The following is a 72,089-nucleotide window of genomic DNA, read 5'->3' as shown; positions in this document are numbered from 1 at the left end:
ATGATTATGGGTATGGGTATGGGTTGGGTCGGGTTTTTGGTCAATCCGACTTGACCTAAAAATATATATATTTCACTTGAAATTTAACCCGACTCGAGTTTAGGGGTGACTTTATCCAACTCAAACCGACTTGATTTTTTTAGATAAAACTTAAATCTAAACTGACTCAAAATAAATATATTTATAAAAAAAATATTATTTTTACTCAATAAAAATAGGGATATAATTGAAAAAATAATATATAGAAGGTTATTATTGTAATTGTCCCTAAAAATATAAGGTAAATTTATACTATTTTTTGAATCGGGTCAGTTGGATACTTTTCACCCTAAACCTGAATCTGACCTGAATATAAAATTTAAAAAAACAATTCTACCCTGATTGAGTCGGTTCGAAATTATCACATCAATGTCATAGAATATTTATCAACATAATCATTATTTTTATTAAAATTTAAACCCTCTAAAAATAATATTTCCACTTAAAATTCCACCTCTCATTTAACATTTCTCAAACTTTGGTTCGAAAACTCCAACAACTAACAAATTATTTCTTTTTCCATTTAATAATCTTTTAATATCGGTGAAAACAATGCATAATTATTTCAGGGGGAAAAAACATCAAATTTCCCCAACCAAATATCAATCTTCCTCTTCCAATTCCTGATCCAAAGCGTATTTGGTATCATCTTCTTCTTCAATCCTACCATCACTAATTTCAGGGGAAATTGAAACCAGGCTTCTCATCCATCACACTCCAAACGACCATATCATTTGATTTAAACTTATGAGTACCCTTGGCCTTATCCTTGGACTTACAAGCTGGGTGCATACGACACTATAGGCACCGTGGCCTACCACACCGTTCCGTAAACTTGGAATGATTAGTAGGTTTGGTCGGCACTCTGGTGAACACTCCCGCAATTGGAGGTGAGTCCAATTGTTGAACAAATCGAGATTTGGGTCTTGGAGATGGGAGGATTCCATAGCTCCTAACCATACCATGTTGGCGACCTTCTCTCTTCGTTTTTGGGAACAAAGCTGTGTGGGCATGACAATTGGTGCAAGGATTTTGACTCTTTATAATTGTTTTGGATCAAAGGGACGAGCTTGGGGAGCAAGGACTTCATTTTGGTCATTACAAGATTATGGCACTAATTGCACTCACAGCTAATATAGAATACATTAATTGATTACCTTGGAAAGCAAGGAACTTTGTGTTACATCCTTTGACTACGTTCCTGCTTCTTTTTTTTAGAAAAAAAAATAAAGTCAATATTCCCCCATTTTCTGACTCCTAATTTTGGTGGACATCTGACACAATACCCACTTGAAATTGATTTCATGTTTCCCTTAAGATTTAAAAAGACTCAAGTTATGCTTTCTGTCCCCCATTTATGTTCAAATTTTGGGTTTGGTCCTTTAATATGTATGATTAAATACAATTCCTTTCAAATATTAGATTGATTAATTATCTCCTTGGTCCTCTCTACATCACACCTAATTCAAAATCCCTTTTCATAGATATTTGGGCATAATTTCAAACATAATAAGCCCAAACTTAGCCCAACCAATAAAAATATCCTATTATATCATTTTATAGCCCATTCAGGCCAACCTAATGTTGTTGACCTGATATCCAGGGCTTTACACAAGTGTTTCAAACTCGTCATTTTCTATTAAAAAATTGACAACAGTCTGAGTTAGACGTTAACCATCTGACTAGATATGATAAAATCTTTTCCTATAATCTCAAATTAATATCATATCTCATTCAACATGTTAACGTCCAAATCGAATGTGCATCAATTTTTTAGTGTAAAAATAAGAGTTTGGAACTAATGAATAATCAGGTGATCATTTTGTAACTTTTAATAGTCGAGGGACTCAACAAAGCAACTCTATATAGTCAGTAGACCACTTATAACTTTTAATAATAGAATGACTCAACAAATTAATGTCTTATAGTCAAGAGATAATTTGTGTACTTTACCCATAATTATATAATTTTGACATGCACCCAATTAGTAGCAAGTTTTGCTTTTTTTTTTCCTTCTTATTAAGTTGAGAGGTATTACATTTTCAAAGGTAAATGGAGGGGTTCAAACCCACACAAGATGAGTTAATATGAGAATTCTTGACCACTCAAAAAATTAATATATCTCATTTTTACCTTCTTTTTAGTCATGCATTGATTATTCATTTGTTTTGTTTCACATCTTCAGAAATATACTACTCGAGCAATACTTGTTTGGGTTCGATCGGGTAGGTTCGGAGCAATACTTATTTGGATTCATAATTTTTGTACCTAAACTTAATTTTAGGGTTAAATTTTTTATATCTAATTAGATATTTAAACTTGGTCTTACAGTTCAATTAGATACTTCAATTTTTTATCTATATCTGAATTTGACATTTGAATTCATACCAATATTTGATGACTTCATAATAAATTATTTGTTTGAACCAAATTAATCAATAAAGTGAAATTCAAATATCTAATTGAACAAAAAAGATAAATATCAAATCTTTAAGCCAAATTTAGATATCAAAATATATATTTACCCTTTTATATATTTACTACTTCGATTAGGCCTGTAAATGAAGCGAACGGTTCGTGAACTGTTCAGCGTGAAGTTCGTTTATTTTCGCTTATTTATTAAATAAACGAGTATAAACAAGATTTTATGTTTGTTTAATTAAATGAACGAATGAATATGAACAAAAGGCTCGTTCGTTCGTTTATGCTCTCCAACCCCGTTTTAAATATAAAGACTTAATAAATTTCAGCCTTAAACCCATTAATATTTTTAAACTCAATTAATATTAATGTCTAATAAAAAGTACTCAAATCAATTAAAGAAAATATAAATCCTAAAATTATTTGAAAAGAAAAAAAACACTTGTCAAATATAAACCCAATTAATTTTATGTTCATTCGTTTATGTTCGTTTAATTTCGTTCATGTTCGTGCGTTTGTGCTCGTTTATTATTTTAAATGAACAAACATGAACAAACGTAAACAAGCAAAATTTCGTAATGAACTAACACGAACAAGAAATTTCGTTCATTTGTTCGGTTAAAGTTAAACAAACGAACAAGAGCATACCCTCATTTGTGTTCTTTTGTTTTGTTTATAGGTGTTGCGTGTTGTGAGTACTATAAAATATACGCAAATAATGTGCAAGTATACACAATCGCTCAAGTAATATAATGATGAGTGAGTATCGTCTCCACAGGGATTGGGTGAAATCACAAAAGTCTAACCAAAGCAATGCAATATTCTATCTAAGTATAGTTAGTCTTGATATATACAAATGTCACGGCAATGGATATGTGTATGCTGGTGGATGCGGATTGATGGTGTGATGGTGTAGCAAATGGAAATGCAGTGGCAATGATGGATGTTTAATATTGAGTATGGTGAAATGTCAAGACAATGAGAAAATGGTAAAAACAGTAAATTAAAAAGATAAATAAAATATGAAGAAAATAATCCTCACGTGACAAGCTTCCAATGAAATGAATGGTAAGGATTGGTCTAAGGTTGCTAAACTTATTTCTCAAGTATATCTAAGCTATCTTGTCTTTACTTACTCGACAGGGCTTTCCTAAGGTGTTCAAAAGAACCTAACAGAATAGGATGCCAAGGCATCTGCTCTCACTCAACGATGTTGGACAACCTACCCTATTGATGAAGACACCCTTTTTTTAGTCGTTGAAATCCTAACCTAGTCTCTTCCGAGATCTAAGGGATTAAGTTATAATATTCCTAGGCCGGTTCAAAGCCCCTTGAAAATACCATAACCCATTGCTTATGAGGATCTTATCTTGCGTTTCTTCCGAATACTTACAAGTATTTTTAGTTTAGGATTCTTCCGAATACCTAACCTTCATCTAAGAGATGGACATTTCCATGCCTCTTACAAGCCTAGATGGTGAAGCATTCATAAGCAAAGCAAATAAAGAACCAAAATAAACTTAAATATACCATTAAAAAATAAAGTTTAAACAACCATTCAACCAACCACCACCAAATAAGTTAGTTCATGGTGGGGTTCGAAATATCCAAACACAAAGTCATGAAAATTCGTTCCAACAACCCACAAAATAATATAAAGAAATAGCAGCAAAAAGGGAAGTGAGAAGAAGCCTTCGACGCGCCACCGGAGGTCTCCTCTCGGCCACCACGAACCACCTAGCTTGCTAGCTCCTTTCGGCGCCTAGCTTGCCACTCCTTGGAGCTTTATCAATGGAGGAATATTCCAAGGAAGAAGAAAGGAAAAAGAGAAAATAAAAATCTGATTTTTCTGCTCTATGCGTATGCTCACTCTCCTTTTTTTTTCTCTCTCCCATGAGGTGTCATATATATAATAAATAAAATATCTAGGGGTAATGATGAGTTTGTTGGGTGCAAAATACCCCTCATACCCCTAGAATCACATTTTGTGCATGAATCTTATCCTCCAAGTGGCAGTGGTACATTGGCAGCTCTGGCAGGCGGTTACAGCAGTCCTCCACGTGCAGGGACAGCTGTCCAGTGCCAGCTGTCCTTATGCAGAAATATCTTTTTGTCTTTTTCTACGCCAGAAATGCCAAGGCATTTCAATCTGCTTTAGCAACGTGTGATGCCGCGGCATTACTTCCCAAAGAATCCTTTTTCTTGCTATTCCCTACACACCATAGACAAACTGCACCTTTCCCTCAAACAGCACCATTGAGAAATAAAATAGTACAACCACCACAAATGCAACTACATGATCCTAAAATGACTAAAATGAGCTTTTAAACAAACAATAACTTAAGTGAAAAAAGCTTTAAAAGTAGCCTTTTTAGGAAGTTAACACACCCCCAAACTTAAGCTATTGCTTGTCCTCAGGCAATGGATAGCAGTTACATAAGCATAATGTCATGGCAAAGTTCGATAGTAAGACAGTAAGACAAAATTGAATTTCAACCCTCAGAACGATATGCTTCAACATGCTAGACTTATCAAGAATTCAAGTACTTTTCTTTAGGTCAAAATCCTTTGTGGTAGTGTGTGTGCGTGATTGTATCCAATCTATACTTAGCGAATTTAGACAATTTCTAATCAAGTTCTCTAGTTTTTGTCAAGGCATTTACTTATCATTAAGCACATTTTTACTCCTTTTTTTTTTGATGCTGTTACGAAGGGAGTCAGCTCATCACACCTACTTTCCCACACTCTAGATGAAAGAGAGCATACCTTCCATCCCCGAGTTAGTTAAGTAGAGTCATCCCGTGACTTCTTTCATTCACTCATATGCACGAGGCTTCCATTTATTAAAGAAAGTTCCAGGAAATGCCACGGCAAAGAGGAGTGTCCCTCTACAGCTATGCTTAAGCATTTATTCACAGTTTCATTTCTAAGGGAGTTTGTTTTTTATTTTTCTTTTAAACACCATACTATATTTCAATGCCAAGACTAACTAGAGTTCCTTAATAAAAATTTCCTAAATTTTCTAACTATAGAGAACATACAAATCGTGTAAATATTTTTCACCAAGCATCAAGCCCTAGAGTGAGTTCTATCATTCTCAACAGTCATTTACATTCAGATTCTAGCCTAACAAAATTATCATCATCAGGTATCCTCAAAACATTTTATCTAACTGTCCTACCATTTACTGATGACATGGCATAATACTATGCTAATGCTATCATGCATATGACCTACCAAGAACACTACCTCCCCCAAACTTAAGGGAAGCATTGTCCTCGATGCTTTAAAGAGAACCAAACTAACTAAAAACTATATGTTATGCAATGAAATGCAACTAAATGAAAATGGATGCAAAAGAGGTACCTCAATGTTTACGTGATGGTGGTGCTTTGGAGGTGCTAGCAGCTCCTCGTCGGGTGCGCTTTCGGATAGGTGCTGGACTGGACTCGGAAGAATTGGAGTAATAGTGCACAATGCGTCCAGCCGTGGTCTTGGTGCGGCGACCACTACGTTGTGCAGGAGAAGGATTAGGTGCTGGGACGGGGCTGGGTGTTTCTTCGACAGGGACAGTGGGCGGATATTCAGGAGTCTTGGACCGGTGTGTATCAGGAGTAGGGTCATCAGCAGGAGGATCAGGTGCATCGTGCTCAGGCTCTGGAGATGCCTCGGCATTAAATGCCGGTAGAATTTCATCTGGGAATCCAGGAAAATTCCGTTGTCCGTGGGGAATGATTTCTTGAAAGAATGATTCCACCACAGCATCTCTATGCTTCACATATCCAAAGAAGTTACGGATGTCACCGTGTAAAGCATGCAGTTGAGCTTGAGTCTGCGTCACATCTTCCTCGAGAGCAAGTAACCTTGCCTCGGCATTCGATTTTGTAGCACCTGCAGATTGCTCATGAACAGGGTCATTAGACTTGGGATTTTCAATTCCCAACAACAGTGGAAGTCTAGCCCTAGTGATGCCCGATAATCCAGGTAAAATTTCATCAAAAGCATTTTCCTCAACCTTTTTCTTACGACATAAAGCGGTAATTAAATTAGGAAACACCAAAGCACTTGCCTTTTTACCCAAACAGTCGTGAACTTGCTGAACAATGATATGACCCACATCGATCGAACGGGATACCATTATAGAATGCAAAAGCAATAAGCGTGAAAGTGATACCGTAGTGTTGTGGGAGGTGGGCATTAGTTTATGCTTGAGAAAGTGATTCCATAGCTTTGCGCGCGGCTGAAGACGTTCCCGGTTGACTGAGTATCTACTCATCTGGCGACCATTCCATTCAGTGTTTTCGAAACAAAGGTCCTCCAAGACCCCATCGTATGTGTTGCTATCGGCTTCCTCTTCGAACGTGGCATGGTTATCCACAACATCCTGCAAATGAAAATAACGATTAATAGCAGTGGATGTAAAACGGATTTGCTTACCTCGAACGAATATGGAGTGTTGATTGGGCTTGGAAATATTCACATAGAATTCCTTAACTAATGAGGCGTTCACTGAACCAGGATGATGAGCAAACTTCTTCCATTTGAGTGGCTTCACGATGTCCATAACATCGGGTCCAAAACCACCATCGGTTTCCTCGGTAAAAATAAATCCTAACTCAAAAAAGAGTTTTCGGTTCTTGAAGTTTTGGAACCGAGCCTTAGCCTCATCGTTCTCAAACTGTTGCCAAGCGGTCGTGTCGGTTGGAGCTGGTCTTGAGCGCACCATTTTCAGTGTTTTTGAAGTAAGAAAAATGAAAAAAGAAGAAGCTTTTGAAAGCTTTAAAAACTTGGATGTATTTCGGCTATGGAGAAATAACAAAGAAAGAAGATGAATGAAAGAAAGAGAAAAGGTAAAAGTTAAAATGAAAGAGCAAAAAATTAATAATGAAAGATAAAAGAAAAAGTTAAAAATTTAGGAGGGAAAAGGGGTGATAGGACGGTTAAGAGAGAAATTAGTGGATGGGGGTTGTGCGTGTATGGGGAAGGAAAAACTGCCAAAAAGCAATGATGTGATGGGATAAAAACTGTGGAAAGAGAAAAGAAATGTCAGAAATTAAATTAAAAAGAAACAAATCAAAAGAATATCTCTCCAATTAATGCTTTGTCCTTTCCTCCCTTTGGTAACCGCTCCTTGTACGGTTTGCAGTAATGTGGTCCCTACAAATCAGATCAAAAATTAATTACAAAATAAAATAAAATAAAACTAAAGAAAAAACTTGAATGTTAAATTTTATTTATGCACAGACACAAATTCAATGCCGAGGCATCGAATTTTGGTTCTCCTCTGGGCACGCTTCAGTATCGTGCAGCCGTAACACGTCCTTGTTGTGCGGTGGTGGAATTCCATTGTAGGCTTTCAGACGCTGGCCATTGACCTTGAAGATCTTCCCATTGTCTATTCTCTTGATGTCAACAGCTCCATGGGGATAGACATAATGCACCTCAAATGGCCCTGACCATCGAGATTTTAGCTTCCCAGGAAAGAGTTTAAGTCTGGAGTTGTAAAGCAAGACTTGTTACCCCACATGAAAATGCCGTGGCATCAGTTTTTGGTCATGCCACTTCTTGGTTTTCTCCTTGTATATCCGAGCATTCTCATATGCTTGTGCTCTAAACTCTTCCATTTCATTAAGTTCTAATAATCTCTGCTCCCCAGCTAGTTGAGCATCGAAATTCAATCGCTTGATAGCCCAATAAGCTTTATGTTCAAGCTCAACCGGGGGATGACAAGCTTTACCATACACTAACTTGAAGGGTGACATCCCCAAAGGAGTTTTGAATGCTGTTCTGTACGCCCAAAGTTCTTCATCCAACTTTGGCGACCAATCCTTTCGCTTTGGGTTCACCACTTTCTCTAAAATCTGCTTGATCTCTCGATTAGATATCTCAGCCTGGCCATTTGTCTGCGGATGATATGCCGTGGCAATCTTGTGTCGAACTCCATATCTCAGCAATGCCTTGGCAATCAACTTGTTATCAAAATGGGTTCCTTCATCACTGATGATAGCACGAGGTACTCCAAACCGAGTGAAAATATACTTGTGCAAAAACTTGAGTACGGTCTTGGAGTCATTCTTTGAAGTTGCTATTGCTTCCACCCACTTTGACACATAATCCACAGCAAGCAATATATATATAATTTTCCTTCAGAAGATGGGAATGGTCCCATGAAGTCGATGCCCCACACATCAAACAGCTCTATCTCCAAAATATTTTGCAGCGGCATCTCATGTCGTCTGGAGATGTTTCCAGTCCGTTGGCATCGATCACATCCTTTGTAAAATGCTTGGGCATCTCTAAACAAAGTTGGCCAGTAAAAGCCTGATTGCAGGACCTTAGTAGCAGTCCTTGTTCCACCAAAATGGCCTCCACTTGGGGCCGAATGACAATGGTACAAAATATCACTTTGCTCCTCTTCGGGTACACATCGTCTAATGAGCTGATCGGCACAATGTTTGAACAGATATGGCTCATCCCAAAAATAGTGCCTTGCATTGTTCTTGAACTTCTTTTTAGCCTGACTATTCAAATCAAAAGGCACAATTCCACTAACAAGAAAAATTAACAAGGTCAGCGTACCACGGGATTGCCGCGGCATATAAAATTTTCTCATCAGGAAATTCCTCTTGGATATCTACAGTGTCATGGCATTCAGAATTGTTCTCTAGCCTAGATAAGTGATCAACAACTTGATTTTCAGTTCCTTTTCTATTTACCACCTCTAAGTCAAATTCTTACAAAAGTAAGATCCACCTAATAAGTCTAGGCTTGGCATCCTTTTTGTTCACTAAGTATTTTATGGCCGAATGATCAGTGTGAACAATAACTTTAGTGCCTATTAGGTAAGGTCTAAATTTATCAAAAGCAAATACCACGGCAAGTAATTCTTTCTCAGTGGTGGTGTAGTTCAATTGTGCTTCATTTAAAGTGCGGCTAGAGTAATAAATAACATGAAAAATTTTACCTCGGCGTTGCCCCAAAACAGCTCCTACGGCATAGTCGCTTGCATCACACATCAGCTCAAATGGTGATGTCCAGTCGGGAGGGACTACAATGGGTACCGAGATCAGTTGTCGTTTCAGCTCAGTAAATGCGCTGAAATCAAACACAAAGGGTTGGTTTTGTTGAAGCAATGTGCACAAGGGCTTAGAAATCTTGGAGAAGTCTTTGATAAATCTTCTATAAAATCCAGCATGTCCAAGAAAACGTCTTATTCCCTTGACCGAAGTTGGTGGTAGCAACTTTTCAATCACTTCAATTTTCGCCTTGTCTACCTCAATACCCTTGTGTGAAATTTTGTGGCCTAATACAATACCTTCAGTCACCATGAAGTGACATTTTTCCCAGTTTAAGACCAACTCAGCCTCCTCGCATCTTTTGAGAACTTTTGCTAAATTGCCGAGGCATCGTTCAAAATCATCCCCACAAACAGAAAAATCGTCCATGAAGATCTCCAGAAAATCCTCAACCATATCTGAAAATATAGCTTGCATACAGCGCTGAAACGTTGCCGGGGCATTACAGAGTCCAAAAGGCATCCTCCTAAAGGCAATGTGCCATAGGGACAAGTAAATGTAGTCTTCTCCTGGTCCTCTGGTGCGATGGAAATTTGATTGTACCCCGAGTACCCATCCAAAAAGCAATAGAATGTTTTGCCGGCCAATCGATCCAACATTTGGTCGATGAAAGGTAAAGGAAAGTGGTCATTCTTCGTAGCTTTGTTGAGTTTTCGATAGTCCATGCATATCCTCCATCCGGTCACAGTGCGAGTAGGTAATAGCTCATTATCCTCATTCATAACCATCGTCGTGCCTCCTTTCTTCGGAACGCATTGGACAGGGATCACCCATGAGCTATTGGAGATAAGGTAGATCACTCCAGCATCAAGCCATTTCAGAATTTCTTTCATCACCACTTGCTTCATAACAGGGTTGAGTCTTCTTTGTGGTTCAATTGAATTGCCGTGGCAATCTTCTAGCAGAATCTTGTGCATGCAGATCGTGGGACTAATTCCTTTCAAATCGGTCATAGTCCAACCAATTGCTTTCTTATGCTGCATCAAAACACTTAACAAACTTTGCTCTTGGTTATCAGTAAGGTTAGCAGAAATAATCACCGGTAAAGTCTCATCGCTACCTAAGTAAACATATTTAAGATGCCCTGGCAAAGTCTTAAGCTCTAGATTGGGTGCATGCACTAATGAAGGCTTAGGAGAAATGAATTCATCAAAATTCAGAGGTTCAAAATTCATACATGATCTAACTTGTACTAAGCTAGATTGCTCCTCCAAAATTGGAAAGTTGTCGGACTCCACTAAGCTTTCATCATCCACCCAATATTCATTTTCTGCTAGCTGAATGAAGTTGTTCTGGCAAAGATGTTCAGTCTCTTCTTCAATTACTGAGTTCAATTCAGAAATGCCTTGGCATTCTTCAGTGTCATCAACATTTTTGAGCGTTCTAAAAACATTGACAGTTACACACTGATCAGCCACTCTCATGGTGAGTTCACCTTTTTCACAGTCTATCAAGATACGTCCAGTGGCTAGGAAAGGTCTTCCCAGAATGATTGGTGCCTTGGCATCAACTTCGCAGTCCAAAATTAAGAAGTCGACTGGAAACACAAACTTGTCCACCTTTACTATGACATCCTCGACTCTCCCTTCAGGTTTAACATGGGATTTGTCGGCAAGTTGTAAAATAACTGAGGTGGGTCTTGCATCTCCTATGCCAAGCTTCAAGAATATCGATTTTGGCATTAAGTTGACACTTGAACCAAGATCACATAAAGCCTTTCCAACAAAATTAGCTCCAATTGAGCAAGGAATAATGAAGCTGCACGGATCATTTCTCTTTGGCGGCAACTTACTCAATGAAGAACAAAATTTTGTTGCCGTGGCAACAGTCTCTACTTTCCTCTTCTTAGTACAGATGTCCTTCAGAAATTTGGCATACATCGGCATCTGTTCAACAGCTTCCAAGAGAGGTATATTGATATGGAGCTGATCAAGAATGTCTATGAACTTCTTGAACTGAACTTCATCATTGTGTTTCTTCAATCTTTGCGGGAAGGGTGGGGGAGGTCTAGCTTCCTTAGCTGTAGGAATAGAATTTTCTTTTGTCTTGGCATCAGAATCTGGTACCTTGGCAGAATCCTCCTCCTTGTCCTTCTCAGAAACTCTATCATCTTGTAATTCAGCTTCAGTAGTGGGATTAGAATTATCTTGTTGTGGCCCACTATCCTTGAATTGTCGATTGATTTGTGTTCCACTCCTAAGAGTTAACACATTGCAGTGCTCTTTTCCAGGCCCTTTAGTGACTTCAGTATCACTTGGCAAACGTCCATGCTGACGCTCTTGCAATGCCGTAGCAATCTGACCAACTTGACCTTCCAAAGCTCTCAGAGACGAGCTATGGCTTTGAAGTAAGGCGCCTTGACTATGAAGTAAAGCTCCTTGATTCTTAATTGAAGTAGAATGGTCTTGCAGCATTGTCTTCGTAGTAGATATGAATTCTTGAATTGTAGCTTCTAAGGAACTTATGCTCACTGAAGATAAAGCTCCTTTGTTAGTATTATGCCATGGCATAGCATTTTGGTAACTTTGAGGCTTATTGTGATTCTGCTGCCTAGTAGGTTGATTAGCATTATGGGCTCATTGATTTCCCCATGAAAAATTAGGATGCTGACGCCATCCAGCATTATAAGTGTTTGAGTAAGGATTGTTGCTGCCTCGATTGCAATTACCAACAAAGTTGATGGACTCATGGTTGGTTGGGCATTCGCTCTCGTGATGATTGCCTTGGCATAACAGACATGCCAGACTAGTTGTTTTCACTTCCTTCACATCAGTGGAACATTGTAAGTTCTTCAACATATTAGTAATAGCGGAGAGTTGAGCGGACACCGAATCTTTGGCTTCTAACTTGAATGCTCCAGGTGCTCTCCTCCCACTCCCAAGTCTTGAGGAAGGAAATTGATAATCATTGTTAGCAATTCTGTCCAAGATAGCAAACGCCTCCGTAGGTGATTTATCCAGCAATGTCCCATTTGCCGAGGCATCCAGTAACATCCTTGTGGGTGCATTGACTCCATTATAGAACATGACTACTTGAGTCCAATCATGAAAACCATGATTTGAACACTTTCAAAGCAAACTCTTATAACGATCCCAACACTCATACATGGATTCGTCGTCGCCCTGACGAAAAGATGATATTTCATTCCTTAGCTGCGTATTCATATTCGGTGGGTTGTACCTCAATAAGAAGCTCTTGCAAAGATCGGCCCATGATTCCATCGAATCGGCTGGTACACCACTCAACCAAGCCCTTGCTCGGTCACGCAATGAATACGGAAAAAGCTTTAATTTCAGAAAATCCTCATGCACTCCTTCTTGGCGGAAAGAATCACAAACTTCCAGAAAATTGCGAATGTGCTGCCTGGCATCTTCAGTTGGCATACCCCCAAACTGCCCAATGGAATTCAACATGTTAAACATGACTGGTTTCAGCTCGAAATGTGCAGCTTGAATTTCGGGTGCCACAATCCCAGGATTCAGATCATCCAGCATCGGATTTAAATGATCTCGAATAACACGAGGCCTGATAGCAGGTTCAGCATTGTTTAATGCCTCGGCATTCTGATTTCCGTCATCTTGACCAATGCCTTGGTTTCCAATCTGATACATATTTCTTTGAGCACATCTTCTTCTTCTAAAGAGTCTTTCAATCTCAGGTTCTATTGGTTCCAAAGGCTCTTCAGAATTTCTTCTAGGCATACACTAAATAAACCTGAAAAATAAAACAAAAAGATCAAGTAAACTATAAAAAAAATAAATATGCAAAACAAAATAAAATGCTCTGGCAAAACTAAATAACTTCAGGCTGCCAATCCCCGGCAACGGCGCCAAAAACTTTTTGCGTGTTGTGAGTACTATAAAATATACGCAAATAATGTGCAAGTATACACAATCGCTCAAGTAATATAATGATGAGAGAGTATCATCTCCATAGGGATTGGGTGAAATCACAAAAGTCTAACCAAAGCAATGCAATATTCTATCCAAGTATAGTTAGTCTTGATATATACAAATGTCATGGCAATGGATATGTGTATGCTGGTGGATGCGGATTGATAGTGTGATGGTGTAGCAAATGGAAATGCAGTGGCAATGATGGATGTTTAATATTGAGTATAGTGAAATGTCAAGGCAATGAGAAATGATAAAAATAGTAAATTAAAAAGATAAATAAAATAAGAAGAAAATAATCCTCACGTGACAAGCTTCCAATGAAATGAATGGTAAGGATTGGTCTAAGGTTGCTAAACTTATTTCTCAAGTATATCTAAGCTATCTTGTCTTTACTTACTCGAGAGGGCTTTCCTAAGGTGTTCAAAAGAACCTAACAGAATAGGATGCCAAGGCATCTGCTCTCACTCAACGATGTTGGACAACCTACCCTATTGATGAAGACACCCTTTTTAGTCGTTGAAATCCTAACCTAGTCTCTTCCGAGATCTATGGGATTAAATTATAATATTCCTAGGCCGGTTCAAAGCCCCTTGAAAATACCATAACCCATTGCTTATGAGGATCTTATCTTGCGTTTCTTCCGAATACTTACAAGTATTTTTAGTTTAGGATTCTTCCGAATACCTAACCTTCATCTAAGAGATGGACATTTCCATGCCTCTTACAAGCCTAGATGGTGAAGCCTTCATAAGCAAAGCAAATAAAGAACCAAAATAAACTTAAATATACCATTAAAAATAAAGTTTAAACAACCATTCAACCAACCACCACCAAATAAGTTAGTTCATGGTGGGGTTCGAAATATCCAAACACAAAGTCATAAAAATTCGTTCCAACAACCCACAAAATAATATAAAGAAATAGCAGCAAAAAGGGAAGTGAGAAGAAGCCTTCGACGCGCCACCGGAGGTCTCCTCTCGGCCACCACGAACCACCTAGCTCGCTAGCTCCTTTCGGCGCCTAGCTTGCCACTCCTTGGAGCTTTATCAATGGAGGAATATTCCAAGGAAGAAGAAAGGAAAAAGAGAAAATAAAAATATGATTTTTCTGCTCTATGCGTGTGCTCACTCTCCTTTTTTTCTCTCTCCCATGAGGTGTCATATATAATAAATAAAATATCTAGGGGTAATGATGAGTTTGTTGGGTGCAAAATACCCCTCATACCCCTAGAATCACATTTTGTGCATGAATCTTATCCTCCAAGTGGCAGTGGTACATTGGCAGCTCTGGCAGGCGGTTACAGCAGTCCTCCACGTGCAGGGACAGCTGTCCAGTGCAAGCTGTCCTTATGCAGAAATATCTTTTTTTCTTTTTCTGCGCCAGAAATGCCAGGGCATTTCAATCTGCTTTAGCAACGTGTGATGCCGCGGCATTACTTCCCAAAGAATCCTTTTTCTTGCTATTCCCTGCACACCATAGACAAACTGCACCTTTCCCTCAAACATCACCATTGAGAAATAAAATAGTACAACCACCACAAATGCAACTATATGCAACTACATGATCCTAAAATGACTAAAATGAGCTTTTAAACAAACAATAACTTAAGTGAAAAAAGCTTTAAAAGTAGCCTTTTTAGGAAGTTAACAATAGGCCAAACTTCAATTATCATTATTGTTTAAAAGAAGAGAAAAGGAAAAACAACTACTAGTTATTTACATGGTAAATTATAATTCATTCATTGAACTTTACTCTCCTAATTTATTCACTATACTATTAATTTTTTAAATTAATCATTGAACTTTACACATGTATTTTTTATCACTCATCCATTTTCTCACTAACAACTCGATGATGTGACTTATTTTACTTGTATATAGTGGTGATATGTATTTTTCATTAATATTTAATTATGACATTTAATATTTAAAATAAAACAAAATAAAATTCTTAAATTTTACTCCTAAACCTTTATCCAAACCTCGTATCATTGACATCCCTCAACCTTGAATCACAAACCCTCACTCCGGTAATTGATATTGAATAGTCTGACAAAGATATTGAAGTAAATGAAGTTGGGTGCTTTTATGACATCCACCAGATAATATAAATTTTTTAGCTTATCTTGGTGAAGATCATGACCGTCTAACCATGTTGTTTCCCATAATTTCTCGTCACTTGGTGTACGATACTGGCAAGAATTGAGTTCAAGAAGCTTGCAACCGATAAGCTGATAAAGAAGATAGCACCAACAGCAATTCTCATTGACTCCGACAATTGAGTTGTGAAATGCTCCATTACAGCCACTGTACAAATCCTTCTACTATACGTGATAAGGAAAATTGTGGCAACGGTATTACAATGCTCTCAGGAGACTGAAAGGAATCGTTTTACAAAGCCGCCCTTCACTGCTGCTTCTCAATGAAGGCATAATGTCAATGGACAGAGGGTGGCCTAATAGGCTGGCAAGAGAAATAGAGAGAAAATGGTAGGGGAAGAAGAAGAAGAAAGAAGGGAAGAGGAGAAAATAAAGAAGAGAAAAAAATAACTTGTTATTTAGATCAAAATTACGTCGTTTTTGTCGCAATCGTACTTCTTCTAGTGGTCCCGGGTTCACACTTCAATTTAGAATGTGTGATAGAGTTGCCACCGATCGCTTTTGAATTAGGTGGATCAGACACTTCAAACTCAACATTTATCGGATTTGCGTCTTACCAATGATTTATCGAATTCGGAAGTCGTTTACAGTCGAGGAATGATGAGCACCCTCGATTTGCCCTTTTGGTACCATTTGATTACCTAATTGTCTTAATTGCAAAAAATTTAATTTAAATGAAAATTTAATTTTTCGATCCAAATTACTTACCCTCTGAAAAATAAATAAAATATAAATAAATAAATAAATAAATATTTGAATACAGTAAAACAACACAAATATTAAATACCAAATTAAATATAATAAATAAAATAAAAAGGATTGAATAAACTAAATTAAAATCAAAATTCAAGAGTTAAATTATACATCACGACATTATGCATCAAAATATACGAATTAATGAAATAATTTAAAAACCTTTTAATTACACGACTGTCTCCTATAAATAACCACATTTTACTTCTTATTTCATTTCTCTCATTCTCTTGAAAAAAAAAACCCTCAAAAACCTCTCACCCAAAATCCAGAACACGGATGACTTCTTTGGCTAGCCACCACCCTCCGTCGCTTTGGACACTCCACCTCCGTCGCTTTTGCCACTACCCACTATGGTCGGACACCTAAAATCTTACCCTAAAAAACTCGTCTCACGATCCTGAACCCAAATCTGACGACAAAATAGCCATGCAATGAATACCTCGTTCCATATCTACAAAAACACCTCTCGGGTTTTACCTTTTTTGAGTTACCTTTGGGATTTATGGCGGCTTTGGCTTCTAGGCAACACTTCTTCCCTCCTCGATAGTAGAGACAACCAAAGATATGCTTTTTACTCCCTTTATATGATTTTTTTAGTGTTTGAATGGTGAAATCTTCCTCCTACTCACTCGTTTTTTTAGGGGCTTTATATCGCATGGAGAAGGTTTTCTTTCCTTCGACCGGGGATGTGTAGACCCCTAAACTACAATGATTTGTTTCCCCTTTTATCTTGATATGATTTTGATTGCCATTTTGCTTTGATTCGATTTCTCTTTGATTCGATTCTTGCATGTTTAAGAAAAATGTTTCCATTTTCTTCCAATCAATTTGGGTTGTCTTGTGTTCATTTTGTTGTCTTTTTTGGTCTGATTTGGTTTCATTATTTGAAAAAATTGTTCGAAAAAATTGGAACTAAGCTATTTTGTCAACGTGTGGTCCTCACACGTCAGTCAATGAACGGTCCATGGCCTTTCATATCTTCTGGAGCGTTAAGGACCGTTAGATTAAATGGCCAAATCTAACAGCTCTAAGTTGGTTGTGCATGATAATAAAGCTTAAGGTTTTCAAACCTTAAGCATCTTCAATCTTGGCCCTTGATTAACTTCATGATCAGATGGCTCCCTTTTATGCGGACCTTAGTTTGATATGAAAATCCCTAACGTGTTTGGGCTCCTCTGCTGAGCTTGTTGGGTCAGGCAGGCTTACCTCATCAAGCCTCATTCCTTATTCCCTTACTAGACCTTAGTTACTGGACTTAGACCTTCACTGGATCATGAACATAGACTTCAATATTTTGACTAAAGCTTAGATCGAACCTGAAAATTAAAATAAAATAATAGCATTAATAATAATAATAATAATAATAATAAATATACTACATAATATTTAATAATAATTAATATACTAAATAATATTTAATAATACCTACTATTATAATATATGATACATACAATGTAACCCCCCAGACCGATGCGGGTAACCCGATCTGATTCGGGAAGTCATATTAGAGCCACCGAAGCGACCCACTGTAAAAATAGTGGAAAATTTAAAACTTTTTATTAAAGCACGTAAATTCATAAAATCATTAATCGGTATGTAAAATTAAAACAGATTTTCAGACTCACATATAAAACAAAATACAATTACATGTCCCCTAATCACATGTACCGTACTCTAGAAACAACACCGGAAGAACTCCCTTACTGATGACGATAGTTGCACTGGTACAATTCTTTTAACCTGTAATGTTGAGTAATAGAGTGAGCTTCGGAAAGCTCAATAATACAGAACTACCAGATGATACTGAAGAGCTTGCAGATACAAATAAACATATGTTTTCTTATTGTTTCCGAACATGTGCAGATTTTTATGCTGATCGGAGATCCTACTGATATTTCAGATGGTAACATAAAATGAGCTTTCAGTTCAGATAAATATTTCAAATGTCTGAGTTCAGAAGATCAGAATAGGTTATCTAGTGTGTTCCCGCAAAACCAGTGAAAAGATACATATCTTTTAAAACAGTATCAGTTTAAAACATATTTACCCCGTGCACAAAGCAGATGAGCATACAAAAATAATAAGGTTTTATACTTGCACATAGCAAAAGAGTCTGGGGAAACTGTAAGGCTTACCCTTGCACACAGCAAAGGAACTTGGGAAACTGTAAGGCTTACCCTTGCACACAGCAAAGGAACATGGGGGAACTGTAAGGCTTACCCTTGCACACAACAAAAGGGACCTGTGGGAACTGTAAGGCTTACCCTTGCACACAGCAAAGGGACCTGGGGGAACTGTAAGGCTTAGCCTTGCACATAGCAAAAGGGACCTGGGGGAACTGTAAGGCTTACCCTTGCACACAGCAAAGGGACCTGGGGGAACTGTAACGGTAATTAATCCATATTTAGAAATCATGTAAAAAAATACTGTAACCAGAAACCATGTTAAAATATGTGGTAAATCAGATATCAAAATAAACTGTATTCAGAACATCGGGTATTGTCTCATAAAAATATTCAGTATGTGATTTATCAAGATCATATTTTCCAATAAAAATAGGAAACCCGATAACATATTTCAAGTAAACATATTTCATAAAACCAGTAGATTCCATGATGTCATAAATCAGGAATAATTCATATTTTTCGGTAAAACCCGTAATCGAAAAACATATAACATGTTGTCATGGTTCATAAACCAGTAAATCAATAGTTTCGGTGAAACTCATTTAAAAACATATAAAATCGTCATGTGGTACATGTGGAACACATTAGGATATCCAAGTATTTCTCAGAGACACTTAGTAGTTATCAGAATGAATAACATGAAACTGATGTAATTTGATCAGATTATAAAAATGAGGTCATATTGAAAGGAATCGATTGCTAACCAATCTAAGGTTGATACTTTGGAATTCCGATATGATTCATGTGCATTAGGAAAGTGTTCATAAATCTTTATACAAAATAAATCGTTTGATATGATTATCGAACAACTTTTAGATGGATAGTTCCTAGAACTAATGCTTATCGATTGGTCAATTCATTGTTCTTCCAGGATATTTACTCTTTAATACCATAATTTCTAGTCCATATATCATCTTCGGAATCATCGCTAAATAAATCTTCCAATGTCTTTATTTCATGTTCACGCTTTCACTATATCATGAAATGCTGACGTGCTTGATTTGTAATTCATGATCCATAAGAACGTTACATCATGTATGTTCATTAACATTTCCAGATTCATCCAAATCACTTATTTAATCCTCATTCATTGAGGTTAATTTATTTAACATTCAAGTCCATTCCAGTTACTTCGGGATTTTTCAGAGTAATTCAAATGTTCCTGAATTTCAGATAAATGTTGTACTTCCGTTCCACTCAACTCGGTCTTCGTGGTTGATTTGTCGAGCAAACGTCCAATTCTTAGTACTGAATGCGATCTAGAGTTGAGCTGAGCTGAATACTTCCAAAATTTATAATAGAACCAAACTTGAGAAGATGAACACGCATTCTAGTAATATCTATGCCATTCAGGTATTGACATAGCTTTAGGGTTGATTGGCTCACTTAAGTTGTGTTCCATAACTTTTAAAGGTAGTCCCACACTTATGTTTATTTCGATTTCTTAATTAATCCAAGACATTTACTTAGTATAGGCTATAAGGGTATTTTGGTAATTTTGGTGTTCAGTTTTATTCCATTCATTTCAGAGCTCTAGGATATCCAATCATTCCTGAGCTTGATGGTATTCTTGGGTCATTTTCATTACAGGGGTATTTTGGTCATTTTATAGATTCAGTGTATTTTAATCATTTTCTTCCGTCCGATATTACTATTAAATTCAATCTTATCATTTATTTCAGTCCTTTCGAACAATTCTGACAGTAGAATACCACGATAAATTATCAGGTATTTACTCATTACTCGGATATTTTCGGGTCAAGTGCCTTCTCAGATTTTACAAATGAAATATCATGAATTTTTCTTTACAAAGACATGATCTTAATAATTAAATTTGTACTTAATCGAGTTAAGTACAAATCCTCAAAGTACTTTCTCCTTTAGGGTCAACTCTGACTATTTTACCTCACAAGGGTATTTTCGTAATTTTTTAACTAGATAATTTTAATATTAGCTCTTAACGAAAATAATATAATATAGAGATCCTATGATTAATTGCTTCCTCGAACATTCTTTGATCTTGAAAAGATTCCTTAAAAGACTTCTAGTATCTAGCATACACCTTCTTGGGGTTAAAAACCGGTTATCCATAATTTCTAAGTAAAACTAACATTTCTTATGCACATCAATAGTTTTAGCAGATCAATAATTCTTTTTAGATTTATTAATCCACTTCCAAGGATAATTCTTGTTATTTTCCAACATAAGGGTAATTTCGTAATTTTACCTAATCGAAATATTCTCATAATTTATCATCTAAGTACCTTTAATGAGATAAATTATAATCTACACATCCATGGTGTCGGACAATTCCCGAAAAAATTTCTAAAAATTATTTTAAGCGATTTAGAGATACTTACAAAGCTCGGTTCAAATTTTTGAACGGCAGAGAGCTCGATTTCAACGAATCAGAAATTTTGACCGCTTCACCTCCTCACGCGCCACCGTCGACGAAGACTAAGGATGATATCGACAGACTCGGAATGATGCAAGGAACACGATGGTGTGGGAGGTGTCGTCATCAGATCATCGTGAATCGACGAAAAACACATTGAAATCGAGTTATTAACGACGATACTTTCGACTGAAATTAACGACGAACGGCGACGATTCACAACGAAAGGTTTGAGGGGTTTTGTTCCTCGATTGACAACGAACACGATGGTGGTTTCGGATCGTCAATCGGAGGTCGGACGAGGAGTAGATCGGAGTTGAAAGTTGGGTCAACGAGAGAGAAAAACTAGGAAAAATGAATTATGCTGCACGAGGGAGGGGTTATAAATTCTCTCATAAATAAAAATGGGTAAACCATGACTTTAATCACTGAACTTCCTACACTTCTTAAAATGGACTGTCAACTTTGAAATTTTACAATTTAATCCTCAATTTCTTTCCAAAATTCCAATTAAATTCACCACTTTATAATTTCTTAAATTTTAACTCCTAAATTGGGGTGTTACATACAATATATATGTATATATATATATATATATATATATATATTAAAATTATATATTTCCAAAAAATATATATATATATATATATACAAAATATGTCATATATATATATCTATCATAAAAACTATATTACATAATACTAAAATAATAAAATTAAATCAAATAAATCACCGTACGAAAATAAGTGTTTACAGTTTTGGTTTAAATTTAATTTTTAATAGATATTCAAAGCTATGTCATTTTAGTATTGATGGTCATGCCAGAGTATCGTTAATTATTTAATTACAAAGATACTAAAATATGTGTATTTGAAAGTTTAGTGACTAAACTGAAAAAATTAAAAGTGTTGTGAGTGAAATAGTAGAAAGAGTAAAGTTTAGTGAGTAAATTTGTAATTTTCCCTTAAAATTTAGAATTTTGCTTTAATAATTAATTTTATTAAATTGAGTTTATAATTACTAAGTAGTAACCGATAAAAATTTAAATAATAAAATATGTATTTCATGTTTTAAAAATAATAAAATGAATTTTCTCCCTAAATTTTAGGATCAAACCAGAAAAAGAAAGATCATATTTTTTTGTTAATAATAAAATTCTAAGTGAATTATCACATCAATGTCATAGAATATTTATCAACATAATAATTATTTTTATTCAAAATTAAAGCCTCTAAAATATAAAATTTTCTTTTATCATTGAATCCATTTAAAAATTCCACCTCTCATTTAACATTTCTCAAACTTTGGTTCGAAAACTCTAACGACTGACAAATTATTTCTTATTCCATTTTGATGGAATATTAGAACAAAGGGAATAGAAACTAGAGGAATGAAGAACTACTTTATTCAACAAAGAACTATTTTTCTCAGTAATGTTTACAGAGATTTATACACATCAAATCACATGAATACAAAGGCTATTAACTTCCCAACAACAAGATAACCACTTTAGCTAACTAATTCTTAACGATCTAACAACTATTTTTTTCATTTAACATTCACCCGACTTCTTCGACCTTCTTGATATAAAGATGAACACTTGAATCGAAAGTGTGATGCTTACTTCCGTTCGACTTGAATCGAAAGTGCGATGCTTCCTTCCATTCGACTTGAATCAAAAGTGTGATGCTTCATTCCGTTCTTCTTGAATCGAAAGTGCGATGCTTCCTTCCGTTCGACTTGAATCGAAAGTGGTGTGATGCTTCATTCCATTTGACTTGAATCAATGCAAACTTTTGATGTGAATGAACATTCAAAAAAGAAATTATAAAAAAAATCTATTCCATAACAACAATGCGAAACAAACCATACACTAGCAACATCATTGAACCATGGTTGAGATCAACCGCTTTTCCTTGAGCAAGATTGGCACTCATCAAAAGTGTCTCAACTTGAGTATCAAACCCAACAAGTTGGGTTTCAACATCAACAAGTATAGTACATAAGCTTTCCAGGGAAAATGATTCCCTCATGGCAATTATAACAACCATAAATGACTGGTATTCACACGACAACCCCTTCAAAATATTGGCCACATGCTGCATCGACAGAATCGGATCCTATAGCTCCTAACAATACCTTGTTGGTGATCTTCTCTCTTCAATTTTGGGAACAAAGTTGTATGGCCATTACAATTGGTGCAAGGATTTTGACTTTTTTTAATTCTTTTTGATCAAAGGGATGAGCTTAGAGAGCAAGGACTTCATTTTGGTCATGATGTAACCGTCTTTCGGGTGGGCTTGGAATCGGGCTTCGACTTAAATTTAATGTGTTAGAGCCGCCACCGATCATTAAAAATTTAGGTTGATCATGTACCTTTAATTTACCATTTTATCTTATATGCTTTTTACCAAAATTGAATTGGATTCGGGAGTCGATTATAGTCAAGGAATGATTAGCACCCATGTACTACCCTTTCGGTACCAATTAAATTTTACGGTTGTCTTAATTGCTAAATTAAAAGTTACATTAAAATTTGATATTCGATCTGAATTACTTACCATTGAAGAATTTAAAATTGACCTAAAAATATAAATCAAACCAATGTTAAATATTAAAGCAAAATAAAATTAAATTAAGAAATAAAAAATAAAAAAATTAAATTATAAAGGATTTAAATGCAAAAAATTTAAAATTAAGGACCAAATTGATATTATTTGAAAGATGTAAGAAAAAATAGAAGATAAGAGGGGTCAACTTGCAAAATATAAGAAATTTAAATTAGGATTAATTTGAATAAATTCAAAATTCAAGGGAAAATTTACAAAAGGTAACCAAAATGAATTACGCATCAAAATTGCAGGGACTACGAAAATAATTTAAGAATTTCATAATTACACAATAACTCTCCCTATAAGTAGCCTTTTTACCCTAAAAAATATTCATTTCAACCAATTTTACAAAAAAAAACCTCTTTCTCTTAAACTCTCTCAACCCAAATTCGACTGGCCTATGGCCGACCAACCTCCTGAGACAAAACCGCTTAACGGACCGCCACTCCGAATACTGCCCCCGGTGGTCGAAAAAACCCAAACTATACCAAAATGTTCCCCCTCAACACCTCAAAACTAAACCCAAGCCTCGAATCCCCAAAATAAACCCCAAATGGCGTATATCTAAGAAAAATAGGTTAGTTCTTACCATTTTTCGACGAGCCTTTTCGACTTTCGGTAGCCTTTTCCCTCTCGAGCCGAGACCAACGATGCTTTTAGGTTTATCTTTTCTTTGCTTCGGTGTTTTGATGCACTTTTTGTAGTTTTTTTTATATATTTTGCTGATATTTCCGTATATTGTTGGGTTTTTTGGTGATTTTGTTGCTTGATCGGGTTTTTTCCGCTATTGGTTGCTCCAGTGATGATTTTTTTGTTGTCCATCTTCTTTGCCTGGCCGGGGGCTTTTATAGCCATTTGGTCGGCCATTGTGGTCCTAAATATCTTAGGGTGTTGGGTGTGGCCGATCTTCCGGTACGTCGTTGTTGTTCAGATTTTGCTATGATTTCACGTTTTTGTAGTTTCAGGGGTCGAGAAATCCGACCATTTCTTAAACTGATCCGGCGCATGGCCTCCACGCGCGCTCCCTGTGCGGTGCCCTTGCTTGATACAGAACCTTAATTTGTTATTTTAAGCTAGGTCAGGCCCCATAACTAGGTTAGCTTGTTGGGTCAGGCCTACTTGCTCGGTGGGGATGTACTTTGGACAAAATTGGACCTAAATTTGGACTTGTGTATGTTAAAAATGAAATTAAATAAATAAATAAATAAATAAATAATATAATCTAGTCTAATATAATAAATATAAAATAATAAATAATAATATATATAATATAATACAAAAACTATATTTATTTTAAAACTAAAAAACTATATAATATGTATTCAAAAATTATATATATTATATATGTTTTCAAAAATTGTTTTAAAAAACTATATATATATATATATATATATATTTGTGTGTGTGTGTGTGTTTTCAAAACTATAATATATATGTTTTCAAAAACTGTTTTTTAAAACTATATATTATACATTTTCAAAAATGTGTTTTCAAGACCATATTATATATGTTTTCAAAAACCGATTTTAATATATATATATATATTAGATGTTTTCAAAAACCATTTTCTAAAAACTATATATTATATGTTTTCAAAAATATTTTCAGAAACTATACTATTTATTATTATATATATACTAAATAAGCCATTAAAGTCCCAGATGAAAATGGGTGACTGTAGCTGCCCCTTTTTGCCCATTATTGTGTAACTAAAATAGGGCAAAGATAAAAAGACACCAATTTTCGTTCGGTGCACATGGACTTGAAAGCAAGCATGTTCTTGTGAGGGTTATCGATCCCTAAGTTTAAAATTTGACTCAGTGTTGTAGTCGACTCTTTTTATCGCATATACTCTATCACGGAGTTGAAATTTGACTTAAAAATAGAAGATGACTTCCTGTTGTTAAGTCGTATTACGGGTGACTCCTTTGTCGTAAAGTTGAGACAATCTTGAGATGTCTTTTGAACACGATATTCTCCATCATGAAGTTGAAATCGTGGTTGACCCATTCGTCATGAAGCTGAGTCAATCGAGTGTGATATCCTTCGATGTGAAGTTGAAATCTAACTCGATGCTTGGTGTAGACGGTAAGTCCTCGCTATCTCCTTCTAGCCCAATACACATCGTCGTGAAGTTGGAATTTGACTAGATGACCTTAGTTGAGATAGTTCCTCATTGTTGCAGATGACTCCTTCGCTGTGAAGTTAAGTCTGATAAAAATCTTCAAAAATTATGCATGTGCGATGCTATGAATGCAGTATGCATAAAATGTATATGTGAAGTATGTTATTTCAGGAATTTTAGAGAGAAATCTCAATTTCTTGCTCTCAGTCTTGATTTTTCTGACGTCTCTTGATCCCTGCCAATCTTAAATTTCTAATTCTTGATTTTTGGATTCTCTGATCCTCAACTAGCTTTGATCAGATATCCTCTCCAGGAATTTCCAGAAAGAAGCTTTGGTTCTAATCTTGATCAATGCCTAGTATCCGTGCCATTTTTTCGAGTATGGTAAAAGAACCTTTACTGACTTCCAAACACCTGTACCTTTCAAGATATCTTTGTGCAGTAATACATAATGATATTTTTCAAAAGTGAATAAATTATTCTTATTTAAATTCAATATAAGATGTGAAGGAGTTGATTCTCTCAGACAAATGACTATATTTATTTATGTGGAAAAATAAAATACATTGCAAACATAAAAAACAAAGTTATTCAGAAATACAAATCGGTACCCTAGATCTTTATAATATGGAAGCTTTTGAACTGGTACGTCGTTAGATGACTTTTGAGTGCAGCTTTTGTCAAGGGGACTTCAAAGATGTGACAACGTTTGGAAGAGTGCAAAACTCCTCCCAAATCACTAAGTCCTCTGAAGTCTTAGATGTCGTGATGTTTTATTACCTAGATTCGGGACCTTTCTGTGCACGAATCCTGGATCATTATCGAAGCTTCCCTTCGGGTTTTCAACTTGGATCCTCCCTCGGTTTCAAGACTCCCTTTGCGGGTTTTCATCTTGGACCCACTTTTTATTTTTCATTTTTATTTAGAGTGCCCTTTCGGGTTTTCACTCTAAACCTTTTTTTCAACTTATAGTTTCCTATCGGGTTTTCACCCTAAGTGAAATATCTCTTGATTGTATCAGAGTTTACAGGATTTGGTAGTTTCGGACTGTCCATTTCGGTCAGGATTAGTGCTCCTCCGGAGAAGGCCTTCTTCACGACATAATGTCCTTCCTAATTTGGCATCAACTTTCCTTTGAAGTCTTTTTGGATTGGCCATATCTTTTTCAGTACGAGATCTCCTTCATGGAATACTCTTGGGCGCATTTTCTTGTTGTATGCTCGGATCATTCGTTTTTGGTATAGTCAACCATGGTGAATGGTTTTTAACATTTTTTTCTTTTATTAGGCTTAGTTGATAATATCGAGTTTACACTTATTATGCATTATCCAGTTTAACTTCTGACAAAACCCGTAGTAATGGTGAAAAAAACCTCGGCATGGTGATCGGTGACGGTAACTACAACAACGATTATCGGGTTCTTGATGTTCTCTAAGTTGAAGTCATCGCCGGAGATAATCCTATCCTTGATCTTGGCTTCTTTTTTTTTCCTTAGGGCTCTATGATTCAACTCGTTCAGCTACAATGCTCGACTCCATTGACTCAACTCGATTTTCTCTTATGTTGAATATGCAGGGGGAAAGTCGGTTATTTAGTTAAAGAGAGAAAGTTGTTGCTTTTGGAAGAAGAATCCATGACAACTGAGTCAGCAGTTTGCTAACTAGACTCATCCTGCACCATGAGTGAAGAAACAGAAAGAAAGAAAGTCTAGAAGTGTGAAAATAAAATTCCCAGAACTTTGGCGAAAGATACCATGATGAAATATTAGAACAAAGGGAATATAAACTAGAGGAATAAAGAACTATTTTATTCAACAAAGAACTATTTTTCTCAGTAATGTATACAAAGATTTATATACATCAAATCACATGAATACAAAGGCTATTAACTGCCCAACAACAAGATAACCACTTTAGCTAACTAATTCTTAACAATCTAACAACTATTTGTTTCATCTAATACATTTAATAATCTTTTAATATCGGTGAAAACAATGCATAATTATTCCAGGGAAAAAAACATCAAATTTTCCCAACCAAATATCAATCTTCCTCTTCCAATTCCTGATCCAAATCGTATTTGGTATCTTCTTCTTCAATCCTACCATCACTAATTAAATCACATCGATCATCATCATAATCAGATAAACTATCAACATCTTTGTAGCTGAGTAATTGAAACCAGGCTTCTCATCCATCACACTCCAAACGACCATATCATTTGATTTAAACTTATGAGTACCCTTGGCCTTATCCTTGAACTTACAAGTTAGGTGCATACGACACTCTAGGCATTGTGGCCTACCACACCGTCCGGTAAACTTCGAATGATTAGTAGGTTTGGTCGGCACTCTGGTGAACATTCTCACAATTAGAGGTGAGTCCAATTATTGAACAAATCGAGATTTAGGTCTTAGAGATGAGAGGATCCTATAGCTCCTAACCATACCTTGTTGGCGACCTTCTCTCTTCAATTTTAGGAACAAAGTTGTATGGCCATTACAATTGGTGCAAGGATTTTGACTTGTTTTAATTGTTTTTTATCAAAGGGATGAGCTTGGGGAGCAAGGACTTCATTTTGGTCATGTTGTAATCGTCCTTCGGGTGGTCCTAGAATCATGCATCGACTTAAATTTAATGTGTTAGAGCCGCCATCGATCATTAAAAATTTAGGTTGATCAGGTACCTTTAATTTACCATTTTATCTTATCTGCATTTTTTACCAAAATTGAATTGGATTCGGGAGTCGATTACAGTCAGGGAAGGATTAACACCCTTGTACTGCCCTTTTGGTACCAATTAAATTGCATGGTTGTCTTAATTGCGAAATTTAAATGTTACATTAAAATTTGATAATCGATCTGAATTACTTACCATTGAAGAATTTAAAATTGACCTAAAAAATATAAATCAAACCAGTGTTAAATATTAAAGCAAAACAAAATTAAATTAAGAAATATAAAATAAAAAAATTAAATTATAAAGGATTTAACTGCAAAAAAAATAAAATTAAGGACCAAATTGATATTATTTGAAAGATGCAAGAAAAAATAGAAGTTAGGAGGGGTCAACTTGCAAAATATAAGAAATTTAAATCGGGATTAATTTGAATAAATTCAAAATTCAAGGGAAAATTTACAAAAGGTGAACAAAATGAATTACGCATCAAAACTGCAGGGATTACGTAAATAATTTAAGAATTTCATAATTACATAATAACCTCCCTATAAATAGCCTTTTTACCCCAAAAAATATTCATTTCAACCTATTTTACAAAAACAAAACCCCAAATCGATCGACCTGTGACCAGCCAACCTCCCTAGACAAAATCGATGAACGGACCGCGCTCCGGTATTGTCCCCGGTGGTCGAAAAAACCCAAATTATACCTAAATGTTTCCCTCAACACCTCGAAACTAAACCTGAGCCTCGAATACCTAAAATAAACCCCAAATAGCATATATCTAAGAAAAATAGATCAGTTCTTACCATTTTCTGACGAGCCTTTTCAACTTCCGGTAGCCTTTTCCCTCTCGAGCCGAGACCAACGATGCTTTTAGGTTTTTCTTTACTTTGCTAGATGCTCTTTTCGTAGTTTTTTTATATTTTGTTGATATTTTCGTATATTGTTGGGTTGTTTTGGTGATTTTGTTGCTTAATCGGGTGTTTTCTGCTATTGGTTGCTCCAGTGATGATTTTTTTGTTATCCCTCTTATTTGCCTGGCCGGGGTTTTTTTAGCCATGTGGTCAGTCGTTGTGGTCCCAAATATCTCGGGGTGTTGGGTTTAGATTTTTGCTCTGATTTCACTTTTTTGTAGTTTCAGGGGCTGAGAAATCTGACCGGCTCTTAAACTAATCGGGTGTGAGGCCTGCACGCGCGCTCTTTGTGCGGTGCCCTTGCTTGATACAGAACCCTAATTTGTTATTTTAGGCAAGGTCAGGCCCTATAACTAGATTGGCTTGATGGGTCAGGCCTGCTTGCCCGGTTGGGATGCACTTTTGACTAAATTGGACCTAAATTTGGACTTGTGTCCGTTAAAAATGAAATTAAATAAATAAATAATAATATAATATAATAAATATAATATAATAAATAATAATATTATAATATAATACAAAAACTATATTTATTTAAAAACTAAAAAACTATATAATATGTTTTCAAATATTATATATATTATATATGTTTTCAAAAATTATTTTAAAAAACTATATATATATATATATATATATATATATGTTTTCAAAAACTGTTTTTTTTAAACTATATATTATATATTTTCAAAAATGTGTTTTCAAGACCATATTATATATGTTTTCAAAAATCGATTTTTTAAAAAATATATATATTATATGTTTTCAAAAACCATTTTCTAAAAACTATATATTATATGTTTTCAGAAATATTTTCAGAAACTATACTATATATTATTATATATACTAAATAAGCCCTTAAAGTCCTAGACGAAAATGGGTGACTGTAGCTGCCCCTTTTTCCCCATTATTGTGTAACTAAAATAGGGCAAAGATAAAAATACACTAATTTTCGTTCGGTGCACATGGACTTGAAAGCAAGCATGTTCTTGTGAGGGTTGTCGATCCCTGAGTTTAAAATTTGACTCAGTGTTGTAGTCGACTCTTTTTATCGCATATACTCCATCACAGAGTTGAAATTTGACTTAAAAATAGAAGATTACTTCCTGTTGTTGAGTCGTATTACAGGTGACTCCTTTGTCGTAAAGTTGAGTCGCTCTTGAGATGTCTTTTGAACACGATATCTTCCGTCATGAAGTTGAAATTGTGGTTGACCCTTTCGTCATGAAGTTGAGTCAGTCGAGCGTGATATCCTTCGATGCGAAGTTAAAATCTAGCTCGATGCCTGGAGTAGGCGGTAAGTCCTTACCATCTCCTTCTATCCCAATACGCATCGTCGTGAAGTTGGAATTTGACTAGATGACCTTATATGAGATAGTTCATCGTTGTTGCAAATGACTCATTCGCTATGAAGTTAAGTCGATCTATTGGGCACGATATCCTTCGTCGTGAAGTTGAAATCGTGGATGACTCCTTCGTAGTGAAGTTGAAATCATAGGTGACTCATTTTTCGTGAAGTTGAGTCCAAATTGAATATATTTTTTGATTCGGATATCCTTCATCGAGAAGTTGACATCCAACTTGGATGGATTGTATTGTCCTTAATCTTGAATGTTCTCCAAGTTCAATATCCTTCACTGCAGAGTTGAAATTGACTCTGATAAAAATCTGCAAAAATTATGCATGTGCGATGCTATGAATGCGGTATGCATAAAATATATATATGAAGTATGTTATTTCAAGATTTTTAAAGAGAAATCTCAATTTCTTGTTGTCAGTCTTGATTTTTCTGACGTCTCTTGATCCCTACCAATCTTGAATTTCTGATTCTTGATTTTGGATTCTCTGATCCTCAACTAGCTTTGATCATATATCCTCTCCAGGAATTTCCAGAAAGATGTTTTGCTTCTAATCTTAATAAATGCCTAGTATCCGTGCCATTTTTTCGATTATCGTGCAAGAACCTTTACCGACTTCCAAACATCTGTACCTTTCAAGATATCTTTGTGCAGTAATACATAATGATCTTTTTCAAAAGTGAATAAATTATTCTTATTTAAATTCAATATAAGATGCTAAGGAGTTGATTCTCTCAGACAAATGGCCATATTTATTTATGTGGAAAAATAAAATACATGGCAAACATAAAAAAAGTTATTCAGAAATACAAATAGGTACCCTAGATCTCTATAATATGGAAGCTTTTGAACTGGCACGTCGTTAGATGACTTTTGAGTGCAACTTTTGTCAAGGGGACTTCAAAGATGTGACAACGTTTGGAAGAGTGCAAAGCTCCTCCCAAATCACCAAGTCCTCTGAAGACTTGGATGCCATGATGTTTTATTACCTTGATCTGAGACCTTTTTGTGGGCGAATCATGGATCATTATCGAAGCTTCCCTTTCGGGTTTTCAACTTGGATCCTCCCTCGGTTTCAAGTCGCCCTTTGCGGGTTTTTATCTTGGACCCACTTTTTATTTTTTCATTTTTATTTAGAGTGCCCTTTCGGGTTTTCACTCTAAACCTTTTTTTAACTTATAGTGTCCTATCGGGTTTTCACCCTAAGCGAAATATCTCTTGACTGCATCAGAGTTAATAGGATTTGATAGTTTCGGACTGTCCATTTCGGTCAGGATTAGTGCTCCTCCGGAGAAGGCCTTCTTCATGACATAATATCCTTCCCAATTTGGCATCCACTTTCGTCTGAAGTCTTTTTGGATTAGCCATATGTTTTTTAGTACGAGATCTCCTTCATGGAATACTCTTGGGCGCACTTTCTTGTTGTGTGCTCGAATCATTCATTTTTGGTATAGTCAACCATGGTGAATGGCTTTTAACATTTTTTTTCTTTTATTAGGTTTAGTTGATAATAACGAGTTTGCACCCATTATGCATTATCCAGTTTAACTTCTGACAAAACCCGGAGTAATGGGATTTCTACCTCAATGGGCAATACAGTCTCCATCTCATATGTTAATGAAAATTGGGTTGTCCCAATCGAAGTCCGCACCGAAGTTTGGTAAGCAAACAAGGCAAAAGGTAACTTCTAATGCCAATCTTTGTATATCTCAGTCGTTTTCTCCACTATTTTATTGATATTTTTATTTATTGCTTCTACCGCTCCATTTATCTTTGGAGTTGTGATGCTTTATGTTGAATTGTTCACATGCATCATCCATCATCTTGTTGTTTAAATTGGTTGCATTATCGGTAATGGTCCTTTTTGGTAAACCATACCGACATATGATCTCTTTTTTCAAGAATTTACAAATAGTGGACTGAGTGACATTAGCATATGACGCAACCTCCACCCATTTGGTAAAGTAATCGATTGGCGCAAGGATAAATCGATGACCATTCGAAGTTTTCGAATGGATTTGTCGGATAACATCCATGCCCTACATAGAAAAGGGTCACAGCGTTGTCATCACATGAAGTGGATGAGGTGGAACATTTATTTTATCCCCGTAGACTTGGCACTTATTACATCGTCTGCCATAATTGATGTAGTCACTCTCCAATGTGGACCAAAAGTATTTGCACCTCATAACTTGTCTTGCCATCGTATGCCCGTTTGCATGTGTTCCACACACTCCTTCATGTACCTCGTCTAAGATCATTTTTGCCTCTTCTACATCTACATATCTTAGCAAGACTTGATCATGAATTTTCTTGTATAAGACTTCTCCATCAAGAACATATTCAGTTGTCTTTCTTCTGACTGCCCTTTTGTTAGTCTCAATGGCTTCCTTTTGATAGCTTTGATTTTTGATATATTGTCAAATGTCATGGTACCATGGGTTTTTATCTTTTACTTCCTTGATTTGATAACAATGAGTCGGGTACTCGTATGATTGCATATCGATTGGCATCGTGTCATATTCATCACCAACCTTGAATGTTACTGCCAAGGTAGCTAAAGCATCTGCCATTTGATTATCTTCTCTTGGTACGTAATGGAAAGTGACGTCATCAAATTCTTTAAGTAGATCCAGAATAAGCTTTTTGTATTCCACTAGTTTGATATCTTTTGTTTCCCAATCTCCTCGGAGTTGATAAATCACCATGGTAGAATCTCTAAACACCCTCAAAGTCTTTATGTTTTGTCCAATGTAGCTCGAATCCTTAAAACACACGCTTCATACTCCGCCATATTGTTAGTGCAATCGAAGTTTAATATGCTAATGAACAGATAATGATTTCCTTTGGGTGAGACCAAAATAGCCTCAATATCGTGCCCCAACGCATTTGATGCACCATCAAAATGCATTTTCCAAGAGTTACATATGGAAATACTTTCTTCTTTTAAAGATATAACCATCAAGTCTTCATCTAGGAAATCGAAGTCTAATGGTTCATAATATTCAGACGTTCTGCTTGGTAGAAAGTAAGATAAGTCACTTTCCTTTATAGTTTTTCACTCACGTATTCAATGTCAAATTTAGATAATAGCATTTGCCATCAGGCTAACCTTCTAGAGAGAGCATACATGCCCATCATGAATTTAAGCGGATCCAACTTGGAAATTAACCAAGTTGTATAGTATAGCATGTATTGTTTGAATCTTTGTGTGGTCTAGACTAGAGCGCAACAAACTTTTTCAATGGGTGAATATCTGGCTTCGCAATCAGTGAACTTCTTACTCAAGTATTAAATGGCTCTCTCTTTCCTCCCATACTCATCATGTTGTCCTAGGACGCATCCTATCGAATTCTCAAATACGCAGAGATAAAGGAACAAAGGCTTACCTGGGGTGGGAGACATTAGAACAAGAGTGTGAGGCAAATACTTTTTTATTTTCTCGAAAGCGATCTGGTAATCCTCATCCCATGTTCTAGAATTATTCCTTCGTATAAGACAGAAAATTGGATCATATTTGTCTGTCAACTGGGATATGAACCAATCAATGTAATTTAATCTACCCAGAAAACCTCAAACTTCTTTTTGTGTTCATGAGGGATATAGATTCTGGATAGCTTTGACTTTATCCCAGATCAACCTCAATGTCTTTTCTGCTAACAATGAAGCCCAACAGCTTCCCAAATATTACTCCAAATGTGCACTTGTTTGGATTCAGTTTTAATTGGAATTTTCTCAGCCTTTAGAAAAGTTTCCTTAGATTTTCGATGTGTTCATCTTCAGTTTGTGCCTTGACAATCATGTCATCAATATAAACTTCGATTTCTTTATGCATCATGTCGTAAAACAAGGTCACCATGGCTCTTTGGTATGTTGCCCCTGCATTCTTTAATCCGAAGGGGTTACCTTGTAACAAAATGTCCCCCACATCATGACGAATGTAGTCTTCTCCATGTCCTTTGGATGCATCTTAATCTGGTTGTATCCTGAGAACTCATCCATGAATGAGAAAAAAGAATTTCTGGTTGTATTATCCACCAAAGTGTATATGTGCAACAAAGGAAAGTTATCTTTAGGACTTGCTTTATTAAGGTCTAGATAGTCAACGCACATGCGCACTTTTCCATCATTCTTTGGCACTGACACTATATTAGCCACTCACTCTGGATATTTGACCACCAGAATAAAACCAATATCAAACTGCTTCTTGACTTGATCTTTTATTTTAAGGAGCATTTCTTTTCTTATCCTCCTTAGTTTCTGTTGTACGGGTTTGCATTCTGGCTTGATTGGAAGTTTGTGAATCACCGTATTTGTATCCAACCCAGACATATCTTGATATGACCATGCAAACATGTCTTTTTACTCCCAGAGTAAGTCTATCAAGTTTTTCCTTACTTCAGACAAAAGAGTTGTGCTAATTTTAAACTCTTTTCTTTCTTCTTCAATACCCAAATTTAGAACTTTAATTTTCTCATCATAGGGCAATATTTGTTTGTCTTCTCTCTCCATCATTCTTACTAACTGAGAAGGTAAGTTGCACTCTTCTTTGTGGTCACATTCATCAATTTCCCCAAGACACTTGAACTGCTCAAAATCCATCTTCGGGTCAGAATCGTTGTTTTCCACATCATGAAGATCCAAAGACCTAAAAAGGCCAGGAGAAGAAAAATATATATATGCGAGAGAGAAAATATCTCACATAGAATGAAGAAAAGAAATAAAATTATATACGAAAGAAATAAAATAAAATTATATATGAAAGAAATGTTTGTCGGAAAGGAAAATTGCATATTTTATTGAATATAAATAAAGCAATCCATTAACCCTTACAAAAGATCACATATTGCTCCGGGTAAAGGCAAATAAGGAAAGTTTGAGCATTACTCTGAAAGGGATTTGAAAACCACAGGTAATTCTTCAATCGACCAGTTGTTAAGCACGAACCCCGACGGTAATGGACAGATTCCAGATATATCCATGTCATCTGTTTATATAGAATTGATGCTCCAATCTTTCAGAGCTTCTCCTATGTTAGGTAAGGTCGTCATTGTTTCTTCCTCAAAAGTATAACCACCAAACCTAAATGTACTGTGAAGAGGAGGAAAAAACATTGGCTCCCCTTGAATTTTTCCTAGTCAGTCTTGCCATTCTTTCTTCTCGGCATTTCTGAATTTCCTTCATTCTTTGTTGATGACTAGGCTAAAATCCAAGCCCAAACTTATCTAGCTGGGTAACATAAAAAATGGGGTTAATTTTTCCTTGTAGAGATTTCCCAATCCCCCTTCATATCTTTGTACCTCTCCCCAAAGTCTGTTTGATTTCCATCTTCGTGCATTCTGAGAGCCTAGGTTTGGAAATCTTACCCCCTTTAGCTATAAATTTGGCATTAACAAACTCCATAGAGCGGAACGAACACTCTAAAGCCTCCTCATTCACATCTATATAAGGGGCATCGGTGGTCACACTCGCCACTATATCCTCTTCAGCATTAATGAATATGATAGATCCATCGATAACAAAATTGACTTTCTGGTACAGTGTTGATGGTAGTGCCCCATCTTGATGAATACACGGCCTTCCTAAAAGGCAGTTGTAAGAAGGCATAATGTCCATCACCAGGAACTCTATGTTATAAGTGAGGGTTCAATGGTAAATGATACCTCAATTTTACCGAGAACTTTTCTCTTTGTCCTATTGAATGCTCGAACCATGCTTTGGCACATTCTCATTTGGGAGGTATCTATTGGTAACCTTTTCAGAGTAACCAAAGGCATTCATTAAGGGATGAGCCATTGTCAATTAGTATTATTGGCAAATCATTCCCTTTGCAATGAGTGGTGATGTGTAATGCTTTAGCTCGACCACTTCCTCCGGATAGAATATCATCGTCAGAAAATGAGTTAAGGTTATCAGCTTGAATGTTGTTAACCAGACGATCCATCTTATTGACTGGTATGTCTTTTAGCACAAATTTTTGATTTAGGACCTTCAGAAGTGCCTCTCTGTGTGCCTCCGAACTTAGAAACAGTGCTAACATTGAAATACATGTTGGTGGCCTATGTAATTGTTCCACAATGTTGTACTCATTGTGTTTTAGCAATTTTAAGAACTCTACGGCCTTTTCTTCTTTTATTGGCTCATTTACTTGTTTGTTATCTTTATAGGGACAAGGTCTCGGTGTCGTTATTATCACCTTTTCCTTTGGAGTGATTATCAAAGGGTGGGTCGCGCTAAATCATTTATCAGAGGAGACTTTACCTCAAAAACACTTGTATTATTCTTTTGCACCTCTCCTCGATGATTGCATTAACCCCACTTTCTTGGTAGTTAGGCAGAGGGTTCTGAGCAACATTAGATAATTCTGAATTATTAAAATGAATCTAGTTCATGTTGCATATCCTTTGAACGATCCTCTTAAAGGCGAGGTGTTTTCAATGGCATGCCCCAGTACACCACCATGATACTCACAATGTGCGTATTCATCATACCATTTGGGGTATGGGGTTTTAGTGGTTTTATTGGGTATGATGACACCACATGTATGTTAAAAAGTTATTGGTAGAGATCCTTGTATGTCATGGGAATCAGATCGAAATACTTTTTTTCCTTACATCCATCTTTTCTTGTTCAATGGTCGCCTCGATCATCTCTCCGGCCATAATTAGATCAGAGAAATTCCCAGATGTAATTGTAACCATATGTTCGAAGAAATGAGCCTTCAAAGTATGGACGAAGAGCTTCCTTGTTTCTTTTTCATCCAAAAGAGGATGAACATGCACAGCTAAATTCCTTCATCGCTGTGCATATTGTCTAAAGCTTTCATTATGTTTCTTCTATATACTTTGCAACATTACATGATCTGGACTCATGTCGTTTACATGCTTGTATTGTTCTAAGAAAGACTTGGCGAGATCTTTCTATGTTTTGATGTGTGAACAATTTAGCTTATTATACCACTAGATGGTTGAACTTGACAGACTCACCTGGAAGCAGTGAATTAGGAGCTGATCATTTCCCATGTATCTTGTCATCTTTTGATAGAACATGGTAATGTGAGCTGAAGGGTAAACGTTCCCATCATATTTCTCAAAATCTGGGACTTTGAACTTAGGAGGAAGAATTAGATCAGGGACTAAGCTTAGTTCCATAGCATCGACTCCGTAATAATTATCTTCTCCCTTAACCGTCTTCATTTGATCTTCTAACAACTTAATTTTATCCTCTATCTTCTTTGTTTTATCCTCTTCATCAAAATCTGGAATATGATAATCATTCGGATTGTTTTGAGGGTTAGTTACACAAGCCTATGCTTTTGCAGCCGACGAAGCTTGTGCTTTTGCAGCAAATAAAGCTTGTTCTTTTGCAGTAGATGAGTCTCTTGAAAGTCCCTGTAATATCTCAGGTGAAATTATTAGCTATGGAGTAGGTGGTACAGTTACCCCTTCATATGGCCCTGCCCATGAGCATTCATTTGATTTAGGCCATACAGCCTTTCAACAAAATGATCAACTAAAGAATATTGGTTCCTAGTGATGGAATTCAAGGTATTTTGTTAATTTTGATTCATTTTTTCTTCAAGTTACTTCTGTAACCTTAGCATGTTTTCTTCAAGTTGAGCGATCTTAGCTTCCATCTTCTTTTTCTTTGAATGGGTATTGTAAGGATGAGGTGTATCCAATGCTTGAGGTGGTACGTTCAGTGTTTGTTCCTTTTTGATGAAATATTTTCTGTTAGTTAATGTGAATGTAAAAATGAAAAGAAAAAAAAAGAAAAATGCATAATATGCAGGAATGCATAAAGTTTCGCGGCACTGATCCAAAAACGTGTCTGTTATTATAAATAATATTTATTTGGACAAAAATATTATTTCTAAGAGATCAAAATAACTCAAAGGTACATTCTAACTAGGTCCTCTAGACACTGAATGACTTCTAATAGGTTGATAAGTCTTATTGTTTCATCTGTTACTAGTTGAATACCTTGTCGAACCTCCCGGCTTCTCTCGCTAAATCGTACAAGTAGCGCGCTACTTTCTGTGCCTACTCTAAAAAATCTTGAATGACTACATCTCTAGCCTTCATCTTTTGTTGAGTATGTTCCCAATGGAAACACCATTGAAGTCCTACATCAAATTAACTATCTGAAGCTCACTTGCTTGCTTCTTGAATTTGTCTACAATGGCCTCCAACTAGTTATAGTTCTACCATCCTATTCTTGATGCTTTTGAATGGACATTTCCAAATCAGCTACCTTGATTTTCAATCGTTTGTTCTAGTGTTATCTTTCTAACAATGGGAAGTCTTTAACTGTTCTTTCAGTGCCTCTCTTTCATCTTGTCCCTTGAACATCGTTTTCATACTGCTGGCTTCATCTTTCCAATACTCGGAAGACCTTTTTAAACTCGAATTGTTCTAAACTTGCTCTTGATACCCTTTCTCAAATCTTCCAACTCAAATAAGACTTTCTTCAGTTCCTTTTCTAACATGTCTGCTTGATCCTTTTGAGTATCGACATCTAACTTCCATTGGAATTTTTCGACTTCGAGTTCCCTTAGTCTTTGTTTCAGCTCTTTCTTTTCAGCTTCGAATTCATTCTTTGTTATTTCTAATTTAGAAGGAACATTTTAAGATGCTCTTCAATGGTCTGAGTATCCTCATTATCTGGTATGGGAACGGTGTCATTCTTCCTTAGCTTTCTCCATTTTATATAATCAGGAGTAAGCATGTCTTTAACAGCTACGACTTATGTACGAAATATCTTATTCCATGACACGATTACATCTTTGACCTTCTTCTTGTAATTGTCCTCATGGTATGCAAACTCTGATCCATATATCTTATGTGTAACTGGACAAACTGCCATACTGTCAAAATGCCACAAGTGAAAAATAACCAACTCGTCCCCATAACCCAAGTAACATTATGATTCCTAAGTCACCACATCGATAAAGGAGGTCACCATGAGTCAGCCAAGGGGCTCTCCATACAATGTCCTTATCTTGAAGGTGTATGAATACATTTAATCATTTCTCCTTCGGGATCTGTTCTCACCACTTTTGTGTAAGGAATTCCTCCAAATGATAGTAAGTGGTGTTGAATCAGCAGTAAGAAATCACATCAGTCTTCCAGGAATGACTATGGATCCATACCTCAAGAAGATGTGTACAATATATAAATCATCCTCCACCAGTCCTTCTGCAATGGTTTAGTGAACGAAAAGTTTTAGCTAAGATTGTTGGCACAGGGTTTACTCGCTTAGGTAGTTGTTCGAACAGTTCTACCACAACTACCTTGATGTATCCCAAAGTTTTTGGAAATATAACCAAGCCATAGATAACCAGTACAAAAAGATCAATCACATTTCATTCATCAAGATGATTATTCATTAATTGCTTAATGTGAGTCCAAGCAATTCCTTCTCCCTTACCTTTGTGCTAAATCCAGCCAGTTACCCACTTTTCATCTACCCTGCAACCTTGGCCAATCCATTCTTGAAAGGCTGACTTTTGATATATTTGGTGTAGACTCGGTCCATTATGATTCCTTCACAATGCAATAGAGTAGTGTATTCCTCGATTGTGGGCACCATTTCTTTTTGGTTGAATGTAAAGCAGCTGTAACCTGGATTCTAAAATTGCACTACAGCTCGAATCAAAGATTCATCAATCTTAACATAAAACATACGTGCAATATCATCGTATCGCTGGAAGAATTTTTGTTTTCTGTCATTTTTTCAAGTGTCTCAAATGCTCTGCAACTCCTAAATATTGTTTTGTTTAAGGATAACAGAAGCATAGCCAACCAGATCTGACACATAGTTACTTTGCAGATTGTCCCCATTTTCCTTCTGAGTCTTCTCTGACCATAGCCGGACCTCCGCATTTTTCACCTCTTGCATTACAACCCTTTTGTCCATTAATGCAAATTATTTGAGTTTTAACAAAAAATATTTTGCGAATCAACCTCTTTAAATGATGCAAATGATCAGAATAAAAAGAATGAACAAAAATGAAGGGAAATAAGATAGTAAAATAAAAAATAATAATCGAAATGATAATAAAAATAAAGAAATCCTACCCCCACATGATATTTACCCCACATGTTTTTTCTTACCCAGACATGATTTCTATCTCGCATTTTAATTTTCAAAACAAATCCTAACCGCATATATTTCTAATTCGCATGCCTCAAACAGAAAATAAAGCAGGAAGTAAATTAAGTAACCTAGGTTTTGAAATGGAGTTTCAGGGTAGGCTCTAATTCCTTGCTGTATCCCGGTTTAGGTTCTAAAAAAAGTTACCCGAGTTCTCCTTGTTGGTACCCCCTTGGGCTTGCCAGACGCTCAGTCATAAGCCTATTACAAGCCCATATGTACCCAGTTAAACTCGAGAGGATACAATCACTTATGTCTCTACGGAGAATAAATTCACATGAAGACATAAGGTATATGAATCCCGAAGGTTACTTGCGCCTATACAGAGAATAAATTCTCACGAAGGTGTTGCTTTCACCTCCACTTAAGAAAGGGTTTGGAGCTCGAGTATATAGCCTGAGAGAAATTTTTGAAAAGTTGAAATCATTAAAAAAACAGTACGACTATTTATTTGAAAAATAATAATCAAAGGTAAATGATAAGGATCAAAAAAATAAATTTAAATTTAAACATACAATTTTTGTTCAAGAAGATAACAGAAAATTAATTTCAGCATGACTCACTTACATGTTCCCAGTGGAGTGGAACAGTGGAGTCGCCAAGTTGTCGTATCCGTCCTTCGGTTGGGTCCGAAATCAGGCTTCGACTTAAATTTAATGTGTTAGAGCCGCCACTGATCATTTAAAGTTTAAGTTGATCGGACACCTTTAATTTACCATTTTACCTGATCTTCATTTTACCATAATTGAATTGGATTCGGGAGTCGATTATAGTCAGGGAATGATTAGCACCCATGTACAGTCCTTTCGGTAACAATTAAATTTCTCAGTTGTCTTAATTGCAGAAATTAAAAGTTAAATTAAAATTTGAAATTCGATCTGAATTACTTACCATTGAAGAATTTAAAATTGACCTAAACAAGATATATCAAACCAGTGTTAAATATTAAAGAAAAACAAAATTAAATTAAGAAATAAAAAATAAAAAATAAAAAAATTTAAATTAAAAAGGATTTAATTGCAAAAAAATTAAAATTAAGGATCAAATTGATATTATTTGAAAGCTGCAAGAAAAAATAGAAGTTAGGAAGGGTCAATTTACAAAATATAAGAAATTTAAACTAGGATTAAATTGAATAAATTCAAAATTTAAGGGAAAATTTATAACAGACGACCAAAATGAATTACACATCAAAACTACAGGGACTGCGAAAATAATTTAAGGATTTCATAATTGCACAACAGCTTTCCCTATAAATAACCCTTTTAACCCCCAAAAAATATTTCAATCTATTTAAGACAAAAAAAAACCTCTCCCTCTCTCCAAAACTCTCTCAACCCCAGACCGACTGGCCTATGGTCGGCCAACCTTCCGAGCAAAATCACCGCTCAGACAACCGCTCCAGCCATCGCCCTCGGTGGTCGAAAAAACCCAAACTATACCGAAATGTTTCCCTCAACACCTCGAAACTAAACTCGAGCCTCGAATCCCCAAAATAAACCCGAATAAAGTAGATCTAAGAAAATCAGTTGGTTCATACATTTTTTCGACGAGCCTTTTCAACTTTCAGTGGCCTTTTCCCTTTCGAGCCTAGACCAACACTGCTTTTAGGCTTTGCTTTGCTTCAGTGTTTTGATGCTCTTTTCGTAGTTTTTTTTATATTTTACTGATATTTTCGTATATTGTTGGGTTGTTTTGGTTATTTTGTTGCTTGATCGGGTTTTTTCCACTATTGGTTGCTCCAGTGATGCTTTTTTTGTTGTCCCTCTTCGTTGCCTGGCTGGGGGCTTTTATAGCCTTGTGGCTGGCCATTTTGGTTCTGAATATCTCGGGGTGTTGGGTGTGACTGATCTCGGCACATCGTTGTTGTTCGGATTTTGCTCTGATTTCACGGTTTTACATTTTAAGGGTCGAGAAATCTGGTCGGGTCTCGAACCGATCGGGCATGTGGCCTCCAAGCGCTCCCAGTGCGACGCCTTTGCTTGATACATAACCCTAATTTATTATTTTAGGCTGGGTTAGGCCTGCTTGCTCGGTTGGGCTGCACTTTGGACTGGATTGAACCTAAATTTGGACTTGGACCTGTTAAAAATGAAATTAAATAAATAAATAATCTAATATAATATAATATAATAATTATAAAATAATAAATAATAATAATTATATATAATATATATATAATATAATACGCACACAATATGTATTTGAAAACTAAAAAAACTATATAATATGTTTTCAAAAAATTTATATATTATATATGTTTTCAAAAACTGTTTTAAAAAACTATATATATATGTGTGTTTTCAAAACTATATTATATACGTTTACAAAAATTGTTTTTTAAAACTATATATTATACGTTTTCAAAAATTTGTTTTCAAAACCATATTATATATGTTTTCAAAAATCGATTTTTTAAAAGAACTATATATTATATGTTTTCAAAAAACTATATATTATATGTTTTGAAAAATATTTTCAAAAACTATACTATATATTATTATATATAATAAATAAGCCCCTTAAAATTCCGGACGAAAATGGATGACTACAGGTCATACCATGATTATAACATTAATTGCACTCACAGCCAATGTAGAATACGTCAATTGATTACCTTGGCAAGCAAGGAACTTTGTGTTACATCCTTTGACTACGTTCCTGCTTCATATTCCCCCATTTTCTGACTTCCTTCTAGTTTTGTTGGACATCTAACACAATACCCACTTGAAATTGATTTTATGTTTCCCTTAAGATTTAAAAAGAGTTTACTTATGCTTTCTGTCCCCCAATTATGTTCAAATTGTAGGTTTAGTCCTCTATTATGTATGATTTGATGTAATTCCTTTCAAATACTATATTGATTAGTTACCTCCTTGGTCCTCTCTACATCAAACCTAATTCAAAATATATTTGGGCATAATTTCAAGCATAATAAGCCCAAACTTAATCCAACCAATATAAATATCATATTATATCATTTTATAGCCCATTCAGGTCAACCTAATGTTGTTAACCCGAAATCCAGGCCTTTACACAAATGTTCCGAACTCGTCATTTTCTATTAAAAAGTTAACAACAGCCTGAGCTGGACGTTATGATAAAATCGTTTCCCATAATATTAAACTACTATCATATCTCATTCAACATGTTAACATCCAAATCAAATGACCATTAACTTTTTAATGTAAAAATAAGAGTTTGAAACTAATGAATAATCGGGTGACCATTTTGTAACTTTACGTATTATAGTCGAGAGATAATTTGTGTACTTTACCCATAATTATATAATTTTGACACGCAAACAATTAGTAACAAGTTTTCCTTCTTCTTTTTTCTTATTAAGTTGAGAGGTATTACATTTTACTCCTAAACTCTTATCACAAACCTCGCATTGTTGACATCCGTAAACCTTGAATCACAAAACCTGACTCCGGTAAATGATATTGAATCGTCTGACAAAGAGATTCAAGTAAATGAAGTTGAGTGCTTTTATGGCAGCCACCAGATAATTGAATTTTTTTAGCTTATCTTGGTTAAGATCGTGAGCGTCTGACCATGTTGTTTTCCCACCATTTCTCGTCACTTGTTGGATGATATTGACGAGAATTGAGTTCAAGAAGCTTGCAACCGATAAGCTTATAAAGAAGATAGCACCAGCAACAATTCTCATTGACTCCGACAATTGAGTTCTGTGATAAGGAAAAGTGTGGCAACAGTATTACAATGCTCACAGGAGACTGAAAGGAATCATGTTACAAAGCCTCCCTTCACTGCTGCTTCTCGATGAAGGCATAATGTCGATGGATAGAGGGTGGCCGGAAAGGCTGGCAAGAGAAATAGAGAGAAAATGGTAGGGGAAAAAGAAGAAGAAAGAATGGAGGAGGAGAAAATAAAAAAGAGAAGAAAATAACTTTTTATTTAGATCAAAATTATATCATTTTTGTCGCAACAGTCATTCGGGTGGTCCTAGGTTCAAGCTTCGACTTGGAATGTATGATGGAATCGTCATCAATTGATTTCGAATTAGGTGGATCAAACACTTTGAAGTTACCATTTCCATATATACGTCTTACCTGTAATTTATTGGATTCGGGAGTCGTTTATAATTGAGGAAGGACGAGCATCCTTGAATTGCCCTTTGAGTACCATTCGGTTACCCGATTGTATTAATTGCAAAAATTGTAATTTAAATGAAAATTTAAGTTTTTGATTTAAATTATTTACCTTTGACGAACCTCGAAATTTAATTGGGTTCCATAAAAAAGTAAAATTAGCATCTAAAAGAATAAAGTGAAAAAGAAATAAAATAAATAAATAAATATTTGAATATTACAAAACAACAAAAATGTTAATATACCAAATTAAATATAATAAAATAAAAAAAACAGGAAATAAATTGAATTAAGATCGAAATTCAAGGGTTAAAGGAATTACGCATTCTGTAAAAAAAAAATTTATTTCATTTCTCACATTCTCTTAAAGAACAAAAACCTAGAAAATATAGTCTTCTTCTCCGGCTAGCCACCGCCCTCTGTTCTCTTGACACCTCCACTAGGGTCGGACACCTAAACTCTTACCCAAAAATATTCGTCTCACGATCCAGAACCCAAATCTGACCACAAAATAGCTATGCAATGAATCCATCCCCCAGATCTAAAAAAAACCATTGGTTTTTACCTTTTTTGAGTTACCTTTGAGATTTCCGACGGCGTTTTGGCTTCTAGGCAACGCTTCTTCCCTCTTTGGTAGTAGAGAAAATCAAAGATAAATATTTTATTCCCCTTTTGTGATTTTCTTAGTGTTTGAATGGTGACAGCTTCCTCCCTCTCACTCGTTTTTGTAAGGGCTTTATGTAGCATAGAGAAGGTTCTCTTTCCTTCAATCGGGATGTGTAGACCCCTAAACTCTCATGATTTGTTTCCCCTTTTATTTTGATATTGATCTTCTACAAAAATAATATTTTCTTTTATCATTCAATCTGCTTAATAATTCCACCTCTCATTTAACAGTTTGCATACTTTGGTTCGAAAACTCCATCGACTAACAAATTATAACTTCTTATTCTATTTAATAAATTTTAAATATGGGTGAAAAGGAAGCCATTAATTAATAAAGTATGGTCCAACCCACAACAAAAAGAATATTAAAAAACAATGCACAATTATTCTATAAAAAAATATCAAATTTTCCCCAACCAAATACAAATCTTCTTCTTCCGGTTCTTGATCCAAAGTGTACTTGGTATCATTATCTTCTTTAATCTTACCATCACTAATTATATCACATCGATCATCATCATAATCACTAGATAAACGATCCAACATCTTTGTAGCTGAGAAATTGAAATCAATCTTTTCATCCATCACACTCCAAGCGACCATATCATTTAATTTAAACTAAAGAGAACCCTTTGCCTTATCCTTGGACTTGCAAGCTGGGTGCATACGACACTCTAAGCACCGTGGCTTACCACACCGTCCGGTAAACTTCGAATGATCAGTGGGTTTCGTCGGAACTTTGGTGAACACTCCCTCAATCATAGGTGAGTCCAATTGTTGAACAAATTGAGATTCGGGTCTTAGAAATGGGAGGACCCTATAGGTCCTGACCATACCATGTTGGTGACCTTTGCTCTTCATTTTTAGGAACAAAGTTGTGTGTTATGCGAAATAACAATCCGAGATGAAATTCAAATCTAAAAAAAATAAAGGCTTTAAAAATAAAAAGGAAATAAAAACACTCTTTTTATATTTGATCTTAAGATTGGATTCAGTTAAGACATGTCGCTACACAATTTCCTTAAAACATATTTTGGTCACTCCTTGGTGCTTGCCTTGGTGCTTGAGATCTTATGGTCATCTGTCTCCCAGAATACAAGAACTTGTTGATCAGATACAAGAACTTGCTTATAAGTTACAGTAACACAACAATAGAGATCCCGAGCTATACTTGCCTTTGACTATCACCATAAAACTATGAAAGAAAACTAATATTTTCTAAGAATGAGAGAAAATATTTTTTCAAGAAAAGAAAAGTTCTTGAATTCTAAGATATGAAAAACCTAACAGGTTTTCTAAATACTTATAGGAGATTTTCAAGAGAGCTTTACTCAAACTAGATATATTTTAATAACTAAAGATAAACATATAATAATATCTTTTAAATTTAAAATATTAAACATATATACACTCCTTTATTATTTAAACTTAAAGAAAAATATTATTTTAATTTGAAATATTCAAAAGTATAAAATTATCTTTAATATTCAAAGTTAAAAAGATAATAAATACCTTTTTAAATTGACATTTAAATAGTAATTATCCTACTAATATTCAAATTAAATAATATCTTTCAATTTGCAATATTTAAAAGGACTCTAAATTTAATATAAATATTAAATCCATCAAAGTAATTTACCATTTTTCCAACAATGCTCCACATGAATGAAATTGATGATTTAATCAAATTAAATAGCATCTACGATCGATATTTGCATAGGATAGGTAGGTGTCCTCCTTCGAACCTTCCATTATGACAATATATTTACTTTACTAGCTAAACAATAGAAGTGATATCCGTAAACCGTTCTGTTAATTGTGTAAACGATGACATACTTCACACAACTATCCCTTTGACAAGAATTTAGTTCTCATGGGTATGACCTTAAAGTCATGGACATTCACTCTCATATAGATGACTTATGTTGCTCGACTCATCGCAGCACACAGTGGTCATTAAAAGCTTTTGCCTAGCCTATATCATTTTGATCACTATTTAAATCATAGGAACGAACTTGGTATAACTAAACCCCTATAGTGATCGTACATGGGTTATGAATTTAGGTTGTCCCTTTGTACCTAGATCTTTGAATCTTCAGTCAACAAGGTAAGGTTTTCCTTCACAAAACACCTTTAAATCTCATGTGCTTTAGTCTCATTCCTTTAGATGTTTTGTGAACTTGATCTTGGTTTAACCCTTTGGTTAGTGGATCCATGATGCTATCCTTTGACCTTATAAAATCAATAGAGATAACTTTATTTGAGATTACTATTCTAATGGTATTATGTCGACAACGTATATGTCTCATTCCTTTACATCATAGGAACGAACTTGGTATAACTAGCCCCCCATAGTGATCGTACATGGGTTATGAATTTAGGTTGTCCCTTTATACCTAGATCTTTGGATCTTCAGTCAACAAGGTAAGGTTTTCCTTCATAAAACACCTTTAAATTTCATGTGCTTGAGTCTCATTCCTTTAGATGTTTTCTCAACTTGATCTCGATTTAACCCTTTGGTTAGTGGATCCATGATGTTATCCTTTGACCTTATAAAATCAATAGAGATAACTTTATTTGAGATTACTAATCTAATGGTATTATGTCGACAACGCATATGTCTCGATTTACCATTATACATAAAATTCTGTGATATATCAATTGTTGCTTGGTTGTCACAGTATATACATACCGTGGGCATAGGTTTCGACCATTTTGGAATATCTGAAGTCATTCTGCTTCTTCTCCAGATTTTTCTAGAGATACAAACTCAGATTCCATTGTGGATCTAGTTATAATCATTTGTCTTGAGGATTTCCAATACACAACTCCTCCTCCTAAAGCGAAACATATCCACTTATACCTTCGGTATCTTGAACATCAAATATCCAACTAGCATTTGAGTATTCTTCTAGGACAACAGGATCTCTGGAATAATGCAACCCATAATCCTAAGTATATCTAAAATATATCAGTATCCTTATTATCATTTTCCAATGATTTTCACTTGGATTGCTCATGAATCTACTTAGAATGCTCACAGTAAAAGTGATGTTTAGTCTCATACAGCTCATGAGATACTAGTGAACACTTGCACCTTCATTTGTAATCAAATGTGAACACAATTCTATTAGAGTTATGGCTATACCAGAATTATCCTTGTTAAATTTCTCAAGAATCTTGTCCATATAGTGCAATTGTGTTAGAATGAGGCCTTCATATGACCTTTTAATTTAGATGCCCATAATCGTATCGGTTAATCCTATATATTTCATGTCAAATATTGAATTTAACAAGTCTTTGGTACATTTTACCATTATATTGTTACTCCCAACAATGAGTATGTTATTAACATACAAGCATATAATAACATATAATATGTTTGTAGTTTTGACAAATACACACTTGTCACACTCATTTATCTTGAAGTTATTTGTCATCATTACACTATCAAACTTCTCATGTCATTGTTTTGGTTCTTGGTTAAGTCCATACAAAGACTTCACCAACCTATAGACTTACCTTTTTTACATAGAACTACATGAACCTTGGATTTTTCCATATAAATTTTTTCATCAATGTCCCCATTTAGGAAATTTGTTTTAACATCCATATGATGTACTTCTAGATTTCAGAAAGCGACAATTGTGAGTATCATTCTTATGGATGTTATCCTTGATACAAGAGGGTATGTATCAAAGTAGTCACGACCATACTTTTGTCGGTATCCTTTTATTATCAATCTAGCCTTGTTATTATCAATTGTTCCATCTGCTTTCATTTTCTGTTTGAAAATTTATTTAGAATTTAGTGGTTTAATTCCTGGAGAAAGATCCACTAATTCTCATGTATGGTTCTACATGATGGAATCTAGTTCGCACTTAATGGCTTCCTTCCATAAGGTGCATATAGCTTCACTATATGTTTGAGGTTCAGCCTCCAACATAAATGTTATGAAGTCTGATCCAAAAGATTTTTCAACCCTTGCTTGTTTACTCCTTAGCACTATTTCAATTTCAGCCTCTTATTGATCATCTAGATTATCCTCATTATTAGTCTTTAAAGTTCATTTTTATTAAAATTTGATCAATCTCCTTAGATTTATAAGGGAAAATATTTTCAAATAATGATGCATTATTTGGTTCTATTATCGTGTTCTTGTAAATCTCGAGATTCTTTGATTCGTACATAAGAAGTCAATACGCTTTGTTATGTTCTTCATAGCCTATGAAAATACAATCCATAGTTTTATGACCTATTTTCATTTGTTTTGGTAATGGGGTCATTACCTTGGCAATAAAGCCAACATTTTCAATTGTTTGTAGGAAGGTTTTCGACCTTTCCATAATTTATATGGTGTCTTGTCTTTTTCCTTTTGGGGTACCTTATTTAAAAGGTAATTAGTTTTATTTAAAAGGTAATTAGTTGAAAGGACAATTTCCCCTATATGTTTTGTAATAACCAATAACTACCTAACAAGACATTCATCATTTGTTTTAGAGTTTGATTTTTCTGCTCAGCTACTCCATTTGAATGAAGAGAATATGATAGTGTTACTTCATGAATAATATCATGTTATGAACAAAATTCGCCGAATGGTTCAACATATTCACCATCACGATCACTTCTTACCATCTTAATCTTTTTATTAAATTGGTTTTCGACTTTTTACTTATATAGTATAAATTCCTCTATAGCTTCATCTTTTCTCTTAAGCAAATATACATTGCAATACTTTGTGTTATTATCAATAAAGGTCATAAAATAATTATTCCTTCCTCTTGTTTGAACAATTTTCAAGTCACAAACATCACTGTGAACTAAATCAAGTGGTTCGGTATTTCTTTCAATAATTTGAAAAGATGAATGTTAATTTTGTCTCAACACATGTTTCACATTTATGATTATAATTAATACGAAATGAAGGAATGCATTCTAAGTTAATTAATCTCCACAGAGTATCATAATTAACATGTCCAAGCCTATTGTGTCATAAATTAAATAACTCAAGCATATAAACATAAGAAGAAACATTTTTCTTATTCATGATTTTGGCTTTTACAGAGATAGCATTGAGTTTTCACTTATCATTCAATACATATCCTCCACCCACAAACATTCCCACTTTAGAAAAAAAAATTAGCTTTTGGGATTCAAACACCACTCTAAAGCCGTGAACACTTAGGAGTGTTCTAGAAACATGGTTTTTCCATATGTCAGGTACATACAACACATTTTGTAGCTTGAGTTCTTTGTCAGGAGTCATCTTCAAGACAACAGTTCAATTCTCGGCCCCTTGATTTCGGAAGTCGTAGCATTGCTCATGTAGTGCTTCTCCTCATCGTTGCAAGGAGTCAATTCAGAAAATGAGTCCTTTTCGCAATAGATATGACTAGTAACTCCATTGTCAAGTCATCATTCTCTTAGATTAGAGTCAACCAGATTGACTTCAAAGATCAAAACACATAGATCTATATCCTAAACATCCTTAGATATCCCTTTCACAACATTAGCCTCATGAGTTTCGGCTTTTTTAGATGTCTGCACTATGAGGACTTGAACCCATCTTTCCACGTTTAAAAACATTTCCCTTGGAATTTCTCCTTGAAAATTTCATCTTTAGGTCCCAAATTTGACCTATTTTTTGTTTGTTTTCCTTTTTTAAAGTCTCTTACTTCATCACTTTTTCTTAGCCTCTTCTTTGTTGAGATTTTTAGCATTAATCACGGTATCTTCTTCTATTCGAAGTCTGAAAATAAGTTCTTCCATGATCATTTCCTTTCTTTTATGTTTTATATAATTCTTGAAGTCACTCTATCCAAGAGGTAATTTCTCAATAATGGATGCTACCTAAAAGGATTTACCCATGACCATTCTTTTGGCAAGAATTCCATTGATCAATAGTTGGAATTCCTCCACTTGTTTTACTATTAGTTTAGAGCTAACATAATAAAATTCAAGAACTTGGCAACTAAAAACTTTTTTTGCTTTAGCATCTTTAGCTTTGTATTTGTGGTCCAATGCCTTCCATAATTTCTTTATTGTTTCATAAACAATATATATCGAATATAATGAATCTTGTAGATAGTTCAAAACTATATTCCAACATATATAATTTGAGTTGTTCCAAGCTTCAAAAATGTTTAAAGCATAAACATTGTCTACCCCTTCTTCTCATTTTTTTAAGAACATGTGGATCTTCCTTCAATAACCTTGAAAGGTTCACTGTGGTCAAACAGAAACCATCTTCTATTGCCATATCTTGAAATTATCTCCGTAGAATTTCATCAACTTCTCATTTTGTTTATCTACCACTGTCGATTAACTCACATTTAGATTTGAATTTTGAATTGGTACCACCATCTTAGCATCCATGTTGGATAAACTGGTGGAGTTTCCTATCTCCATTTTCTGTAAAAGAAATGGAACCGGAATTAGAAATAATTCCAATAAATAGAAAATTAATTCTCATTTATTTTAGATTTTGTTATCGGACATAATCAATATTCTGAAACAAAATCAGTAACCACAATTACTTTCACGACAATTTATGTTATACAAATTTATCCACATTGAGATTCTAATAACCCCGTTAAGACGAAAGGATAAATCTCGAAACAAATTTGTTTACTATCATATTTTTCCACAATTCTGAATTATCTCGGATCAAAAAAGGTAGAAGATAAGAAGTTTGTCTCAAGATTGTTATGCAAAATAACAATCCGAGACGAAATTCGAACCTGAGAAAAATTAAAAATGAAGAAATCAAATTCTTTAAAAATATAAAGAGAACTAAAACGGAAATAAAAATCCTCTTTTTATATTTGATTTTGAGATTAGAATCAACCGAGGCATGTCGCTACATAATTTCCTTAGGACAGATTTTCGTCCATTCCTTGGTGCTCAAGATCTTTTGGTCGTCTGTCTCGTAGGATACAACAAGTTGATAATCAGCTACAATAGAACAACAATAGAGATCGCGAACTATCTTTACCTTCGACTATCACCAGAAAACTATGAAGGATTAAGAATATTTTTTGAGAATGAGAGAAAATATTTTTTCAAGAAAATAAAATTTCTTAAATTCCGAGATATGAAAAACCTAACAAGTTTGCTCTATAGGGGATTTTCAAGAGAGTTTTACTCATATAAATTTAAACAGATAATAATATCTTTTAAATAAAGATTTTAAACATATATACACTCTTTTTATTATTCAAACCTAAACAAATATTATTTTAACTTAAAATATTCAAAAGTATATAATTATATTTAGTATTCAAAGTTGAAAAAATAATAAATGCATTTTTAAATTGACATATTCAAATAGTAATTATTTACTAATTGTAACAACCCGAATATTTACAAAATAATATTTAATTGAAATTGGACGTTAATTGTGAAAAATTGGTGAAATTTAATGACTGAACTAAAATTTATGAAAAGTTATAGGCCATTTTATAAGTTGAAGGAAATTCAGGGACCAAGCCCTGAATTCCTCCAAGGAGTGTCGGCAGGCTTATAATTAAAGCGTGGTTTCTGATTGTAAATCAGAAAACACAATTGAGAATTTGCTCAATTTTCCTTCTCTCGTACCCTTACTTCCAAGCCCGATTCCGACGCCGTTCGACGTCCAATCGTAAAATTGAAACCACCGTCGTGTTCATCTTCAACCATTAAACAAAACCCAGTAAATCAATTATAGCGAAACGCTGCCAAACGTCGGGAATTTACAGTCAAAGCATCGACGTTTTTTTTAGCTCTATCGCCGGGAAAATCTTAAATTCACCGCCGATCGTTGCTCTGTTTACGACACCTCCTGCACCATCGTATTCCTTGTGTCGTTGCGAGTCCGCCGGTGTCAACCTTGTTCGCCGTTGACGGTGGCGCGTGAGGAGGTGGAGTAGTCAAAGATTCGGCCGAGTTGGAATACGAGCTCTCCGCCGTTCAAAAATTTGAACCGATCGTTGTAAGTATCTCGAAATCGCTCAAAATAATTTTTAGAAATTTTTCCGGGAATTTTCCGACACCGTGGCACTGTTCACGCGCCGCACGCGCCACCGCATGGAGAGTGAGCTGCTGGAAAACCGGTTTGACCAGTTTTGAACCGGTTTGACCGGTCTGGACCGGTTTGACCGGTCTGACCCGACCCGTCTGACCCGACCCGACTGTTGACCCGACCCGACCGTTGACCCGACCCGACCGTTGACCGTTGACCGTTGACTTTCTTTGACCAAAACTTAAAATGTCTTTGACCGAGCATTAAACGACCGTTAATCTTTTCTGAGTATACCTATCCTGATAGTTTTCGACGTGCCGAATCCGTTTCCGCTGTCCGTTTTGTCAAATTCGAACCCTAAGGCCTCCGAATCGACGGTCAAAGTGGTTGACTTTGACTTTGACCAAGAATCTGAATTTTTGAAAAGTCAAACTTTATGTTTTTCGACGTCCTGATTCCGATTCCGCAATCCGTTTGGCCAAATTCAGACTCGAAATACCCCAAAATGATAGTCAAACCCAAAAAATGCTTATATACTTAAGAATTCTAGTTTTGAACAATTAATTAAGATTTGGGGCTGATAGATTATTATTGTTTGAAGGTACAAGAGAATCTCCGGATCGTTCGACAGCTCGACCCAGCTCTTCTAGATCAGTTAAACCACGTGTGCCAGTATTCACCCGTTCGAAAATTGTAGCAGAGCGTGGTGAAACCAGCAATCAGTAAATTTGCTATTTGAACCTATTGTCGAGGTGTGTTCCCTACTTATTATTGAACTGTTTTATTGGTTTTAATATGTGGTACACCGAATTCATTGGTTATTGTTTTATGGATGCACCAATTTAATGTGACAATTTATGGAATATGGCTGCTATCTAATTTTTGTTTTGAAATGGTATATGATTACCATGTTTTTGGATTTATGGAATTTATGTCACGGTGCAATTGAATTTTGGAATTGAATTACGATGGAATAGCTCTGATCAAGCTAACTGGGCCTAATGTGACTCTTGAGGGCCCCAAGATGTTTCATTAGGTCGGCTTTCCTTTGCTGTGTGCTTAGGGTAAGCTATATGGACTTATTGACTTGGGCTTAAGGATACAAGCTTCAGAGCCTATCCTTAAGTCGGCTTTCTTTTTGCTATGTGCATAAAGTAAGCTATATGGAAAATAATTTTGGGAACTACTGATGGTGTACCGGAAAAGGGTTTAAACTATGATTTGCAAAAGTTAAACTCTTTTACGAATTTATGAGATTACTGGACTATGATTTGTACCTATTGTGATTTTATGGAAATGTTGGGACACACTGAGCCTAGTTCACCTTTCGAAAATGTTTTCCCCTTTCAGATACCGTTGGTTAGATACCTCGGTTCGAGCACTTGGAGGATCAACATATCTCTTGAAGTATATCTGATTGTAATGTTTTTACCTTGCAAGTTGACTTTATTTTGTTGACATGGACCTTATTTTAAAGTATGGGATTTTAATATGATGACACTTTTGCTATTACTATTCGGTTTATCGTGATTTGATTTTTAAGATATGTTTTAAATTAATTTATTACCTATTGGTATTATATTTACAAGTTGGGTTTTGATAGTATGATTTATTATAATTTCATGTCATTTATAATGTGATTTTACATTGATTTAATAACGGTTTCGAAAAAAATGTCTTTAAGAATCATAATGTGATCCACTAGACTTAGTCGAAACGCATAGGCAGGGTCTAGGGGGTTACACTAATATTCAAATTAAATAATATCTTTCAATTTACAATATTTAAAATCACTCAGAATTTAATATAAATATTAAATCCATCGAAGACAATTCACCCTTTTTCCAACCATGTGGGCTATAAGGGATATGACAATTGGTAGGAATGGGCATGGTTCAAGTTATGTCGGATTTTCGGTCCACCCGACCTGAAAATTTTAAATCCTCCATTGAACTGAAAAATATACCCCTTCCACCCAACCCGATTTTTTTGAGATAAAATCTGAACTCGACCCGAAATAATATTTTTATTAAAAAATTATTTTTATTCAATTAAAATAGGGATTTAATTAAAAGAAAATAATAAATAGATGAGTATTATTGTAATTATCTCGGATTGAGTATTTTTCACCCTAAACTTGAACTTAACCGGACCCGAACATAACTTAAAAAAACAATTCAACCTAACCCTAATCTAATTTTTTATAAAAAAAATCTGATTCGATCAAGTCGAGTCGAAACCCATCGGATCTGGGTCACATGCCCACCCCTAACAATTGGTGCAAAGATTTTGACTATTTATTTTGGATCAAAGGGACGAGCTTAAGGAGCAAGGAGTTCATTTTGGTCATAACAAGATTAGAACATTAATTGCACTCACAGCTAATATAGAATACATTAATTGATTACCTTGGCAAGCAAGGAACTTTGTGTTACACCCCTGCTGTTTTTTTTTAATAAAGTCAATATTCCCCGTTTTCTGACTCCCTGTCAGTTTTGTTGGACATCTAACACTATCCACTAGAAATTGATTTCTTGTTTCCCTTAAGATTTTAAAAGAGTCAAGTTATGATGCTTTCCGTCCCTCAATTATGTTCAAATTTTGGGTCTAGTCCTTTATTATGTATAATTAGATGTAATTCCTTTCAAATACTAGATGGATTAATTACCTCCTTTAATATAGTATAATTCGGCCTCTTTACTTTTATATTCTCATCGGTTAGTCCAACTAATTAATATCATCGGCTATTTCAGTTAAAATGTTATTATAAAATAAAGAGACCATAAAAGTCTTAAGAATTAAAAAAAATTGATATGGAGTAAATATAAGATAATAAATATTTAAAAGAATCTCAATCATTTGACAATGAAAGTTCAATTTCCCTACAAATGTTATGTTCGAACTTGACTCGAGATAAAATAATAATCAATGATGTCACTGAATTCGTGCTATAAAAAGTTCAAATTTAAATATAGGGACAAATCCCAGAATTTGACCTTTGAAAAAAATCACAAAAGTTTGAACTCCAAAACCTTTCATGTCATGAGACTGCGTATAATAAACCCAAACAAGAAAGAAATGTTTAATGGCTGATCCATCACCATTTACATATTCGAACCCATAAGAGAATTAACGAGGCCTCAAATCACAGCCCATTCGATTCGATGTTTTCTCTCCCTTTTCCTCCTCCTTTCCTTCAATGAAAAAACCCTATAGCTAAGCTCGCTTACATTTCCGGGGGGGGGGGGGGGGGGACAATGGCAGCTACTCTTTTAAACAAAGCCTTAAAACCCATAAAACATCCGAGCTTCCTTTCATCTCTGCGCTCTCTTAATTTCACTTCTCTCGCCACCAACCCCTCCGACGGCGGCTCAACTTCATCGCCCTTCACGTTCGACAACAAAGAGAAAGACAATGATAGCATATATTTAAAGCCATCGACTTCGAATGCGACCCCCGAAAAGAAAACGACGTCGGTGACTACGCCGATATCGTTCATGACTGGATCGATAGTTGGGAAGAGATTCTATAAGAAAGTTACTACGAGAGAGTCCGACGATGGGATTGGGTGGACGGTGATGCTTGATTATCGGACTCTTAAAACCCCTTCCAAACGCCCTCTCAAGCTGCCCACTTTGGCCCTTGCTAAGGCCATTGCTGCTGAATGGGAATATCAGGTACGCTATTTTCTTTTACTATGATTCTTCGTTTCATTTTATAAAAATTTGGGTTTTTCTTGCTGAGATTGAACGTTAATGGTTACTTTTGTGCTTAGGGCGTGCAAAATTCGATCGAAATTTTGATCTTTTCGATTGAAGAAAACTCACTCAAATTGATTTCGAGATCTCGAGTTGAGATATAAAATAAAAACTCGAATAGTAATAAAAAAAATTAGTAATTATATATTGATTTTCAAAATTTAGGGTGAAGATTATATATATATATATATATATATATATATATTAAAAAACATGAAGATATATATATGTTTTCTATATTGTTATAGAAAATCATTTAAATTTGAATCAAATAGCATCATAATGTTATAAAAAATTACAATTAAAATTTAACAAAAATTTGACTCATAAAAATTTTCAAATTAAGTTTATTAAATAGGAATCTACAATTCAAATCATTCGAAATATTTTTACTAGACTCAATTCAACGCACACCCCAACTTGTTTGAATTGGTTATGGTTTAATTAATGTTACTTTAGAAAGTGGATAAGATGAATCCAAATGATTTAGTCTGTGTTTTAGTTCATTAGTTCATTCACCATCTTAAGTCCAATTGAACTCGATAATAAACTAATTAGATGTTGATCATTTTTAGCAAACAGATGGAATCAGACCCTTTACAATGCCATTGATGAAACTTGCTTGCACTGCGCTGGAGAGAGTGCCGCTCACACGCACAAAGGTCATCGAACATCTGATGAAGAAATTTGATCAAGATTTAGTGTTCTGTCGTGCACCTGAGGATAACACCTTGAATGCTGGTGTACATGGTGTGCGAGGCATATTCATCGTTATGTTTGCTTCAGTCTAAAAACCAAAATGCGATAATATTCATCATTATGGCTTTTTTTCTTTTACAGCAAGGCAAGTTGAGAAAGTTAATCCTTTACTTGCTTGGTTGAATTCTGAATTCGGCTTTAAACCTATTGTGTACTCCAGTTTTTTGGTGGGAAGCAAGGTGAAGGGCTCACAAAGGCTGTTGAAAACCTTCTAAAGAAGACAGATGACTGTGAATTGGCAGCAATAGATGCCCTTGCAGCCGCCGCACATTCATTGGTTATTGCTTTAGGAATTTTTCGAGGTAAATTGCAGATTGAGGAAGCGATTGAGTTGATTAGGCTCGAGGAAGATTTGCAGGTTCTTTTCGATTTCGTAAATCTCTTTGCAAACACTTGCGTAGGCCTTTATATATTATTAAACTTGTAACATGAGACTTCTCTTGTATATTTATAGGTGGGTAAATGGGGTTTAGTTGAAGGTGGGCACGACATCGACATTGCTGACCTGAAGGTGCAAATCGCATCAGCAACCGTGTTCCTTGGTCTTTCAAGGAAGAACTCGTTATTTGATTGAGGGGATGTCGAGGCTACGAAAGTTTTCTGCTGCTATAAGTTCATCTCTCCTAATTTGATACTTGCCGAGTGTTGTAAGATTGATGATTTTATTGATAAATGAATAAATGAATATGAAATGAGTTCAAGCGCCTTTCATCAACTTCGAACTTGTGGAAGATCCATGAAACTGGGCCACTTTCAATGAGGGAAGATCCCCAATGTACAACATCAATCCATTTTGGTGACCATGCTTTGCAGAAGCTGATGTCTCTTCTTTGCAGCAATAGCTGCAAATTGGTGTCAATGTCACAATTACAACAAGCTGTATCACAACCACTGTTGAAAACAAGTCAATATCCTCCTTAAAAAATATGTTTGATAAAATTGCCTCTGCTTATGAACTCCATAATCTCTTTCTCTTGCTGATGTGTGATCCATGTTCACTTTTTCAAGGTGTGACATTCTCTCCCAATTCAATTTCATTTCGGCCATTGTCAGGGATGCCCATCTTGTCTTACCCGCTTATTGAAGCGCTCGATATGATATCTAACAGTCAAAAGATTGCTCTAATAACACCTTTCATAAGTCCCATTGTCATCTTCCCAAAAGACATTCTTATGAATAACTTAAAAAGTGTAATGGTAACATACTTTGGTGGCTCAAAGCCTTGAGCTTCCATGGAAACTGAAAAGCCAATTGATGGTTATTATATAGATTGAATGCAACAAACAAAAATAAGGATCAATCGATTCAAAAATTAACACTTGAACAACAATTTTAAGTACAATTGTGAGGGAGAATACAATTATTGGCATATCTGACTCAAAGCAAAATGTTCATAGAGTCCTCACAAAGCAACTCAGATTAACTGGTTTTACATTCATATCTTATTTCTGAAGTTGGAGAGTTTAACCAGTAAGCTGAAGCTGCTTGATGTGTTGGATCTGCTTTCCGGGGTTCAGCCCCTTTGGACAAGCACGAGCACAATTCAATATCGTATGGCAACGATACAGCTTAAACTCGTCATTCACGGCGTCCAACCTCTCCTTTGTGTATTCATCACGGCTATCGCTAATCCATCTGCATATTTAATAAGAGCATGATTCACAAACTTTGTACCACTCAAAAGGTGATGATTTTACATTCTCTACACAGCCTCTAAACAGGAAAAACTAACGGTAAAGAACTAACAAAATCAGTAAGAGAGAGAACAGAGATCAATAGGCAAAAAACAATGATTGACAGGTTCAATTATAAGTTTAATGGCAAAGGATTATGTACAAAGGTTGGATGAACAAAACATCACAAATGGCAGCAGGCAGTTGAATTGATACTTGATAGCTCATCAACAACTGAAACATTCTAATACTGTAGTGTAGCAACTAGAATGTTTAAAGCAATGGCCTTTGCAATGTCACAATCAAATTCATTAAACATTTTGATTAGTAGAGTTGAAAAATGATTAGATTTTAAAAAAATAAAAATAAATAAGTAACCAGGATACTAAAGTGAATATCAAATACAACCCTTAATCACAAACGAGTAACTAGCACAAACTTAAAACATAGGTAACAATTTGTATATTCAATAATCACTCCCGATTAGTCTGGAGTGAAAATAAGGTAGTATGTGTTCAAAGACTCGACTATTTGACAATGAATATATACCCCTGCATAAGCGGTGCTCAAACCTATGATCTCAAGGGAAAACAACAATCCCTTAACCACAAAGGAAAACAACACACAGTATGCCCCAAGAAGAAAAACATCATTCGTTCATTCATTTAAACAATTGAGCATTCAATTATCAAACATACATTGATATCCAACACGCAGGAGAGGTAACTTTTTCCTTATACAGGAGAGACCATTAACCATGATAAACATTCTTAGCAAACTAGAAGCAAGGAAGCACGGGGACGGCAAACTTGTGCCGTTTCACGTGCCCGATACGTCCCCGGTACGGGGATGACACGGGGACGGCTAGGGTACGTACCGGGGACGTGCCACGGTGGCAGGGTACGGCTGAACGACGCCGGGGACGTTTCACCAAGTCTTGGGGACGTTTCAGGAACGGCATTTTCAACTTTTTCGACGTCGGAGGAGGTGGTGTCGAGGCTGTTGTTTGACTTGGCTATTTCGGCTAAAAAACCAACTTTACAGAGAGGGAGGAAAGCAACCTTCAACTCCAAACTTTTGTTTGATAAAATCAGTGAAGAAAGAGGGGAAGCTTCAGAAGCAAAAAACGCAACCCAAGCTCTCTTTTAAAAACTTTTGAAAACAAGTAAAAGCCAAGCTGATATCTTCTGAAGCTGATATATTTACTGATTTTCGACTTAATATTGTTGTTTGAGTCTTGATATTTGACATTATTTATGATTTTTTATATATATTTATAATTTTAAAATTATTTTATATGCCATACCCTTGCCGTCCCCGTACCCTGTAATTTTCAAAATTACCGTTTCCAGTTCCCGTCCCCGTATCCGTGCAACATAGACTAGAAGTCCCAAGAGAGTCCTAAAACTTAAATGTTAGCATAATCAATACAAGCCGAAATACTAACTTTAATGAATATATCAGAGAACCCCAAATTTGAAAGGATTAATGTGAATTGCAAGAAGCATTATCCAAATATAGCTAGCAAAGAGTGAAATAAATAAATCCTCCTTTTTCAGTTACCAACCAAATAGATACCAAATTAAGCCAAAAGAACACATGAACATCATCATATTAAAAAAACAATTTATGTGTTGTCTATCAGCCACTGAAGATAAATTCTAGACCCGATTCACAAAAACCATCATCATCAACAACAACTTAACAAATAAAACCCAGAATTAAATAATTGGTTTGATTACCTGTTAGCGTGGAGCAAAGCAGCAGGACCCAGATACGACTCAGGATTCCACCAATAACTGGGACAGCTGGTGCTACAACAAGCACACAAAATACACTCATACATCCCATCCAGCTTAGCTCTATCCTTTTTACTTTGTGGGATCTCTTTCCCCGCCGTCGGCGGCGGATTCTTCCTCTTCAGCCACGGCTCAATACTCTTATACTGATTATAAAAGTTGGTCATATCAACCACCAGATCTTTAATCACAAACATATGTGGCAGAGGGGTAATGGTCGTCTCCGAAGATCCCGATTCGATCTTGGTCAGACAAGCTAAGCCGTTACAGCCGTTGATGTTCATTGCACAAGAGCCGCAGATTCCTTCACGGCAGGAGCGGCGGAAGGTGAGCGACGGGTCGATCTCGTTCTTGATCTTGATGAGGGCGTCCAGAACCATGGGCCCGCACTCTTTCAGGTCGATTTTGTAGTCTTGGAGCTGGGGTTTGGCAGGGTCATCCGGATTCCATCGGTAGATTTGGAAGGTTTTCATGTTGGTGGAGGCGGCGGCTTTTGGTTCCACCTTTTGAGCGTCCGCCTCGCCAGCGTACGGTCTAATCACCGCCAACCTCGACGCCGGATTCACCGTCGATGAAGAGAGTCGAGACGTGGCATTCATCGCCCGTCGAATCAAACTGGTCGCCATGGATTTATGATAATACAAAATCCAGAAACGAAAAACAATGCAAGAAAAAGGAGTAAAATTTAGGGGATTTATATTAAATAAAATGACGGAAATAGACTATAAATAATGGGTTCAATCCACCAAACTGTTTATAATTTAAGGGTAAATTATATTTAATCACTCAACTATTTTTCCTACACCACTTTTAGTCACTAATATTTAAAATATTTCAATTTCATCATTCAACTTGTAGATTGCTCCTATTTTAATCTCTCTAAATTATCTTATTAATATTTTCTATGATGTATTATTATTATTATTATTATTATTATTATTATTATTATTATTATTATTATTATTATTGTCACATAAGATCAGAATATAAATAAATAAAATTAAAGGCTCAAATTATACCTCAAACCTTAACCCTACACTTCAAATAACAACTCCTAAACGGTAAATTACAACCCCTAAACTCTAAACTCAAACTCCATATTCCAAATAACAACCTATAAATTCTAAATTACACACCCAAAACCCAACCTTGAATCCCATATCACAACACCCACATCCACCTTATAATGTAATTCCTGTCTTTTGGTGAATTTTGGTCACGTACTTGATGTGGTAAGATTTCAGACTCCAAAAATTCCTCTTGATATGTTCGATCCACACCTTATCTTCTTTTTATTTATGTAAGGAGACTTTTTATTAATTTAGAGTGATCACAAGTAATAATTATATTCTAAATATTTTAACTATTTAATAATAAATACTTAAATATCATATAATCATTGATGTTGAAAATCAAAATCTCTAAAATTAACAATCAGTCGTTTAACTAGTAGTTTGATTCTTACATGTGTAGAGCCTTTAAATATTACTTCAAATTTTGGCTTGAATATATTTCAAAAACACGGTATCAAATTATAAAAGTGCGTATTTAAGGAAATTTGTATTAAGTCCCTCAGTTGTTTTCATTTGTTTATTAAATCTCTTAAAATATTAGAAATTTTAAATTAGAATTTAATTTTTAATATATTTTAATATTCATAAAATTTTGAAAATTTTATTTAAACCCTTAATTGTTTTTTAATTCTCATTACATCACTTAATTTTTAAAGAAAATTATAATTAGACCTCAAATTGTTTTACCAAGATTTGTAATTGTTGGACGTGTTAAAGAATAGGCAGAATTAATAAAATTCAGGAAGACTATTTCATTTTTAAAATACTTTATATTCAAAATATTCATGAAGTAGGAGCACTCATATATCTAGAGATGGCAAACGGGTCATTCGGATCGAGTTTGGGTTTGATCGTTTCGGGTCGGGTCATTCCGAGTCTAGATTATATTTGGTTTAATTTTGTTCGGGTCGAATCGGATCTACGGTAACTCAAGTTAGGTCGGGTATCGAGTCGGGTGATTATTGGATCGGTTATTTTTCGGTTTGGATCAATATTGGATCGGTTGATTTTTGGGACGGGTCAATATTTGGTCAAGTCATTATCGGGTTGATTAATTTTTGGGTCGGGTTAATACTAGATCGATTAGATTTTGGGTCGGGTCAATATCAGATTTGTTGATTATCGGCTTTGGTTGACCTTTAGATCAGGACAATTAAGATTGAATTGGTTATGAGTCTAGTGAAGTATATATATAATTATTGATATATTATTGTAAAAAAATATGTATTTTTATTTGTTAATCTTATCATTTAGGCCTAATTTCAATTCTCAATCATTTAATATTTTGAATTAAGTCGTCATTTAAAGATTATAAATCGATAATTTAACACAAATATGATCTTATAATACGTGTTAGAGCTTGTTATCAAAATTTTATATCTATCTTGTATGGAAAGTTTATCTATTTGATAAAGAAATAATTTTTTATTAAAAATTTATTTTCAATTATAAACTTAATATTTTTATTAAATTAAAAAAAAATAATATATAACTTTATTTGTTAAGTTTTAGTCGTAACATAAGTAAACTTTTGTAGGCATTCATTTTCACCCGGAGTTATTTTTATATATATATATTTTATTATATATATATATATATGTATATAGTAATATAGTTTGTGAAAATATTTTTGAAAAAATATAATATATAATTTTTAGAAAACGATTTTCGAACATTTATATATTTTATAGTTTTTGAAAATATTTTTAAAATATATATAATATATAGTTTTGAAAACATTTATATATTATATAGTTTTTTAAAACATTTTGAAAATTTATATAATATATAGTTTTTAAAACATTTTGAAAACTTATATAGTATATAGTTTTTTAAAATATTTTTGAAAAATTATATAATATATAGTTTTAAAAACATTTTTGAAAAATTATATAATATATAGTTTTAAAATTTTTTTTGAAAAAATTATATAAAATATAGTTTTAAAAACATTTTTTGAAAACTTATATAATATTTTTAAAACATTTTGAAAACTATATAATATATAGTTTTGAAAACTTTTTTAAAATATAATATATAGTTTAAAAAATATTTTTGAAATATATATATATATATATTATATAATTTATATTATATTATTATTTATTTGTTTGTTTTATTTTTAAATTCATTTTTATGTTATTTTCCAGGTCCAATGCAGTCCAGTTTGGTGGAACGGGCTTGAACTAGTCTGAGGGAGTTTAGGGTTTGGGAACCCTAACATATCAACAGTGCCGCACAGGGAGCCAAACGGTCAAACAGCGCACCGACCGGCCGGGAAAACCAGGACTGCACCATCCCGGGATTCCCGGCTACGTGAACAACGTTAGTGCGAAGTACACGTGAACAACTCGTTATCATCGGAGCAGACCACCAGTGGGGTGGGTATAAATATCCTACCGCGGTGACATCAAGGGAGGACCATCAACAGTACCAAGTACCATCAACACAAAAAGCCAAACCATCATCGAGAACCTACGAGACAGTAAAACAGAGAGCCACAGAACCCACGACAACTCTCGAGCAAAATAACCAAACACAAGAAACCAACAGAGCCACAAACACCAAAGCGAAATACAACATAAATATCAAAGCGAAACACAAAGCACATCATACACCAACAAAAACGAGAAAAGCTAAAGGCTTCCTCTCATCAATAAGAGCGAAGAGCGGCACCAGAGAGGACGGAACCATCAGTAGACGAAGAACCATCCGATGAAATAGGGGTAAAAACTAAAGCCCTCTTTTCTAGATCTACGTCGGAGAAAGCAATTTTAGGAGGTTTTGGGTTCGGATCCGGGCTCTCGAGGGTAAGACGAGTGTTTTGGGTGTTTTGGGTTTGCTCGGTCACTGCCGACGACGGCCGACGTGGTGGCCGGCGCGGTGGAGAGGCCACCGGAGCGGGGGCCGGAAATCGCCAAGGGAGAGGAGGCGAGAGTGTTCTCTGGTTGAGAGAGATGAGAGCTTGGAGAGAATGTTAAGAATGAAGGGGAATATGGGTTTTTAGGTGTTTATATACCAAGGGCCAGTTTGCAAATAGCAGATTCTAAAATCCTCTCCACAATCCCTAGTATTTTGAATCAGTTTTATTTTAGTCACCATTTGTACTTTTAACCCCGAATTTACAATTCAATCAATTTGGTCCTACTTTATATTTTTTTTATCTTTGTGAATTGGCTCCTAACCTTTTACTTTTTTATTGCAGTCCATTTTAATGCCAATTTAACCCGTTAATTCCATTTTTTTAATTTGGTCCCCCTAAGTCTTATTTTATTTTATTGCTATTATTATTATTACTTTTTCCTTCATATTATTCTTTATTTTATTACTTTTAAACTTTACACATTTTATTTTTTTATTTTTTCCTTTTATTTTATTTTTTTATCTATCATATTTTTCTTTCCTCTTTGACTTATTTCTTTTTATTTATTTCTTTTTCACATATTAATTTTTTTCTCTCTTTTGACTTGTATTGTTTTCTGATTCATTTAATATTTGTTTATTGTTATTTTTTATCCAACATTTTCGATTTTTCTTTTAGAAGAATTTCAACCGATCAAAGGTAAGTAATTCCAATCGGGTAATTTTAATTTTAATTTTAATTTTCTAATTTTCGCTATAAAGACAACCGATAAATTAATTGGTACCGAAAGGGCGGTTCAAGGGTGCTAATCCTTCCTTGACCGTAACCGACTCCCGAGCCCGACACATTTATGGTAAAACGCAGATCAGGTAAGATGGTGTCCGACCCGCCTAAATTCGTTTTAAAATGGTCGGTGGCGATTCTAACCCAATTATCCAAGTCGAAGCCCAATTCTGGGTCCAACCGAAAGACGGTTCCGACAGCTTGGCGACTCTGCTGGGGACAAATAAGTGAGTCAGGCCAAAATTAATTTTCGGTTGTCTTTTTATGTAAAAATAGTAAATTTAAATTTAAATTTATTTATTTGATTATAATTATTTATCTTTGATTATTTTTCAAATATATAGTTGTACTAACGTTTTTTAATGATTTTAGATTTTTCAAAATTGTCATCTCTAGCTCTATTCCTGAGCTCCAAACCCTTGTAAGTGGGGGGCGAAAGCGACACCTTCGTGGGAATTTATTCTCCGTATGGGCCTAGCAAGTAACATTATGTCTTCGTGTGAATTTATTCTTCGTATGGGCATAAAGGAATGTATCCCCTCGAGTTTAACTTAGTCCACACAAGCTTGTAATGGGCTTAGGGCTAAGGGTCTGGCAAGCCCACGAGGGCACCAGCAAGGAGAACTCGGGTATCTTTTTTTTAGAACCTAAACTGGGAGATTACAGGGAATTAGAGCCCACCCCAAAACCTCATTGCAAACCCTAGGCTGCTTGTTTTTTTCTTCTTTACTTTCTGTTCAAATCATGCGAACTAGACAAATATGCAGTTTAGGATTTGTTTAAAATTAGCATGTGGGATAGAGATAATGTCCGAGTAGGAACAATAAGCATGTGGGGGTAGATATCATGTGGGATAGAATTTTTCATTTTTATTATTGTTTTGATTTACCTCACAAACTCTTTTTATTTTTGTTCTCTTTTATTTTGTTCTCATCATTCGCATCATTTAAAAGAGGTGTTGATCCACCAAAAACGTGTTTGTTAAACATGAATAATCTGCATTAATGGACAAAGGGGTTGTAATACAAGAGATTAAAATGCAAAGGATAGTCTACAAGGCGACTATGTGTCACATTCAATCCAGAAGACGTGGTGCCCACAATTGAAGAGTATATCACTCTGCTGCATTATATAGGACTCATAAAGAACCGGGTCTACATCAAGCACAATGAAAGTCTATCTTTGAAGAATTGACTGGTAGAAGTTGTAGGGGCAAGATGAAAGTTACTGATCTTAGGAGTCCCTTCAAAGACCATTGCTGACGAATTCAAGAAACAGACAAATGAACTTCACATAGTTCCTATCAATTGAGGGCTCCAATGACGTATCCGTTGGGAACTTGTTCACCAAAAGATAAATGCCAGAGATACACTCATTCGAGACTTCTTGGGCCAGTACAAAAAGTAACTCAACATTTTCACGGTTTATCCAGAGAAGCCAGAGCGGTTCGACAGACAAACGAAGGCAGAAGACTAGTTAACATGTTAGAAGCTATCAGGATATTTTTGTCTCTTAAAAGATAAAACACTTTTGTCCCCAATAAGGATTATTTATAATAATAGAAACATTTTTGGATCAATGCCTCGAACATTGCATGCATCATGCATTCCTGCATATTTCACATTATTTTTCTCTTTTTTATTACATTCACATGTCTCATCAAAAAATGGGAACATTTCGATTATATTCCCAGGACTTACAAGGATCTCTACAAACAACTTGTGACTCCCACGTAGTGTCACCATACCCGGTGAAACCCATGAAGCCCCCCACACCCCAAGTGGTATAATGAGAATGCTTATTGTGAATATCACGGTGGTGTCCCAGAGCAGACAATTGAGAACTGTTACGCATTCAAGAGAGTCATACAGAAGACGCGTAACCAGAACTGGATCGACTTCAATAACTTGGGAGCATCCAAGTGAGGAAAATCATTTCATCATTTGAGGCATTCTGTTTGAGTTTGTTTTTTCATTTTTTTCTCAAGTTTTCGTAAGAACATTTGAATAAATTTATGTTACTTTAATGATGACGAGTAATGAATCACATTTGCAAACTTGCAATTCTTTGAATATCAACTGAATTAAGAAACTCTTTAAATGGTTCAAAGTTACAGATATTTGACAATGTAACATGATTTAAAACAAGGACTTCGACCTTACCCAGAATATACACTCAAACACCATACTCTACTCTCATAATTAACGAATACAACCTTATCTTTTCATAAGGTGCGGACAACATGGGGCACCCTTTTGCATACGACATTACTATGCTTTTTATTTAAGACGTTCAGTGATGATAATGATCTTCACAGATGGAATAGTCGAGTAAGTGAATCTAGTTTAGGTCAGTTGTTTGGAAATTGAACTCTAAAGATGAGATTCCTGGACTTTCAAAAATACCTAGACTATAACAGGTTCTTCTTGACAATCTTAAGAAAGAAAATTCGTAAAGCTGAGCTATTCCACTAAAGTAATTGGTTATAGAGGAAACTCGAAAGCCCCGACTTTATGAATAGATTGCATTCAAACCATGACATTGCTCGGACACTTAGCAATTCGGTGTTTGCTCCACTACTTTTGTCAGGCCAAAGACTTTGTGATGAGATGAACCCTTTAGTTAAACCTGATAAAAGTGATTATAATATTAAGTTGTCCCTATTGGTTAAACGCCCCGTCTTTATGGATTCTGCTAGCCAGACAATAGCAAGTTAAATCAAGGAACACCTGTTATAGTTAATTTCACACGAGCACTCAAGAATTTCATCTTTAAACCGATATTTTCGCACTGCCTTTGTTAGAGGAGCCTACAAAGCTTGAACAAACGGGAGATTTTAGAGGACCAAAATAAAAGGTCTAGTAATTGATCATGCTAGTTGCGTCATTTTGTCTGCACCCAATTAAAATACCAAACCAAAGAAAAGCATGTTGCAATAGCCGAAAAAATGACATTTTCATTGATGAAACCTTAGGTCAACTTATCCATTTGAACATTTGTCAAAGAGCTATAACTCTGAAAGCATTAAAAAGAGATATTGATTCCTTTGATATACTTTGAACTCATGTTTACAATTTGATTCAATTAAGGAGAAATGTTTTACAGCATTTTCCCTCTTAAAACAAGAAAAAAGAGAAAAACATTTTCAAACAGAACAGTCTCATATATGACAGGTCTGTAATGCCAAAGCTTGAAAAGATAATGGGGCACGATCGATTCCATAGACCAGATTGGTAGGCAAAACACGAGACTCCATCCAAGAGATAACACATAATTCATTCATGTTGCATGCATCTTAGGCATACTTAAGAGCATAACATTCATCATTTTAGCATACATGATTTTTACAGCTTTTAGAGTCCAGTTCCGATTTCAGGATGAAGGATACTCGATTCGCAATTGCCTTTAAAGAACGATGGTTGTTACTTAACTCAGCAGTGAGAAGCTTCACCTCAACCGACTTGACATATCTACAGATCTCATAATCAATTTCATATAAGTTTGAGAACCAATTCAAAACAAACTCAGGTCAGTTCAACTCAACAATGAGCAACATATTTCTAGTTAATGTCTTCAAGCCATATTTCAATTCCATAACGGAAGATATCCGGTCGTCAGAACTCATCAGTGGGTTTTCCCGTAAAAGGGGAAACATTCAAAGATCATCTCATTTAGTTCAAACTCACTCAAAGGAACCAACTGAAGAATTATGACCGACTTAGACCCATGAAGGGAAGCCATTTTTTAAAGAAATCAGTTGCAACATAGCTCAAGGCAAGAAAGGCTATTTGCCAACAAAAGACCTTCAAGTTCGACTACGCTCAACTCAAAGGCACATCATTTACAACATAAATCAAGGCTAGAAGGGTTATCTTTCACCAAGACCTTCAAGTTCGACTACGCTCAGCTCCAAGGCATATCATTTGTAGCATAACTTAAGTCGAGAAGGGCTATCTGCCAAAGACCCTCGAGTTTGATTACACTCAGCTTCGAGGGCACGCCATTTATAACATAACTCAAGGCTAGAAAGGTTATCTGTGACCAAAGACCTTCGAGTTCGATTATACTCAACTTCGAGGGCATATCATTTACAGCATAACTCAAGGCTAAAAGGGTTATCAGTGACCAAAGACCTTCGAGTTATACTACGCTCAGCTCCAAGGCACATCATTTGCAGCAGGGCTCTCTGCCAACCGAAGACCTTCGAGTTTGATTACATTCAACTCAGAGGTAAATAAAACTTACAGCATAGCTCGAGGCAAGAAGGGCTATCTGTCAACAAAAATTATCGAGTTCGATTCCATTCAGCTCGATGACACATCATTCACACTACTTGCCGGTTGCAGTCGAGGATTTTAAGTCAAGAAGAAGACCTGGGTTGGTCGTGCCTTAGTGACAAGAAATTGTTTTTCGGCAGCATAGCTTAAGTGGATAAAAGCTATATGTCAGCGGAGACCTTTCGAGTTCGATTTCATTCAGCTCGAGGACCTATCAACCACACGGAGGAGTCAAGAAACTACTGTCCAGTCGAATTTTACAACCAAGGTCTTTAAATCGAGAAGAAGACCGAAGGGCAACGAGAAGTCGCATCCCGATTCAAATCCTGATTCTACGGCTTCAATTCCATATCATTTCAAGATGGACTCTACTTCGTGACGAATGAGCCATACACAACAGTTTGTACGGAGTTATTTTTTTATATATATATTTTATTTTTTATTACATATATATATATATATATATATATATATATATGTATATAGTAATATAGTTTGTGAAAATGTTTTTGACAAAATATAATATATAATTTTCAGAAAACGATTTTAAAAAATTTATATATTTTATGGTTTTTGAAAATATTTTTAAAATATATGTAATATATAGCTTTGAAAACATTTTGAAAATGTTTATATATTATATAGTTTTTTAAAACATTTTGAAAACTTATATAATATATAGTTTTTAAAACATTTTGACAACTTATATAGTATATAGTTTTTAAAACATTTTTGAAAAATTATATAATCTATAGTTTTAAAAACATTTTTTGAAAACTTATATAATATTTTTAAAACTATATAATATATAGTTTTGAAAACTTTTTTAAAATATAATATATAGTTTAAAAAATACTTTTGAAATATATATATTATATAATATATATTATATTATTATTTATTTGTTTGTTTTATTTTTAAATTCCTTTTTATGTTATTTTCCAGGTCCAATGCAGTCCAATTTGGTAGAACGGGCCTGAACTAACACAAAGGGATCCAACATAGTCCAGTTTAGTGGAACGGGCCTGAACCAGCCTAAGGGAGTTTAGGGTTTAGGAACCCTAACATATCAACAGTATCGCACAAGGGGCCAAACGGTCAAACGGCGCACCGACCGGCCGAGAAAATTAAAACTGCACCATCCCGGGATTCCCGGCTACGTGAACAACGTTAGCTCGAAGTACACGGGAACAACATTAGTGTGAAGTACACGAGAACAACCCCGTTATCATCAGAGCAGGCCACCGGTGGGGTAGGTATAAATACCCCTCCGCGGTGACATCAAGGGAGGACAATCAATAGTACCAAGTACCTTCAACACAGAAAGCCAAACCATTATCGAGAACCTACGAGATAGTAAAACAGAGAGCCATAGAACCCACGACAACTATCGAGCAAAACAACCAAACACAAGAAACCAACAGAGCCACAAAAATCGAAGCGACATACAATAGAAATATGAAAGCGAAACAGAAATCACATCATACACCAACAAAAATGAGAAAAACTGAAGCCTTTCTCTCATCAATAAGAGCGAAGAGCGGTACCGGAGAGA

At 35.2% G+C, this 72,089-nt stretch overlaps 2 protein-coding genes across 2 annotated transcripts; one reads left to right on the top strand and one right to left on the bottom strand.

The window, feature by feature from the left end:
- The first annotated feature begins 56,806 nt into the window (after positions 1-56,806).
- Positions 56,807-58,753, top strand: LOC120195742 (ATP synthase mitochondrial F1 complex assembly factor 2-like). Its single transcript, XM_039197667.1, is given in 5 exon segments — positions 56,807-57,226; positions 57,883-58,057; positions 58,148-58,222; positions 58,225-58,424; positions 58,521-58,753. Coding segments are annotated over 5 exon segments (990 nt in total). The 3' UTR covers positions 58,641-58,753.
- Positions 58,754-59,368: 615 nt separating this feature from the next.
- On the bottom strand, positions 59,369-62,206 carry LOC120195743 (succinate dehydrogenase [ubiquinone] iron-sulfur subunit 2, mitochondrial-like). The gene is made up of 2 exons (XM_039197668.1): positions 61,482-62,206; positions 59,369-59,701 (listed from the first exon to the last, which is right to left on the bottom strand). Exons 1-2 carry the CDS (start codon positions 62,162-62,164, stop codon positions 59,530-59,532), a joined length of 855 nt encoding a protein of 284 aa, XP_039053599.1. The 5' UTR covers positions 62,165-62,206; the 3' UTR covers positions 59,369-59,529.
- Positions 62,207-72,089: the final 9,883 nt, after the last annotated feature.

This window comes from Hibiscus syriacus, unplaced genomic scaffold, assembly GCF_006381635.1.
Source record: "Hibiscus syriacus cultivar Baekdansim isolate YM2019G1 unplaced genomic scaffold, ASM638163v2 tig00117017_pilon, whole genome shotgun sequence".
Taxonomy (NCBI): domain Eukaryota; kingdom Viridiplantae; phylum Streptophyta; class Magnoliopsida; order Malvales; family Malvaceae; genus Hibiscus; species Hibiscus syriacus.
The sequence above is the reverse complement of the archived record's forward strand: the minus strand, read 5'-3'. Positions and strand labels throughout refer to the sequence as shown.

Excerpts from the sequence above, each read along its gene's own strand:
- LOC120195743 (XM_039197668.1), bottom strand. The coding sequence starts at position 62,164 with ATGGCGACCAGTTTGATTCGACGGGCGATGAATGCCACGTCTCGACTC. Across the intron at positions 59,702-61,481 it reads GCTTTGCTCCACGCTAACAG|ATGGATTAGCGATAGCCGTG; the intron begins GTAATCAAACCA and ends TTAAATATGCAG.